Raw genomic sequence first — 72,089 nt, forward strand, 5'->3', positions numbered from 1 at the left:
AGTCAATGCTTCTTTGCTGCGCACGAGAAACAATTACTTTTATTGTGGGCAGCTACGTGAATAAAATGAAACTGCTCACTTAGCTGGAAAACTCTTGACAGAAGGCAGAGCAGCCGGTCAGATTGAAACTATTTTTTGAACATTTTTGGGGAGTAGCAGGGGTAACAATGTCAGGCTAAATGATCTCCAATGTGGCTCCTTTAAACTAAATTAAAGGAGCAGGCATACCCTCCTATTTGTATTCATGGATCTCCATCTTTCTGTGGTTCAACAATGCTCTAAAAGCTGCTTCTGTGTCCAATCCTTTTAATAAAATCCCAATGAGAGGCATGTAATTCAATTGATGCCCTGGATAACAAAGGGGTTCCAAAAAAGTTATGTGGCCTAGGAAGAGGATTTGGCATTGTAACCATCTGGTGCACAACAATAGCTCTGAATAGAAGAATAGGACTATGTCGGGCACAAATAATAAGGTTAAACCCATGATTTGTATTTTCCACAACAGTATCACCCCATCATTTCATAGCACATCTGCACATCACATTGACCAACACAAGGCTACGAATAAGTGACCAGACTTAATTAAGCCTGTCTAATTCTTTTTGAATAAACCATGGATCTTGTGTAGCCTTTGAGAAGAAAAGAGCTGCAAATGAACCCTTTTAGAAGAAGTGAAGATTGATGGCAATCTCATGCCACCATGGTTTCTTGAAAAATTTGAAAACCGTGAAAGAATTAGGCTGATCAACAGCTGGGTATATGTTGTGTAAGGTCTGCATGTTTGGTAGGCATGCATCTGGAGGTGTTTGTGGCTTATTGTACCTTAATCCCTCTTTTCACTAAGTGTTACAATTCATTCACATTCAGTTCTATGATACTTAGTCAATAGACAGTCATTAAAACCTCTTTAAACCTCTTTAAGAAACAGAGAATGGACTAAATGACACTAAAATGTCCTGAAAAGAACAAAAAAAGTGAACGAATGCTCTTTAGGAAAAATAATAAATGACAATGTGTGTATAAACGTATAAGGCCTGTTATTTGCTCTATTTGTGAATATATGTGCACATATATTGTCCATACATATAGAAAAAGCAGAACATTATTTTAACTGATACTGATACTAGAAATACCATACATGGTCTACAGACTTAGGACTTTATTACCTAATGCCTCTGCTTTAGTTTGCCTCTGAATTTGTCATTGCCTGTATACTTAATTGTGTATCACTTTAGAATAATTTGTCTGTAGACAACTAAAAAGATAATAACTAATAAGTAGTACGATCCGTTAATGAGAAGACAATACACAAAGTGAAGCTTGCAGAAAACAACATTCAAATTTTGGATTAAAATATTAATGACCCAAAAAACACAATTTATTGTACCTTAGAATTATGAAAAAAAAAAACAATTTATACTAATTTGTCAATATCTTTCATTCAATTTCTTAAAATAAATACTGCATATGGGAGGAATCCGTATTAGTATATTGATTCTCAAATGCTTGTCTAATGTCACAAAGAAACCGAAATAATCACATTATCACATTTTCATTACATATATGCTTACCTTGCCTGAAATGCTGCATTTTATAAGCATGTTTACAGCAAAATCTATATATCGTACCTATACATGATGCACACTCACTCCCTGAGCACACTCAAATAAAGAAAAAATGTGGATATTCTATGCAGGAGTTTTAAGTGGTCTGCAAAATATTTTAATATATCTTCCGTTTGCATTGGTGGTGATATCTTAATGATTTAAGGCACTAAATGACCTAAAAATAGTAATAAAAAAAATCAACATGTTAAATTCCTCTCCACCATGTTCCTGCAGCCACACAGGGGTCACACATAGACTATCTCCCTCATTTGTTAATCTCAATGCTGACAAATTGCAGGATCTTAACAACATATCTGTGATGCTGGGAAGGATTTGCATGGTCTGCTCTTTACCATTCAGCTGATAATGAGACCTTTTATAAAGTCTTCATTCACTACCTTAAAAAGAGCTTGACAGTGATGAATACCAAACAGAAGCACTGGCTGCATTATGAATAGGAATGCTCTTAATGAACTTTGGATCCATGTGTCTTTTCCTCTAATCGCTGTTGTGTTTTGATTTCCTTGTGTGGTCGTTCATGCACACCGCCAAGTTTCTAACATTTCGGTATTTATCACAATTCTGATACGTCAAGCCTTAAAGTGTATTGTCAATAAAAATTAAGATTAGCTTCTAAATTTCCTTTGCATGTTAGTGAAAATACCAACATTTATTTGTTATATTAGGTGATATTTATTATCTCCAAACACCCTTTTTTAATTGTATGTAAAATATTACACCTGCTTAATTTGAAATTTACATACAAAATTATTTGGAATTGCTTACATTCATATTTTAAAAATGTTTAATGATGTATTACTCCTCTGGATTGTAAACTCATTTGCGGATGGCAATTATTATCTTTTGCGCCTGGAAGTCCAAATTTTTATGTAATGCAGGACTTATTATGTCATGTGTGTGCATTGTACAGCTCTGTGGAATATGATGGTGCTATATATACATCAATAAATGAATAGCAGTTCTGAGAACAACTGGATAGGGCATACATTATACTAAACAATTTGTAGTGGTGCATGTAATATTACAATAAATGGCAGTATTGTGCTATTCATTGAAAAATCACATATTTAAATAATTACTAAACGGTTCACATTAAAAACTGATATACTTCTTTTCAAGAACATAGCTGAATTTTTGAAATGCATTTTAAAATGCCAAGTTAATTAGATTTTGAATGTACTGACATATTGGCCGTGCGCCTTTTCAAAGAGCCTCTGTTGGATGAAAGACAAGTATGAGAATATGATCAAAATGAACTGTTGGATTAAATTATTTGTTAGCGCCTTCTCAGTTGTGCCTGCCATAGCATGCTTTGTACCATGTACAAAATTGACTAATTTACTCCAACAGTTTAATGTAAAGTATGTATTGTTAACGGCCCTCCCTTCAAAAACTATAGTTATAATAAACTTTCTTGGACCATATTAATCTGTTTTGTCCAAATCCTTCTAGTAAGCATATGGGGGCTGGACAGTATTAAATCAATTATGTAGTATCCTAAAAATATTCTTTTGAAGACACACAATAGAGGCATGTTTGCATTTGGAAAACATTGTGCTTAAGTATTTATATTAGATATTTTTCTGACACAAAAAATAAGGAAGAAAATATAGCAAAAACTAGATAGATGTTTTGGTCTTGTATTATTCCAGGATAATAAGGGACAAACCAAGAGCCACACTGAATCCTTCTTAGTTTGTAAATGGGCCAATACATGTATAAGCATGGGTGAGCTAAAACCAGCGCAGGTGATGGTGGAATCCTGATGTTGCCATATGGATTCACAGAGACCTCAGATATCATCCCAAAGTAGGTTTGCACCTGCAAACTTTTCCATACCAATGTTCAGTGCCATTTACGCTATAATTAAAAAAACTACAAGTGCCCTTTCTCTCTTAGAAGATCTGTTTTCTTTTGTGGATGAATAATGTTAACATGATTTCACATCATTAACAGAAATAATATATATATATATATATATGTATATATATAGAGTAGCAAAATTGTAATTGTTGGGAAGATACAGCTAACTAGTAATCTTATCATGGCCCTTGTGACAAAATGTTTCCATTGGTTTCCAAGCCAATAACCCATGTTATACTAACCATTTTACTATATTCTCCATCTAGAATATTTCCTCATTGCCTTTCTTATAATCTCATCAGTCATCTTTAAAACTCTAAGGAGTTTATACATTTACCTGGACCCAAGTTGAATATATTAATCATATCCAATTAAATGTCTATTTTTCTAATGTAAACAAATTGTTCTAGTCTCCCAAAAGAACATGCAGCACCACACAGGTGTTTCTAATTTATGTAATACTGTAATTTTGAATTGAAAAATGATGCTGCAGGCTCGAGTGTTTCCAATTACCACACTTACCAATGCGTCGATGATATCTTTTTCCTGGTTGGTTGCCCAAATTGTATATATATCTTTAAAATGTGCTAAAGTGTTAATATTTGGTACAGAACGTAATAGAAGTATTTGTTGGCAGATCTGAACGATTTGGCTCGTCTTCAGAGACTCGTGCCCATCCCATGAATGTTTAGCTTTCACCACCAACCTCTCGGTAAAGTAATATACCATATTTGCTCGATTATAAGATGACCCTGATTATAAGACAACCCCCCAAAATCTTAATATTAGTTTAGGGGGGAAAAAACCTGAATATAAGACGAGCCTATAGGAAAAAAGTTTTACTAGCAAATATTAATTCATGTAAAATATTTTTTCATATTTAATAAAAGCTATGATTAAGAAAAAAATATATATATATTTTTTTGCCAACCTGCCCCCCCCAGTTATGCACATCTGCCCCCAGGCTTGCCACTATGTATTCTTAAAATAAGGTGTAAATGTGTTTGTTCCAGGCACTTAGCACATGTGTTATTTATTATGTTTTAGTAATATTACCTTAATGTTAACTTTATTTAGGAATTAATCTTGTAGCCATTAGTAGCAGCTAAATGGATATAACTTTGTATAATACCTGCTAATTTTATATTATTATTGTGATTATTATTAATGTTATTATTAATCAGTGTTCAATTTTGTTTAAAATGAAAAGTATCAACATTTTTCGTTACTACCTTAAACCAGTGGTAGCATTATTTAGTCTGATATTCTACATGATGTGTCAGACATTACATCTTTGGAAGTTGTTCCATCACAACAAACCAGGGTGGAATTCATTTTTTGATCTTCAGGGGTTTACTCTTCTTTCGGAAAGTTGCTGTTCGGAGAAAAGAAATAATGTAATGTGGATATTGGATAACAGAAGCCCTAATGGGAATAGGTTGGGCTAGAAGACTGAGGCAGAGGAAGTGAAGTAGAGGTATAACTTAAATGTTAAGCTGATTAAAAGGTGTTTAATTTCCAAAAACATCCATCTGGATATGGTAAGCTTTTTATTACTTTTCTTAAACAAAATTTAGAATGTTCACAACGTTGTAGTTCAGATGGTCTAAAACAGATCCAGCCGCTATCAGGGATCCCCACTGAGTGGGATCACTCTGCCTCGCTGCCAAAAACCAAATGCAATCAGTCACTCTTCCTTACCATTACATCAGCTGAAGTGCAAACCAGATTTTGCAAAGGAATGACTTCAACAGGAAATCCTCACGTCTATTCTTATAATAATATACAGTACGTCTCTTCATTTAATTGAATATATTTTGTACTCACCCCTTGTGAGTTTTACTGTTTTACATTTTTTACTTCTACCACTGCTCTATATTCAACTCGCAGTACTATCTAACAAGAGTTGTGTCCTCTTTGAAATTGTAATTATTATTTTCTGTATGTATTTATTTGCAAAGGCCTGGAAGAAGGGCACCCCTACAAGGCCACTGACCTCACTGCAGACCATAGTGGTATGATGTCATATCCATGTCTTTAAGGCACACAGAAGTCTATGGATGACACTGTAAAGACACATTCATTAGACAAATACAGCAGTTCAGAATAACGAAATTAACTTATATGCACTTGCAAGAAGCAAAGACTACATTAGAAAACAAATATTTTTATTATTTCTCTAGAGCAAGGTAATAAATAACTATAATTGCTTTCAATGCAGAATACATCAAGCAAATAATGTTTTCAATTAGTAACCTTTTAAAATATCTAGTTAACCTCACAATTAGGTTCTGTATGGACATTATATGGTCTAGTGGACTGATGCACTGTTTTGGTTTCTAGGCGATAGCCATGATTTCAAACGTCACGCCTGCTGAGAACAACCCGAGTTGAAAAATTGTCCCAAGTTGAAAAAATGATTTGGTCCATACTGTGTTGATGCTGCTCTGAGATAACGGAAGTTTATTGGAATAAAAGGAGATAAAAGGCTAACCCACATTACTGTATACAGCGCTGTATTTTATGCTGAAAAATATTTTTCCCATGGGAGTTCTAAGAACCTGAAAGCCCCACAACTAATGTAAAATGTAAACACTCTGAATTTGCTATTGGCTTTGTCCATTGTTTTGTAAAGACAATCATTGTTTTATGTCTCTTAAACTGAGGAGTACTTTTTTTTTAAAACTGTATACTAAGGGCCTTATTTACAAAAGCAGAACTTTAGAAAACATTTTAAAAGTTCAAATTTTGGATACATTTTTAGAAACAAACCATTGTTTATACTGTGTTGAGTCACTTTGGTGCATATTTTGTCCGTATTTTGCATTATTTTTTGACACATATGGCCCCAAAAGTCTTATGCAGAATCCACGTGCATGCATTTGCCACTTTCCTGCCCCAGTTCGTGGCTTACATGAGGTTAGGTCAGTACTCTATGTGCAGAAAGTGGGGGACAGAGATGAGAGGGAAAGAGAAATAGCGAGAGAAAAGAAAGATAGAGAGAAAAAAGAGAAGACACAATGAGAGGGAGAAAGAAGACATAAAGAGAAAGAGAGATAGATTAAGTGGAAAGAGAGAAAAAAGTACACACATACATAGTAAATGTGCCATATTTAACATATTCATTGAACTATGATTTTAAAAATATACACACTTTGGAAACCAATGTTTCAGTGTTTGACCAATAGGACGAATTATCATAGCAGAGTAGAGTGACATTCGGACATGTCATGCGGTATACTGTATGATTTTTGTGAATAGCATTGAAGGAAAGAAAGACACATCTGGATTTATAGGAAAGGAAACTATAGTCTGTATCAGGACAGGTTTTTTTCGGGTTTCTTAGGCATTGGTTACTATATCATAATATTGTGTTTCACTTTGTTCACAAATATAATCCCCTGGCAAATTACCTAGCCTGGGATTTCTTGCCAAATGCAACGATAGAACCTTAAATCTCTTGACCTCCCTCCTATTCTGTTGCGATTGAACAAACGTTATAGTTTGATATAGTGATGTATCAAGGCCAGTGCCTTTAAGTGGAGAACAGGAAGTACTGCGTGCCCACCCACACAGGTATGGGGGAGACACATCATGGCTGGAGTAATAGGTACAGCGAGATTAGAGGTCTTAGGTTGTAGCGTGGGAGAGTTGCCTCTGAGGCACATAGTGACCTGCAACTGACAGGTTATTCATCCTTATTTGTATATTGTGTCATAATTTAATACAGCTGAGGATGTTGAAACAATCCAAGTTTTCATTGTCATGTCTTCTTAGTAGGAGGGGCAATTTCTCGTGTTGCAATGTTAACATATCAGTAGTCTTGCAGTTATAGTCTGCACAGCTTCTACCATATCCCCTGCAAATTCAAATTGCAGACATATTTATTTATCAGTTATTAATCAATTGTCTGTATGACCATAGCAGCTTATAATGCTTGCAAAAGCTAGGTAGACCTGAAGCTACAACTAATTAGACCAGAGCAGGGCCAACAAGAAAAGTTGAGCTAGAACTTAAATTCCAACAGCCATTAAATGACGTACGTACGGCTACAGCCCAGATACACTTTCTGGGATGTGGTGGCGTATATCACGCTTATGGCTCACATTCAAGGACTAGAACTGCCATACAAGCAGCAATAAAGTTAAGTATCCCCCCAATACCCAGGCAGACAAGGCATTTTTTTGCTAGATGGCGAGTCCAAGTCTGAAACTGATGCCCTTATTCTGTTTTACAAGTACAAGTAATAAAATCTAGTGCGTGTATTGAGTAGAGCTGCAGAATACGATGGTGCTATACAAGTCAATAATATACAAACACAAGGGGAACATATCTGAACAATATTGTTTACAGTTATATTTCATTAAATATAACCTACACGGAACCCACTAAAATAAGACATTTCACACACTTAATCTTTACATCAATACAGCAGGCCATGGAAGATGTAGAATTAATATTTTGCAGTTTTATAAAGTAGTTAATTTGTTTATAATCAAACAAGAGAACCAAATAAAACTAAAAAAACCCATACTACTCTACTAATTTACTACATTTCAATTGGCTTATACCTTTTTCAGTTAATTAAAATATTCTTCCCTACTTGTTTATCATATCCACATTTTTATGAAAGCAACACAGTAGCAAATTTGGAACTTCCACTATCGAAACAAATATTAGTTGAAATACATTTTACACAAACATTGCTTGCATTGATTATATAATAATAATAAAAAAAAAACTAAAAGTGGTTTAATTCTGAAGAATGTTTATTTTAATTTACAGATTTATACATTATATACACAACCATACGATACAACATAATGCATGTGGATGTGGTTTTGGGGGGGGGGGCAGCTTTTGATCCTTGAACCCAGGCAGCACAAAGTCGTGGGCCACTCCTGATTCTTATTATAAAATAATCTAATCTTTAAAATCTGTAAAAAATGATTTATCATTGTAGATAACTTCACATGATAAAATAACTTGACTATGGATATTTAGTAAAATCTAAATTATTGGATATTACAAACATAAAACTATGGTAATCGATGGTGTCACTGACATTATTTTCACTTTCATGCTTATTATTTCTGGCATGAATGGACAATTATGTGTTATTAAATTATGAGGTAATTATGAAGTGCATATGACTTTTTCATATTAGAATGGCTGTGTATCAAATTATACACATTGCAGAACTGGAAAAAGTGCAACAATAGAGGTGTAATTTGAGGCGAAAGGCAATCTTTCATTAAAAAGTGTTATAACCATATTTATCTTTCAATACAGCCTAAGACGGCATGATGTTTTAGTTTCATATTGTCTGCCGTTTTTATACAGTCCTAAAGAGGCTGCTTTCCCATTGAATCAGTAGGTGAAAAGACAAGCCATCAAAGCGCTGCCAACACTTGATATACAAAACAGCTTTTCAGCTTCTTGTTGGATCAGAAGTTGAGAATTAAAAACAGGTTTAATTATTCAAATGCAAGACTTCCTCTTCATGAGTGACAGACCAGTGGGACATAACTTGTACTTTTCTGGTCAGTGCCAAATGCCAGATGTAATCATTGCCGTGCCAAAAGTAAAAGTATATGTTTAGGCTTGTGTGTTCCTTTCGATATTCTCCCTAATCGCTCACCCAAAGTATTGTTGTGTACACTTCCACAGAGTGATTGGGTACAGGGATTAAGTGAATATTCAGTATTTTAACAATTGGGGCTTCAAATATTTCAATAGTATGATATATTAATTTGTAGTTAACAAATTTCAATTTAATCTGTTACTTTGCCACGTTTTAGTGTATATTAAAAATACATGCTATGTTATTTCACACATGCCAATGTTAATCAAACAGGTCCAAAAATAAAATAAGCAAAACAGGTTTATCATGTTTGCTGGGTTGGGTTTTTTTTGTCTTTTTTATTCCTTTTTTTTGCACATATTTATACAATTTTTTTTGCAACATCCAAATGTAGATGGGTAAACCAGTCACTGAACTTTAAGGTTATTCTACACATGATCCTTACCCAGTAATTAGGCTTGAGAAGAATGACAAATTATTTCCTGCAAGTCACCTTATTGTTTGGATCAGAACGCAAGCTTGAAAAGGGGCAACAATTATTTGCTAATAGATTTCACTGTGATTCGCTGCCAGCATCATTATTCTAATATTATTCAAATGTATTCTTGTTACTGTTGCTTTATTTGAATATCAACACAATCTCTCTCTTAGCAAATTCATTCTTTATCTTTATTGCACTTGCTGTGGAGACTTCTTTCTATTGACCATGAAGAACTCAATACTGCTAAGCCGTTCACACAACAAAATTATATGTTAAATTATTTGGTGTTAGACATCCCATTTGTGTATTTATTTGATGTCCAAAGATAAATGCATAGAATTGTAACGTGTTGGCCGTGGAAAGAAAAGTAGCCCTTTTGGGCAAAGATTATATTCTTATTCGGATCAAAATAATTGAGGAATTAAGTTATATTAAATGTACAGTCTAGTGTCCCTAATTAAAGCATATATCTGGCACAGAATGGGCAACCATGCTGCAAAATCTTTTCTCTTACTCCATGTTCATCATATAGTTATTTATTGTGTGTATGTGGAAAGCTTTCTCTCCATACTGGAGAAAACAATCTGGTTTAAATTAAAGCAATGTTTTGTCTAAAATAGAATCAAATTTTTAAAGTGACATCCTTTAGGTTTTTTTTTGGCATCAATTATTGAACATTTCTTGTGGAAAACATTTAAACTAGAATGTTTCAGCTTTACTACATAAATTATCATAATATAGTATTGAGTAGCATCCAGCATCGAAATTGGAAGATTTTGTGAAATCAGATATTCATCAATCTATTTAATATGTATGTGCTGTATATTTTTGTTTAAACAGTGCTAGCAAATCAACACAGTCCTTCATAGTGTACTCTCCTGACCTTTCACCCTCTGTTCTAACTTGCCTCACCGACCTCATGGGATTTCATCATGGATGGAGTTGTACTACCTGATGCTTAACATTACAAAGACCTGTGCTTAAGGTTATCCCGCTATTCTTTGTCCACAATTCCATCTTTATTACTAGACCTGGGCGCCGGCAGAAAGTTTGTTTGTTTTTGTGTTTGTTTTCCGAAATCCCATTTGCTTGTCCGGTTGCCCTGGAAACAAGAAATAAACACGTAAAAGACATTCAATAGGGAATTTGAGACCAATGGATGGAAGAAAGAATATCAGAATTAGTTTAGAGTTATAGGGTTAAGGGTAGCAGTGGACTGGTTAAATTATATTAATTTATTTATTAAATAAATTAATGATCTGAATTAAATCAAAACTTTAGAGAGTTAGAGAGTTGTAGATAGTGTGAGAAACGGCAGGCCGAGGGTCACCAAGTCTCATAAAGCAGTCACAGTGAAAGGAATGGATCTCCTGCCTGCTCTGCTCTTATATAAGCCCTCTACATTACTAGTCTGCTTTATTTTTCTTTGAAAGATGCAGCACAACCATTGGACAAGCACTCAGCATGATGTGACAGGAGTGAGCTGATTGGAGAAACAAAGATCAGCTCACTCAATGTCCTTCCTCTCAGTGCAGGCTAAATAGCGAGATTCTCCTCATGTTAGTGTAGTTAAAATGGTGGCCGGGGCGACGGAACGAATAAATGAATGAACGAAGATCTTTGTCTTGCGCACATTCCTTTTTTCTTTCGTCCAATGCTGCATTTGTTTGTTATTTGTAACCCCCTACATCTCTACGATTTCATCAAACTATACCCCTAACAGCCTTCTTCGTTCCTTTCATTAATGGACTCACTCTACCATCAATACCTCTTCCCACTCCTGTATTCAAGAATTCACACATGCTGTACCCCTTCTGTGGAATTCGCTACCCTCTTCTATCAGACCTTCTCCCTTGTATGCAAATTTCAAAAGCTCTCTATTGTGTGAGATTTTAAATTATTTAACTAACTCTGTTGTAACAGCACTATTGAATTTTTTAGTGCTATATAAATGTAATGTAGACCTTTAAAAGTAGACCTTTATCCTCCCTCACTAGTCCATTTACACTATGGAGGCTGTGCCGGGTAGCACACCTTCATTATTAGAATAGCTGCATTAGAAGGCACTGCACACTTTCATGACGCGGAGCACATCATATCCCGACACTGTTTTAAATGCAGCGAAGACGCCTACCATGGCTGGGGGTGCTTCCCTAGTTTCAGCAGTGCAAAAGGTAAATACATAGCTGTCATGTAAGAAGTACAACAGTCATACAGACATTATTACCAGGCTAAAGTAGGTATGACAACATTAGAATTATTATTTTTTGCTCCATAGAGCTTATATTCCTAGTAGTGGGGAGTGATGAACTTAGTGATTTATTTATCTCTGAAGCATATACAGCTGATGTCTTCATGGCTGAGCGCTGGGATATGATGTTATATCCAGGTGCTCCACTTGTTAAGGATCCGAGGTTCCAGGTACAGGGTGCTGTGGATGCTATGCCAACTAGGCATGGTTCTCTAGAGTGTAAATGGGCAAGCTTAGAAGATTGCAGATCTGGTAACCAACCCATTGTTCAGCAATGCAAATGGCGTTCTGCCCTGGATTTGTGACAAATGTGTTGCCACTCTCTATATCTCTGGCACTAGAATATGCCACAGGCCAGACATACAGGTACTATCAGGATGAGGAGGTAAGTGCATTTTATGTGAGTTAAATAAAAGTTTTTATGCCACTGTAGTTTTGCAGTAAAAATTTGTTATTTAGTTAAGGTTGTGACACTTGCGAAAATCCAGTGGTAAGGAGATCCAGAGGTAAGAAGCAGAGACAGATAAAGCCTTTAGTTGAGACGGAGTCACAGATGGTAAACAAGCAGAGAGATATACACTATACATTGGGCATAAGGGGTGTGCAGGTCCATAGTGATGGAATAATGGTGGAATATCATAGATTATATATTGGAAAGTGGTGATTCTGGTGAAAAACAGTAGAAAACAGTAGAAGAAAAATAAAGGTAGTGTGAAATTAAGAGTTACAATAGTCTTGGCAGAAAATTACTTTTGTAGCGTATGAGAGACACAAGAGCAAACAGGTTTAATTAAAAATAAAACATAATAAAATCACATATCTTTATGTTATTATAATAATCCCATAATATTTATCCTCTACATTTATCGAATAACATCCATTATACAACTAAATTAATTCTGTGAGACTAGCTGTTGCTGACAGACAGGAAAGGTTTGCTTTTGAATCCTTCTTTATGTATGTATTGGGCATCGATACGTATTGAGTAGTCCACAGGGACTATAAAAGTTCTGGCTTTCTGTCCGTCACCAAAACAGCCAAGGGACCAAATGACAGCAAGTTTGCTTGGATGTGCAGTGACATCTAGTGACATAGTAAAATAAAATACACAGTTTAGAACTGGGACATTTTCACCAAGAACTAAGCTTCCATGACTATCTTACTGCATATTGGGAATATAGGGTTTTATGTTATTATCATTTTTGTTTAAGTGTAGACTAAATTTGTTACCTGAAGCAACATGCAGGTCCACACAACATGGGTTACATTTCCAAGAAATAAACACATGCCTTACAGCCATAAATTGATCAGGAGCTGCACACTTTTTTGTGTTGATTTTGCACATGTTGCATGTCTTCCATCAAGCTCAATTAACAATTTTCTCACCATACTATGTTCTGTGTGTTTGCATACAAAATAATTAAATTGTAACACTGCCATTATATGAAATAACAAAACATAAAATGTTAAGGAATGAACATTTATGACATTAAAAAATATTAAAAATAGTGTTTTATTAATCAAAATATCTAGAAAGGCTATGACTTACAAATAACAAGACAAGGCATGTCATTTCTAAAACTGTTGCATTCATCGGCTACTTTATACATAGCTTTGAGCAAGACACTGTTGGACTTGCACTTCCACTTTCTTCATACAGGTCTCTCAATCTTGTTAGTTCTCATTAGGATAGGAGAGGAACATATTCGACCATTGCAGGTAGATCAGAGAGTGGCAACAAGCCACAGATTCCCTATGCTTATCATGAGCATAAAAAAAATGAAAAATATAACTAACATCATGCCAATAATGGACTGTCACAATCCGGCTGTGTGAAAAACATTGAAATCATAATTACAGTCTACTTTCAAAAAATTCCTTAAATGAATGTTTTCCTTAGGTTTATCAACCACATGACGTCCCTGATAAATACCAAGGCCAATGGAGCGTATTAATCCACAACTGATGTGCTCTTTAACATGGACATTGGTGTTTACTGTTTTGGTTTCGGCTCCATTTCTTCTATATATTCTCGTGGCATCGGGCTCCCTACAGCTACAGCTGTATTATTATACACATATGTTGTTATACATAGCAGGCTTTGATCTTTTGTTATTGTTGAAACACATTAACGTGAATATATCCTAACTGTGTTGATATATTTACCCAATATATGTTTTGAAAATGTTAACAATTCCATGTAGGTTACAATGCACCTTTTTTACTTCTTTTGCTTTACACATAAAAAAAAGAACTATCTCAATTTCATTGTTATTTTAAATATTTATTCTCATACGAAAGACCAGGACTATAATTGTAACTAATTAGAATTCAAGGCTTTGTACCAGCTCTTTGTTCTATGCCCTTCAATTAGCCTCCAGAACTACACATATTTTGTTCCAAACACCTTTACTTTTCATAGAACATTACAGAGAGAAGTTGAACAATATTTATAAACATTTAACTGTTTCTTGTATCCAGTGGAGGGAGGGCGCTAATATTATAGGATAATATTGTAACATAATAATCAGGAAAGGATGGGAAACATCATAACCCCCACCATTTCAAAAGGCCAGATCTTTTATTTCGCTTTGCTTTTGGGGGTTTGGTTAAAGATGTGGTTAGGGGGCAGAAATTCAACTGCTGAACAGCAGACAAGAGCTACTGAATTTGGCTTCATTTTGCTGTATACTGTAACATCTCAAGACATTTTCCTTGTCTGTTGTTCGTATGTCATATGTCTATTCCACGCTTCCCCGTTTAAACCTCTATCGCTTGTCTTTTTCTGTTTTTGCAAAAACCTAATGTTATGGATCTATTATATATGTAGGTAGCTCAAGCACAATATCGTCTACCTATAAAACACTCAGATGAAGATAAATATCCCTTTTAGTGTAATAAACATCAGGCTTCCTAGATACTGTGCAGGTCAAGTGATTTGATACGGTTCATAATGTGCTACACCCAGACTAGATTCAAAGCACACCTCAGGAAATGAAACATTAAAACACCCCCTCAAACACTGATAGCTTTGGCTTTTGATGCAGGATTGGGTTAGGCCTGTACACCACTTATATACAGGAGTATCCATTTTGCTCTTTACTATATTACCCGCTTATTGTTTGGAAGTGTCCCATCCTACAGCGTTAAGTGCGCTTTATTCTTTATTATTTCCTTGCAAAAATACTTATGTCTGAGGTTACACTACAAACATATTGAATAATAAAGCCCTAACCATGAGAGAGACTTGAAAGTGCGGCTAACCCTGATCCCTACGAGTAGTACACACCTCTATCAAGTTTCACTGTATTAGATTTCAGTTGTTTGAGTTACGTTAAGTATATGATTTTATGTTTTATGCTCATAGTGGAGACTCATACCAGGCCTCCCAATAGCTGGTCTATGCCATCATTGCCCCCAAACAACTTGTCTGTGCCTTCTTTGCCACTTGCCCCTCCTTCCAACGTACACTCTGGCACACATATGTAAACACATACAAATTACACACACTTACTCATACTCACTAACACACATGCACACATTCATTCTAACACACTCCATCTCACTCCACGTGCACATACATGCTCACACACAAACACCTACATATACAGTCGCACACAATTACACATTCATGCTCACACACAATTACGCATCCATGCTCTCACACCCAATTACACACCCATGCTCACACAATTACGCATCCATGCTCTCACACACGGAATTACACATTCATGCTCACACACACACACAGTTAGACATCCACTGTCAAACACACCAACAGTTAGATATCCATGCTCACACACATTACAAAACCATGCTCACATTCATACATACACACCTGGTCCAGGACGGAAGGGCCCTTTCTAAACTATTTTGAATCAGTATAAGGAGACAGGAACAAAGGGTCGCAGGGGCCACACAGGCCCCCTAGAGGCACGAGCCCCTGCTGTGACCCCAGTAGTTACCCAGTGATTTTGGTGTACCATCCTTGTAAGACTTGGTTGTTTTCATGATGGTAACCAACTCTGTGAATGAAATATTAAGTTTAAAAAGAAGAGAAGTTAAGCATTATTGATTGTTAACTGATTATCGTCAGGTTATATCACAGTTATTATTTTTTTTATTTATATAGCGGCAACAATTTATGCTGCACCTTTTACAGTCCATACATTCAAAGAGTATGACAAAACTATAACTGGCACAGGCTGAACTGATACATTAAAGAGGGCCTTGTACATGGACATATATTCAGGGCTGCTCTTGCAAGTTCTTTAATGAAATTGTCTACTATACAGAAAGAACTATATATATATATATATATATATATATATATATATATATATATACATACATATATATTCTGTGGCATTTTATATATATATCTATATATATATATATATATATATATATATATATATATATATAGATATATAGCACTCTCAAGTAAATATGTGAGTATATATATATATATATATATTATTTAAGTATGCAAAATCTACCTGGATCACCATACACGATAAGTATACCTTCATTTTATAGGTAGTAAAATAGAACTAACTACACAGCCCTCCCAGATGTGTGAACTTAGCTATACAACCAAAGGTTAACACTCCCACACTGACATGACTGATTTAATTGTTACTTTTCAAGCTGGGAGGTGAAGGAAAGAAAAGGAAATTGTATAAGAGAATAAAGGAAAAAATAATTGTTTGAAGTTGCTACAACATACCACACTGAAAGCCAGGTGTGAGGCGGATGGATTATTTAAAAGAAATCTTATTTTAAAACGTAATTTACTGTAGATCCCTACATTATGATGCGCGATCTTAACAGTATCTTAATGTTAATCATAGTATAAGTTGCAGAAACCTGAATTAATAAGTATCTATGTTTGTTATATATTTCATGTTATTATAAGTGTTTATACACAGATGGATTGTAAATGTTAGCGAAAAAAGGTATATGCACAAAGGAACTAGATGAGTAATGGGGAAACACACATATGAATATCATCTTTGTCTTATTAAAAGCACCAATAGGGGACCAATAGGGGGCTAGTGGTGAGAACTAAATCCCTAATAAATAAATAAAAAAAACTGAGAGAACTAAAAATATCAAATTGTAATAATGCAAGTTAAAACATCAAATCCTAAAAAGTGGTGAGTAGCACCATCAAACAAAACGGGCCCATAAATGCTCAGAATCAGTTAGTACCGATTACTAGTCCTACATATAGTAAAGGACATAGGGCCCTCAGTATCTCCCCACAACCTATTGTTTGATAGCAAAAAGAGTGTCTCGTATCCAGCAGGACTCCCCTTATTACCAGCCTAAGACCAGCTTGTGTCACTTGCCCCACCGCTAATCACAAACTCCTACTTTAGAATCTCTGGCAGGACCAAAAAAGGAAATCCTTATAACTGCATAAACTAAACATAAACCCAAGTATAAATATATATATATATTTACCCCTGATGAAGCCTTCAGGCCTTGTTAAAACGCGCGTCTTTTAAAAAAAATGTTTTATCTTTAGGTCTAGTTTACGTGATTATTGGGATTTTCTTTTTTTGGTCCAGGCCAGAGCTTCCTTAGTTGGAGTGAGAGGAGCTTGTAAAGGAAGCACTAGAAAGATGCCAGCCCTCTTCAGATAATTTGCCACAAGCAATTGTTTCTCTCCCCCTCCCGCTTTTTTCTTTCTGGTTAATCTTAGTGCCCGTGGCCCGGGATCTTGGGGTTTAACATCTGTGCAGGTGTTTGCTGTCCGAGGTGCTGCTGGCGTTAGCGAAGTAGTTAAGTGCAGGACTCTCCATGGATCGGGACCATGGACGGTAGGATGGTGGCTGCAGAGCAGGGAATGATACTGTGTTATCCACCCAGCAAGACCAATATTACTTATGTCAGTACTCTCAATACATCAATGAATTGATTTAGTTAGCCAGTTCAGGGTACCAATTTTTTTTATTTGTTAGTTTGTTAAATATACAATAAAATTGTTGCAGTGTTTTTATAAATCATTATAATCCAGCATGCCTCTGTGTCTTTATTATAGATTAATGACATAATACCTTCTCGAAATAAATTTGGTAAATAAACATATGACAAAATTACAATAGTTTGGCTCAGTTATACTCATATTGTAGTAGGTAATCCTTACATTAATCTCTGTTTCTGTCAGTTATTCATTTGGCCAATGCTACAAATATGAACACTCAAATTTTGTAATATTGCATAAGAAATTATCACCGTTATCTATAAACAGACAGTTTATTCATGCAACATATTATTTTATATTCTGTTTTTTTTTTATAACCTTTTGTGTCTTGTGGGCATTGTTAACATAACAATGTAACGACACAAATGAAAGACAAAGAAATAATGTTTTATTTATGGAAGGGAGTCTTTCATGTATTAAAACCATAAAACAGTATTTATCATTGGAAAAACACTTGATGAACAAGTACATGCTCATTTATGCCAATGGTTTAGGTTTCAGAGGTCATCTGCATGTTAGCTAGCTTGGGCTAAGCATCATTTGGATATTTTTAGGTAATTGATATGCGTTTTGTCTCTGTGGATGCAGCATTTCGTTAGGGCGACAATATGCGTCTTTCTGTTAACAATTAATATTCATTGGTAACTTTATATAAAATTCTGAAGCCATTTGCTTCAAGGTTTCTGAAATGGTGGATGCAGCTGAATCTCCCGTGGAAAGTAGAAGACACATTGGTGCACAAATCAGACGATGGATGTTGTGCTGCTCCTACAAGAATTGTCTCTCACACAACCAAAAATCTATTCACACAACTGGGAAGCCCTATGCATCGAGCTCTCGGGATAGATTGTACTTTACAAATCAAGCAGGATCGTCTCCTGATTTCCATGACATCAGTATTCCAAATGTAGATGAAATTGTGGTGCACGAAGACCAGCATTCTGCAGACATCTCATCTTTGGGGCAATCAACTTCTATTTGGCAGTTGACTTCTAAAACCAAGAAGAGAATTTTCCCTTTGATATCTTTACTACCTCTTCAAATATTTACAAACAAGCATTCAAAACACAGAAGAGTCAATGTTGGAGGAGAAACAGACGATTTCAGAACCAGTAACGATGTCTTGAATCCACCACTAATTAACCTTATACCACCGACTCCCTCAGATATTATAAGCTATGACCCATTCTTTGAAAGTAATTCAGAAGAAGAAATCACATGTGTTGTTGGAGAGTATACCTCCGCTGAAATAAATTGTATAAATACAGATGAAGGAGAAAATTCTAAAGAAGAAAATATTTGTTCTCTTAATGAAAATGTGACCCAAGTAACCAATGATGAAGAGCGTAATGTGTTTGATGTGTCTACAGAAAATCAAAGACTTTGTCATAATGATGAAAATATAGAAGGAATGATTGAATTTGTACACAAGCAATGTGGAGCCGAGACCTTTCAAGTACCTACAATGCCTAAATTTGGAACCAGTAAGTGCTGTAATTAGATGCTGTAATTATATTAATTATTAAATAAGGTATTATTTCACAGTACTTTGTAATGTGCAATTAAGTGTGGTTATTCTTCCTACTTGCTGTTTTGGAGTCATATTCTAAAAAAATCAGTACTGTTGGTCAATTGCGTCTTCCCTCAAACATCTAACTTTCATCCCATACAGCATGCAGTGGGTATTTTTTTGCTCCATACAATATGAATTATAAAGTAACATACATGAATTATAAAACATGTTAATTACATGATGTGTTCAGATCATTGTACATTTTTTTGTTTAAAAGAAAACAATTTGTAGGAGCTAAAAAGCTGAAGAGCAAAATCTCCAATGTATGGAGATAATTCAGTGTAAAAAACAATATCCATAGAAAATATCCATCGATCACCCATGTGTTCCACTCAATAATCGGATGTACCAAAGAGAATGACTGCACATGCTACATTTTGTTGTCTCTTAGCTGAATCTACTATTTTCATAAAATAAAAAAATAGCGTTATTTAGTTAAAAGTAAAAATCAAACAATAAAAATGTTAAACAAAAAAAATGCGCCTGATTAAATTGGAATCCTTAATGATTATAAATTCTAAAAGTATATAGAGAGAACATATGTCCCCTGGAAGCCAGTGTCTATATGCCAATATTATTATTAACATTTTCTTTGCTGTTGGTTTTTGCATATGCTTTTAATATTATTTTATTCTAACCTGTAAATAAAAAAAAACCCAGAAAAATGAATCTGTTTCTTAAATTGTATGACATTTTATTAGTATGGACAATTATACAATTATTTACACGTGTCCCCTATGAACACAATCTTCAAAATCAGCCGTTTTACAGAGGAAATAATATTTCTAAGGTACTAGTTACACAAAATAATAATATCAAGTTTACAGTTCTTGTTATTTCATTAGATAATCACAAATGTATTAATATTATTACTGCTGCTACTACTACTACTAATAATAATAATAATGATTTATTATTCCAAGCAACTGTATCTTTAGTCTAAATAATGCCTTAATAACATGTCGCTACATGATAGGTTGCATGTCTGTAACATATGTATGTAACATGTATGTTTATGTGTAATAATTCGTTTCATGACTATTGCTGCTTCTATTTCATGTGTCTATCAATACCTCTGAGCCATATGAATAAACAGCTTATTATTTAAACCAATTCCCATTATATTCCTACTAAATATTACACCAGCCAGTTTTTATAATAAGAATATATTCTGTAAAAAAAAAAGTGCATTACTTCTGATTCTTGGTATGCGTCTTTTCCCCAACTTACTGACATGAGAACTTAAACTCTGGATTCTATTATTACCTTCTATTAGCATTATAATGATAAATACCTGTTAAATTTCTTTCTTTGATCTAGCCAGCGTGTCACTCAACAGTCTTTTTAACATGAGATCCCAACCAGGTCCCTTGACATTTGCTATTGTCTGCTTATTGAATAGTTCTGCTTCCATTTTCTAAAACTGGCCCAAACACTAAGAGGCTAGATTGTAGTATCAGGTACCATAGCTCCATGATCCAAGACAGCTGTCCATTTTCTAAAAGATGCCATTATTCCACGCAACCACACAATTCTAAGCACTAATACTACACAGTTCTTCTTCATCTTAATTAAAGAATGTCTTTGGGGGATAACCTGCATAAACATTGTGTGCCATAATATATAATTGGTATATGTAATGATATTTTGTTCATGAAACATTTTTTAATACTATATAACCATGTATGTCAATGTATTACATAGTAATATAGTAACATCATTTTGGCAAAAAAGACACAAGTCCATAAAAGTTAACCTTGCTGTTAATCCCGATGAAGACAAAAAAAACAATATTGAAGGGGTATCCAACTGTGTCTCAAAAAAGATTCTAATTCCTCACTCAGTCAACAAGCTATAGCTAGCCATAAATCCTTATATCCTTATGTTATCTTATTTGCTAAATACATCAATTCAATTTGATCATACAATCTCTTGTAGTGAATTAACATCTTTATTGTTCTTTCTGTAAAGAAGCCTTTTCACTAGTCAACATTCCATTCTTCAAAAAGTACCCTGTATAGTACATAGTACATTGCTGTTAACTCTGATGTAGGCTTAGCTATTCTGTAATACACAATACATATTGTAATAAATCACACTTGTTACCTTTACATCGAAAGGGGACATCCGGTGTTATTTAAGCTGTTTTAAAGAGTTTTTTTTTGCAGGAGAGTTGCAGTTTCATTTCACTAACTTAAGTTTACATTGGATGGCCGTGTATAAAGCATATTTAAATAAGTTACAGTTCTTAAAGAGCACCACACAGGTTGAACCATGCATTATGCGGGGCCAGCTCAGCCCGTCTTGCCGAGACATTTTTACAGGAGTGGCCCTTAGTGCTTAGTGAATTTAGTGAGTTGAAAAAAACTCCAATTATAGTAAATAAACAGTTTATATTTTGTTAGCTTATGCTTCTTGATGTATTATAACTAGTCCCTGATGAAGTCAACATATGACGAAACGCGTTGGACTTAGTTTCTTAAAACATTAAGCATTTTTAATGGGCTATTTTAAATAAAGAGCTTTTGGAAGATACCCTGCCTGCCTATCATCCGTTTGTATCCAGCAGATGACCGGTTTTTAAAACTTTGAGGCGGTTTTAAAAAGTTCCAGTAAATCTTCAGGATTCCTAAGATACAGGCTATCTTTAAGGCGCAGTTCCTACTACAATCTTGTGAGTGTGGCACAACTAGTGGGGGCTGTTTTAAACCTTTTAAACGTTATTGCACCATTTGTGGTTTTTATTCTCTTTACAGAGTATTTTTAAAGCTGTATCCCCAGAATTTGTTCTGTTTTATCCATATAGTAAATAAACCCCTTAACGAATGAATCATTTTTTGTGGTTTGAAGATTGTTCCCATCTAGTATTGTGTGTGATTTTTTTGGTCATACTGATAAGACACAAATGCTTTTTTTCTATTATTTTTTTTTTTATAATATGGCTACTTAGAATAAGAAGATCTTAACACACCGCAACATAATAAAACATCATGATGTGAAATTATTTCCATGCCGTCACAATATTAGTAACTAAGCAGGAACCACATCATGTGTTCCAAGAAAAATTATAAGCATGTCTACATATTTTTACAGATTGTGTTATCACCCACATGTGAATTCTGCAAATATCCTTTACTATTGTAAGCCTGTGTTTATTGCAAACAGGGAAAGAAATTATACTATGCAAGGGAGCCAAGGTAGGACCTTTCTGAAAATGACCACGAAACCCAATAAATAAACTAAATATAAATATTTGCATCCAAATTTTGACCGTCAGCACTTAAGTCTTTATATTCAGTACTACTGTACTTAAAGCCTTACTTTAATGCCCCTCCCCCACACTGGATTTTGAGTTGAATCAATTTGGTTAAATATTAAATTATATAAGGTCGTTAAAAGAAAGGTTCATCTGAAGTTCCGTGTTTAACGTGGCACATCTGCTTCCCACTTTTGGATAATTTATTACAAAAAATATTGGAGAGAATATTTTATGAACAATTATGAGATAGAAATTAATAAATCGGGACGACTTCAGTAAAGTGGGGTGTTAAAAGGTACCTTGAGGCATACATCACGTTACTGTTTTATGTGATATCAGAAATAAGATTGCACTGAGATCACAAGATTAATTATAAATGAAATTATAAATAATAGCAATGAAAAGGTATCTACAGAATAGAATAAAATAGTGTTTGTATACAAAATATAAAAATATAAACTCAGAAGAAAAATGTTACACCTAAATTTCAGCAAAACAAGCTTTATCTTTAGACTTTTTATTCAATAATATATGTGTGTGATGAATAATGTTAGTTAGCTTTAGCCTTTGATATTTAGAGACCGATAGCTTTTATAGATATTATACATACAAAAAAATGTGTTTTTCAGGGTTGTTTCCAAAATAATTTTACATTGTTTTCTTACCTTACTTTATGGTAAACATAAAGCTACCTGGTCGACCACATACATATCCAAGGTTTCCTATATCAATCATACATTTTGCACACTTGGCAATCAGGACAGGATCCTTCCCTCGAAAGGCAGTCTACCTTTTGAAGAGTGTTAGTGTGTGATAGAGCTGCTCAATGTATATGGTTTCTTTTGCAAATGCCGTGTGGGGAATGTGTTTGGAGTAGCCTTTTCACCGTACTTCACACATACTTATGGACAAACTTCAAGGATGAAGGTGGGCAGACATAATAAGAGTAGTCATTGTACAAAGGGTCAAAGTAGGTGGCAAACAGATATTTCTCAAACCTTTTAAAGGTCTGAATCTAGGTGCTAGTTATTGTTGGTAATATTATGCTTTAACATTATGCTTTATTTCTTGTCTTCTATTTCCTAGATAAGCAGAATGAAACTGAATGGTATCAGAGAGAATCTGTGAATTCAGTGTGTAGATTCCTGCCACTAGAAGAACATACAAACTTTTTATATGTGTCACAGGTAGTGTTGCAAATACAATATGTTTCATATTCAGTTTGTATACTCATTATAGAAGAAAATATAAATTTGATCTACTTGGATAGCAAGCGTTAAAGCGTTATGTTATCTTATTCATAATTTGGTCCAGACTATATTATTATATATTATAAGGTTCCTCACTTTAAGAACCTATTTGAGCTCAGGAAAAGAAATTACATTTCTAAAGTAGTAATTGGTTATGTTGGACCAGACCCCTGGGCCATTCTAGGTCTGTGAGCACGGAGGAACAAAAGCCTTTGTACACAATCTGATAGCTATTCTTTGTAAATTGTGTGATATTTTTTCATGTAGTCAGATATTTTCCTAATTTGGCCTGGTTTGCAAAAAAAATGAAATCCTATTACATGTGGATATCGATGACAGATTTAACGGTTACGACACTTCCAGAAAACATGAACTTGGCATCATATTGAGTAAATTAACTGATAGCCAAGATAACACAAACATTTATAAAATAGTGTTCAAAAACCCATAGTTTTTCCATTTTTATTTTTTCAGAGTCCTTTAAAAAGAAGATTTAGTTTAGGAAGGACATCTCTCAGTAGCTTAAAAGGCCGATCGCCGCTTGGGTATAAACTTCTGAAGAAACGAAGGATGACTCTAGGTAAGTCTTAAAAATATGAATACATTTACACCTCAAATGAAGTAGTAACAATGTTGTAGAAAATGTATGAGTTTTTAAAATTCATAATATAATTTAAAAGATTATGTAACGTTTGTATATGCGTTTCCGATAATGTCACTATTGACAAGGTAGGACTATTTAACAAATATCACAATGGAATTAGTGTTTTTATATGGTGCAGGTCATAGGTATGTTTTGAATTTGTAACTGATACAAACGCATGATGTGTAAGGTAGAGCAACTATTTTTGGGTTGTTGTTCTATTTGGCTTTGATCAACCAAACATAAGACCACAAGAGAATCAAATTACTTACTTAAATCAAAACTATTCAGACACAAAGACATTGTAATAAACCCGGCCTTGGCATTCCTGGTATTGAATTTATGTGTATTGTGTCTCTGTTGCTCAGGAATGTCTTAAAGGGAAAGATGCTAAAAAGAAGTAAAGGTGCTTGTTCCGTCTATTCTTCTGACTTTAAATGCTGTACACAATATAATTCATAGTGCTATTGAATGGACATGCGCTTCCCAAAAACAATGCTCTGATCAGGTACATTTTTGGTCTCATTCATAATTTTTGCTGGGAACAGTAAATGGACACAAAAACAGATACTAAGATGTTGCCAAAGACAACGCTTCTTAAAAGTTTCTGTGCTGTAATTCTGTGCTTAAAGCTTCTTAGGAAATAATGCAATCACAAGTCTGTTAAGGTTTAATTGCTTAACACACTAGAGAGAGAACAAGTATGTAAAGCGCACCCTCTTTGAATTCTAGGGTTTTACATATCAGGACATAATAAAACATTTCTGTTCCTTAGTAGGTTTAAAAATTAGGTAAATACAACCTCAGATGAACAACACACATTATATGATATGACATATTATACAGTGTCATAATTTATTCAACAAAAATAAAGCCAAAATGGAGAAGCCATGTGTGAGAAACTAAGTACAACTTATGATTCAATAGCTTGTAGAACCACCGTAAGCTGCAATAACTTCAAGTAATCATTTTCTGTATGACTTTATCAGTCTTTCACATTATTGTGGAAGAATGTTGTCCCGCTTTTCTTTACAATGTTGCTTCAGTTCATTGAGGCTTGCGGGCATTTGCTGCCTTAAGGTCCCGCCAAGGCAGACCTTGACTGGGCCATTGCAACACCTTATTTCTTTTCTTTTTCAGCCATCCTGTTGTAGATTTGATGGTGTGCTTGGGATCATTGTCCATGACCTAATTTTGGCCAAGCTTTTGACTCTAGAATACTTTGGTATACAGAGGAGTTCATGGTCAACTTAATGACTGCAGGGTTCCCAGGTCCTGTGGCTGCAAAACAAGCCCAAATCATCACCCCTCCACCACCATGCTTGACAGTTGGTATGAGGTTTTTGTGGTGATATGCTGTGTTTGGTTTTCGCCAAACGTGGCGCTGTGCGTGATGGACAGACACTTTGGTCCAAAGGACATTGTTCCAGAAGTTTGTACGAATGCAACTTTGCAATCTCAAGCCGTGCTGCCATGTTCTTTTTAGAGGGGGAGGCTTTCTCCTGGCAACCCTTCCAAACAAACCATACTTGTTTAGTCTTTTTTTCTAATTGTACCGTCAAGAATGTAACATTTAACATGCTAACCGAGGCCTGTAGTCTGAGATGTAACTCTTGGGTTTTTTGCAGCTTCTCTGAGCATTCCACAATCTGATTGAATGTTTTACACTTTCGAATAACCCTTTTCACTGTAAAATGATGGACTGAATTGTAAGCCTTCTCAGTTTAATGGGCAGGAACAACTGCTTCTCTAAGATCATTACTGATGTCTTTCCTCCTTGGTATTGTGTTCACATGCATCTGAATGCTCCAGACCAGCAAACTGCTAGAACTTTGCCTTTTATAGAGGCGGTCATACTTTCTGATGCAAATGGAAATGTTGTTTCAATGTATAAATAGGAGCACGGAAACCAATGTTACTCTTCTTAACTCTTCTTCTTTGTCCAAAATTTCAGTCAAGGAGGTTATGTGTAAATAGTTATTATACATAACATTTCACCAGATAAATTGTATAGATTCTTCTATGTCCAAATATAACCGAAATATACATTGTGGCTGAGGTCATTTGGGAAAAAAGACTTACCTTGTCAATAATGACATTATATCTTGATTTTTTTTCTGGTACATTTCCTGTAATCAGTAACCAACCTCAGATAGATAAGGGTGTTGGTTGGAAGTAATCATAGCAAATATATATATTGTTTTATTAAGAATGAAATTGCTTTGGAGCAGGATTGTCAGAGAGCATATTTTAATAATTTTAAATATTTTTCAGCATCTTTCCTGCCTGTTTCTACTGAAAAGAACAACATCAGTGATGAAAAGGTAAACATTTACAGTCAGTATTTGCCTATGTATTAGACATGTGCAAATGGGCAAAAAACATTTCTGACAAACTTTTTGGCTCATTTTTGGCCCATTCATTTTCAGATAACGAATTTCGTTCCCTGTCCATCTGTTTCGACTGAAAACTCATTGCCTGGTCCCCACATTCACTCTAACTCACTCACACACTCTCTCGCACTCTCTAAATGTTTCCTTACCTTCTCTGCCAACCGCTGCAGTTTCTGCTTTTTCCTCTGTATATTCTTCTTCTTCTTCATGCCCGGGGAGATGTGAATGAAAAAAGAAGATAGCAGATTAAGGATTGAAGATTGAATTGAGAAGTGAAGAGAGAAGATAGAAAATGTGGAAGAAGAGGCGGAAGTGGTTGGCAGAATAGGAGAGAGTGAACAAGAATGAGAGTGTGAGAGAGTGAGTGAATGTGGAATCAGATGAAAATTCATAGCTTTTTGCTTTGTCTTCATCCAATAGGTGCTCTGGCCTAATTGTCTTGGCTTTCTATAAATTGCTGAATGTACCAAAATTCTGTAAATTTGCAATTCGTACGAAGCCAAATGCACAAATCTATTATATATATAGTGCATTATGCTGGGGTTAAAATAGGGTCCCAGACAGAATGACTAAATTTTAACAGAAGAAAAATATTATCTATGGTCTTTGTTGTACCATAGGACAGATATTTGTCAGATTCTTATGAAAATAGTATATACAACATATTAACATGTTTAATTGGTTTCTTTAATCAAAGAAATACCCCTTTCTCCATCAGATTTCTCATGGAGACTCTGAGTCGAAGCATCTCTGTGAAATGAACACTGAAGAAGTTTGCATTTGGTTTGTGAACCTTGGACTAGAGAAATGTGTTTCAGCAATCAAAGGTGAAACTGTTTCTTTGACATAATGGTGAAGTGATATATATATATACATATTGTATATATCAGCAACTGTTGCCTAGATTCTACCCCTGGAAATTTTATTTCAGACAAGACATTCAATTGCAACTCATGTATTAATTACTTGAGTCATTGGGGTAATTGAATCGAGCCTCTATGGGGATCACAAGTAAAATACACAAAAACATTTCAAGTAATAACTCCAAACAGCTAAATCCCAGCAGCCCATGGTGAATTTGGCCTTACAATCTCTTCCTTATATCTAGAAACCGTAGTTGAATTAATTGATTTTCTATTCTAGAACCTTTAAGTGAATATACTCAAAACAGGTTGAAACCTTGCCTACAGGCTAACACAAACTAGTTTGTGTTCTTAGGCAATGTGCTTAGCCCTATTTAAAAATGTACCTAGGGGCTCACGTGTATTTTTAGGTTCTTGTGAACCACATTTTGTCTGCTTGTCTTTCTTCATATTTTATATACTTCTGGACCAGTTCTAAAAAATATGCTACAACAATAATAAGAAGATGAAGTGCCGTGCTGATTTCTATGCCCATTATACAAATAAGCATGCTATTATAAAGCTCTTACTGAACTGTTTGGGTAAATGTTCAGTATCATTCTTACATGTTAATTTTTTAAAGGAAAATTCCACTTTATGTAGAAAAAAAAGATAAATATAATCCAGAACATGTTGTAATACTAAAGTAAACTAATAAATAGAGGAAAAGAATGCCTGAAACAGTATGTACCATCTCACTCCTAACACATGATGCCTGAACTGCTCGTGAATAGCTAAATATTCCACTATACTTCTTTGTAATGAAAAATCTTAACATCCAGGCCACTTACTGGTGGAAAAACGAAGTTTATTTGCAATTTGCCATCAGAATGGCTTTAAAATGTAATGGTAACAGAATATTTATTATTCTTATTGTCAGCATCATTGTGATGCCCTTAGATCCTTCCTCTGAGTGATTTCAATATATGTCCAACATTCTGAGAATGGCATTTTGACAAGTCCTAAAATAAATATCACTTCCTCTGTGACGATTAAGGTAGCCCTGTGTTCTGTATGACTTATGTTTGTGACCGGTTAGTGGACACTGTGAGAAACTGTGAGATACTGGATAGAAAGACAGTCACTAAGGAACAAAACCTAACAAAAAAAAACCATTGTATTTATTTTATGTAAGACAATAAAATATGTAATAGGTTTTAGACAAATCAGTTAACTCCTCTAGTCAGGTTTACCTTATTTGATTTATTTAGTGAATTAAAAAAAACATCTAAGAATCGAGTATAAATTAAAACCCGTGCTATTGTGACAAATCTTTTAGCCTCTTTTAGTCTCTTTTTTTTCATCAATTTCAGATATCACTATCCCATTTGCGTTCATCATTCTGTTAAACCCCAGTTGTGGCTGTTGACCATTATGTTGCCAGTTCTGCGGGCTATCCACAAAAATATCAAACTCAAAGTTCCTTCTATGAAGCTTGCTCCCCGTTTCACAGGTCCCTTCCAAGCCCTTTCTCATATCAATTCTGTGGCATATGAATTACTTCCCCCCTCCGTCCTTTATATACCTCGAGTCCTTTATGTTTCATTACTCAAGCCCCTTACCTGCAAGAAGCTTTCTAAGAAATGTCTCCATCCTCGGCCAGTGTTGGTGGATTCTCATCTGGAATATGAGGTGCAGGGCATTGTGTTTGCAATATTGTTTAATATCTGGTACATTGGAAAGGTTATCTCACAAGGACTAAGTTGGGTGATCATGGCCCCATCTATAGACCCCTACCCACCTAAACCTCCGCAAAGAAGGTATTCTGGTTTGAGCATATTAATGCATATTAATGCATTCAGTAGAATATAAGCACATGCTTTTTGTTATTTTTTTAAATAATAACTCATAGCCATCCTCACACTTCCCTTGTTAATTACGGCACAACAATGATTGTTGAGACCTTGATACTCTGAGTGTCTTCTGTATAGCCTGCCACTGTGGGAAATATATAAGTGTACATAACAGTATACAGTATAATATACCGTAGTAAGATAAAGGAGTTTGATAACTCAATAACTTTTGTTTCCAAAATAAACAAACCACACATAAACGTTTAAGTGTATTTAGTTGTGCTTTACTTTTAACTTACAAAAAATATGCAACACTGTAACAAGCTGTTGTTTTATTGAAACCAAGAAGAAAAATATGTTGCAGTCTCTCTTTTTAAGAAAAGGAGTGTGAACTGCGACCAAGTAATATCGTTATTTCTTACGCCGATGAATCTTGACGTTTGTCAAAAAATAAACTTTTGTATTGCATCTACGTAATATAGTATAGCAAATTGTGTACGGGAAATGAGGTTTTGCTGTATATGTAAATTTTTGTTTTATCTTGCATTTCAGATGCTAATTTACAAGGATGTCATATATCTGCAATTGATCAAAATGTACTCAATATTCTCCAGTTGAACACAACAGACGAAAAAGAAAAATTGCTTTCTGCTGTGTACAAAGAACTACATCCATCGGATGCCATCACTGAGTGCCTGGACCAGCTCTTAGGTAGGATGGACAAAGGGCACTAATGATGCTGAGGATAAAAAATATATTTTACTTACATTCCATTTTAATGCAACATACTTAATTTATCAGTTGACCTGAAGGCTGCCATTGTTGCATGAAAAGACCCTGTATCATCGCCATGTTCCTGCTGTACAGCGCAGAAAAATATATAAATGACAAATCGGGGTCCCTTGCCACGAGGGATCTATGGGTAAATGCCCCCTTTGCCCCATTCTTAACCTGAAGTTAATAACTGCAATCTTGTTATAACCCTTAGTTGTTGGAACACAATAATATTACGCAACAAAATGTGTCACATGTTCACATGTAGCCTAAATTTTTTTTTACTTCTGTCTGCCTTTTCTCCCAAACCTGTTATAATGTAGATCCCAAAGATCTAGGATGTGTAGAAATGTTTACTTGCGTATTTCTGGCTTAAAATGTTCCTTTACTATGCGATGAGGTTATGTTTTAGCTGTTGCTTTCAATTGAAAAGAAATATAATATTTAATGTTGTAATTTACTTGGATTAATCATCTGGTTTTTTTTTTTACATTTCTCCAATGGAGAATCTATGGAGCCTGTTGACATTACAGACATTACGAATGCCTTGGTTAACCTTACCACAGAAAAAAGCCATCAATGTAAAGTTACCGATATTACTCAGTCAGAAGCCAAGTAAGTTGCAAAAGTCTATTAGATGTAAAAGTATAAGAATGTAATATACCGTACTTGCTGGCGTATAACACGCACCGGCGTATAACACGCACCCTCCTCAGGACCGGAAAAGAGGGAGACGTCGCTGCAAATCGTGCAGCTCTAGGATTTATCGGTGTATAACACGCAGGTAGGGTTTTAACTTCGTATTTTGGTTTAAAAGGTGCGTGTTATACGCCGATAAATACGGTATTCTCCTTCTATGTCATTTATAGCAAAATACTTCCACCTGTTTATTTGAGAAAAGGTTATAATGCATTAAAAAGCTTTCCTAACCTCATGCTATTTCTCCCTGCCCACAAGCGACATAACATAGAAGCTGGGACTTCAGGCATTTGTTATGTTGGCGCAGCGGGGTGGTGGACTATTTTTCTAGGGTCTGTGGGTGGCTGAGGTTCTGGCAGATTCTATGCTGTAAAGCAAAGGTGTACACACTGCGCCCATGCCTCACAACTACAAGAAAAGTACCGTATTTGCTCGATTATAAGACGAGGTTTTTTTCAGAGCAAATGCTCTGAAAAATACCCCTCGTCTTATAATCGGGGTCGTCTTCTAATCAGACCTCAAATAGAGGTCTGATTAGGAGACTAAGATCCAGATCCCCCGCACCGCTGCAGGGGACCTGGATCCTCCTGTCGTCGCCCCCCCCCTCCCCACACACTTACCGGTGCTTCCGGAGGTGAAGTTGGCAGCGGGGGTTTGTATGCGTTTTTTTGACAGGTTGGAAAATACAAGAAATAAAAACAAAAAAAAAATATTTTTCTCAATCATAGCTTTTATTAAAAAAAATAGTTTACATGAATTAACATTTACTGGTAAAACTTTTTTCCTTTAGGGTCGTCTTATATTCAGGCTTTTTCTTTTTTTCCTAAGTTAATATTCAGATTTTGGGGGGTCGTCTTATAATCAGGGTCGTCTTATAATCGAGCAAATACGGTATACGTAATAGAAAAGTGAGGATGTGCGCTAAAACATTGATTCTACATCAACCACCTTTTTAGTAGCCCAGTACGAGTTATAAAGTGTATTATGTTGCTTGTTATATCTGTTATATCTCTAGTTACCCCTGGCCACAGGGCTTGCGCACTCTTGCCTAACGTTAACCTGGTTATGAGGTACAAATATCGAGCAATCATGATAATGATAATATAAGTCACAGCATGCAGTAGAAGTCCAGTTAATGTATTCAGCTCCCAATAGTATGATGTACATACCGTAAATAACCACTTCAGTGTCCAGTAGTAGTATGGAGTATATTGTTTTCCAATACACAGAAAAGCCCTCTGGCACTTGGTTGCTTGTAGACCTACCATGTAGCCAACTATCACATCAATCAAAATGAGTTCTAGTTTGTGTAATTTATCAAACCATCCCTATTATGCGCTAGCAAGTGTTATAAGCATTTAGAACCATATTATACTTCATGGATTAAATGAGTTTTGCACAGAACATCATTATTTTAGTGAAATATCTTGGCAGCACTCGTAGGGTGTGTTTGCATCAGGGTGAGGCATTCTAGAATTTATACATATGCAATCCAAAATGTGGAAATACAAATAAGGATCTGTCATATTTTAGCCCTTGTTCATGATTTTGTTTGGGGGGGGGGCAGAGGTGGATATAGAAAACCAAAGCCAGCTGAGACAAAGAAATTAAAGCCAAACCAAGAGAAAAACCTGGGAAAATGTATATTATAAACCTAAATCCCATATTTACAGGGCACATATAAGGAATACATGTTACTCTATATGAAAAGTCAAAGAGACCTTTTATATATGGCATATACCTTTACTTAAACTGCCGCAGGTCGCCTCTATGTTACCCGTATATGAGATTCGCTGCGCGTTAATGTGGAGGATTGGCCGTAGACTGACCGCTTGGGTGGTGGAATGTCAGGGCAGTCAGCAGCAGTAATGCTCCAAGTATGTTTTTGTGACATTGGTCATGACGGTGTTTAATATACATTCTCTGTTGTATATTTTGTTTACTTAAAATTATCTATACATTTGTTTGCAAACCACATTTCACCATATTTGTAGTTTTTTTACGCTTAGTCATATTTTTTCACTTTACTTAATATTACATCAAATGCAGACCATATATATATATTTATAATTACAATTTCCTTTGTATTTTAGAGATGACTGTGAAAAAACTGAAAATACACACGAAAAGCCAGATATGGTGACTGTTATTGTAAAAGGTAAATTATGTTATAGTATATATATATATATATATATATATATATATATATATATATACATATATATATATACCATGTATATATATACCATATACATATACCACATATATATATATATATATCTATATATATATAATATGTTTGTCTATACAGAACAAAAATGCAAGAACATCTTTTTAGACAACAGAAAAACACAAGGTCTTAGAAGTCATTTCAGCTGAACTTAAACTGAGGGAGAGTCAGTCTTGTTTTCAGAATGTTTTTTTTTTTTGTCGATTTTTGACAACAGCTGGAAGGATACCGTTTATCCAACCTTGTCTGCAATGCCCAAAGTGTATATTTATATACGTATGACTAACCTGGGCAGTTTAGAGACCTACAGTGTTTGCGCATCTAAAAAATCAAAAATGAGCTAAAAAATCAATTTCCCACAAAATCTTATAGTTAATGAGTCTCCCAGAAGTGTTTAGAATTCCCCAATGCGTAGTTACCCTATAGCCTTCTAACTTACGTTATGTGATCTTGTTGTGTGGGCTCGAAAATAAAAGTTCACATCTGTTGTGGAGAATCATAAATGTTTTTGGCAAAAGCATGAGATGGGGTTTAAAATCTGAGAACTGTCTCAACCGATTAAATGATAAATATAAAGATAAATCCATACATAGTTTATAAAGTTCCATATAAACCGTATAGGAAAAATTTCCCTAGTTTAAAATGGGCAGTTTGTCCATTTAAATGGCTTGCCATATGTTTAGTTTAAATGCCATAGTATTGAATTAACAGTATTGTAATTGTTCCTTTATAAGTAATATTGCCAAGGCATTGCTACCTGGGAACATCCTAGCCATAATTGTGCAGCAGCATCAGTATCAGCAGCAAGTTTGTATGATAGCTTAGGGTCATGTTCAGTACAATCTACTCTATGATGACCTTTATTTTTAAACCAGTGAATAGGTACAGACAGATAAGGCCAGGGCCGGCCCTACAATGGAGCCAACTGGGGCAATTGCCCCAGACGGTACTTTAGAAGGGGCGGCACTTTGCCGCCCCAAGCGTTTTTTTTTTGTTTTTTTTGAAGCGGAGGAGAGAGAGAGAGGGGCACCGAGTAGTTTTCGCTTACCCGCTCGCGCCCCTCTCTCTCTCCTCTGCGGCGAGTCTCCCTGTTCGGTCTCAGTGCCGGCTTGTAATGCAGAGCGCCGGAAGTGACGTGAATTTCCGGCGCTCAGCATTACAAGCCGGCACCGTGGCAGCACAGGGAGACTCGCCGCAGGACTGTTTAAAGGTAAGTACCGGGGGGGGGTAGATAATGGCGTCGGCGAAGTTTAAAATGCCGGCATTTTAAACTTCGCCCCAGGTGGCGTTAAGTCTTCGGCCGGCCCTGGATAAGGCGGTTACCTCCACCTAAATGCATTTACATACATTACAAATAACCCTTTACATTCCTTATCTTCTGTTTGGTACAAACATTGGAATTCAGTGCTTTTCAAAATCCTGTTTCATAATTTAAAGTTAAAAATTGATTATTAGTAGTGTACCGTATATACCCAAGAAATATGTAGTTTTATATGTAAGTAATGTTTTAGGAATTAACTATACAATACTAACACACCAGAACAGTTCTGGATTGTTTAGATTATTACCAATAACACATATAGACATATAACACAATAGATAGCACCTGACCAGGGAGAATGTTGCATTTTGGAATGTTCTATGCCTTAATCGCTCTAAATACCTATTTTTCACTTACTGATGAAACAACAGATTTTACTCATTAGTGAGACCTCAATTTAGAATTTAAAGAAAAGATTAAAGATTCCTTGGAGGATCTTTAACATAAGAAACAGCCCCTGATTGTAAAAATACAGACAAAGTTAACCTTGTTGGGCGCATTTTAATTGAATGAAAAAAAAGTTTGTAATTGTAACCTATTGGCCCTTAGGTGAGAACAATATATAAACCCGAACAGACGTAGAAATGCATTATGCCTTTTGAATGAAACATGTAGAGTATCTTCTTTCAGCCCCGACAACAATTAGATATTACATTACATAAGACAGTTTTTTGCAATATTGATTGCTAGTGGTATATTTCTAAAAATAATTTAAAAAGATACTATGCTACAAAACTATAAATCCATAGAAAATCTAATCCAGAAAGAAAGTGTTGTTATAAAAATAATTACCTTTTGAATTGCGAAACAAAACCAACACCCGAATCTATGATTTTAATAACAAAAGTATTAAATAAAAATAAGGGTTTTAAAATATAAAACAATTAAAACACAGAAATGCTTGTTATTGGATTATGGAGCACAGACTCCATTCTTCATTCTGACTGTGACTCCCAACAATAACAGATAACATTAGTATCCAAAACGAATCTGTTAGTTATGTTGTAGATGCTTTCCTTTTCTGCTTAGGAGTTTTCAAAAGATTTATTCTCTGTTTTCCTTGGATTTGATTTATTACCTTTCCTCAGCGTTTGAGAAGAAACTTCAGTTGAAGGTTCCAAAAGAAACACGTATCTCCAAAATAATGGATACCTGCATAACAATTTTTGGCATCGAAGAGAAAAGAACTATTTTATTCTTTCGCAATGGACTTATTAATTCCTCACAAGGTAACAAAACAAACTTGAGATTATGTATCAGTGATATTGATGCTGTTGTATTGTCTGATGATGTCACAGGTGTTATTTTTTCCTTTTCATATATTAGAATTATGTGAAGATAGGTGTATCGGAGAGCTGCAGAATAGGGCAATGAGACACATCACGCTACATCTGCAACAGAAGGTATGATCTATGATATAACAATGAATATTTTATGGCATTTTAAGGCAGCAATGCACCTATCCTGTTTCAAACCTATATTTAAGAAAGAAATAATTTCTTTCTATGTGCAATTTTTCTGGTTTCCACATGAAAATATATTGTTCCAATCTCTAACAATTGTTTGGGAACTCTCTGGATATGTCTCATATACACTGGATGAGGCAGATGATAACCAGGCTTCCGAGGCCTCTGATGGGTAGGGGCATTTAGTTCAACTGCCTCCCCCACGGTTCTGCATACTTCCTGCCCTTTAACCTGCGGCTAGCCGATACTGCAAAAGACTAGCTTAAATTCTCATAGTCTCCATCCCTCCCATGTAGAGTAGCTCATGACACATCTAGTAGCATTCTGAGAAGCTCCCGGGATATATTTGACCCTCTACACTGGGTGCCACAGGTGGGTGTGAGGCTTTTGTGTCCAGATGTCCTTCTCATTAATAGTTGCTTGGACATTCAAGGTCATTATAAAGTTTCACCTCATATCCAAACATCTAATATACTTACAAGCATAACAAGTGGGAAACAAACTTTGCACACTTAATACAAAACTCCAGCAAGTGCTGTGTTCAAGCTCTAGGTAAACATTTCAAACTTTCAGAGATGACCGATGCATTACCTGACACCGATGCCACCAATACAGTTACACGTGTCCGCTATGTCGTGTTTGCTGTCTTCTCTTAGTACATCACTACAAAATAAGTTGGTGTCTTCTAAATAAATCTAGCATGTATGCATCCAAAATGTGCACTCCTGGGCTATTGAAAGGCCAGGTTTACAAGGCAACACATACAAAACACATGGTTAAGTGCTGAGTGAAGGTAAATGAGATGATTCACTGCTTTTAAGAAACAGAAAATCTGGCAGGACAATGACCCTGTGGGACTGTGTCTGATAATTATTCTATAAAACATATCATGACATTTTTGATGAATCACCCTTGTAGAACAGCATAAAAAACATCAGTATAAGTCTTTAACCTACTTGAGACAAATAAAACCCTTTAAATTTCACTTTTCAGCAAAAACGAGTCATTTATTTAAATTGTTTTAATTTTTTGTTGGATTGCCTCAATTGCCAAACGTGTATTTTACTTTACAGCCTGTAACACATCCCGCCGAAACAACAATACAAACAAATCACATGAAGGATAAAATACTTCACCTTGAGGAAGAACTCAAGAAAAAAGATGAAGCCATTGCAAAACTGGAAAGGCACTTAGCATCTATGAGGATATTTCACCAGCAAGTATGGCAATATGTCACATACAAAAACATTGAACAGATGCTGGGGAGGGTTTTTTACATAAAAAATATTTATTACACATAAACGAGTACTTACTCGCTAGGTAAGCTTGTGAGCAGAGCCCTCATTACCTAATGTATCAGTTTGTCTTAGTCTGTCAATTTTATAGTTTTGTCATTCAGCATGAATGACAAAACTATAAAATTGACATTCAGCATGAATATATGTGTTGTAAGAAGTACTGCGTAGATTGGTGGACCTATATAATTATAGTTTCCTAAATGTTTCAGTGTCCCTTTAAACCAGTGATACATAACTCTAAGCATTGAGGGCCACAGACATGGCAGAAATGATGCCTGAAAATAAGTGGGTTAATGAGAGTTTTAATTGAAATGCCCTTGCTCATGCTGGTATATCTAAAAGTTCTGGCCAGTTTGTTGCTCTTGAATCCTGAAAATGTGCTCCACTGCTATACACAGTAAAATTACTTCATCCGATTTAATGACACATTCTTTATTCGTCTAAAGGTATTAAATATCCCAGAAGCTCTTCAGACGTGGAATTCAAAAATGAAAATAATGTGTTGTAAGTCATTTTCCCCCACAACTGAAGCAGAACTCCAATGGGTCCAAAGTAAAGTGCAAGAAAAAACACTGGTTATTGATAGTATACGTAAAATGAAAGCAGAAAGGACAAGTCAACGTAAAAGGTATAAATGTTAACATACACTGTAACTTGAAATACAATAAAAATGATCAGTAGTTCGGAGCGTTACATATATACTTTTTTGTATTTGAGCATATTTCTCGATGGTTGTCCTACAGTGACACATAGTGGCCAGAAATGGATTAGCATCGAATAATTTATTGTTTAGTCACCCAAATACAGGTGTCTCCCGTACTGTTTTCCTGTTACATATTTACAACTTATCTTAATTTTGAGGTTTGCACCATCACAATCTTGGATTACTAGATCTTATTACTCCGTGTAGGTACTGATAATAAGAAAAAAAGAGCAATCATGTTTGACCAAAGACATTAATATCAGAAGGTTAACAAGCCTTATAATGACATGTTGGCATGTGAACATATGCATGTTAGGGCAAAAAGGGGCATTTGCCTCCACTGGAATTATGCCAGTCGGGTAATTTGAAGACTTTTGAGAGGGGTAATTGAGAGTAAAACAGTTGGGTGAAATAAAGAAAGCATTAAACTGGGAAATACTTAACATTGGCCTTTTTTTTAGATATATTTAGTAATATTTCCATGACATTGTATCTTGCCAATGAGAATTTGATGAGAATATGTTTAAAATTAGCCACTTGCCAAAAACATATAATTATTTATGTAACATATATAACACACATACATATATAACCCATTACTTTTTTAATTTAATGTGGGAGAATGTATGGAATAATAAATATTACTTAGTAGACATGTGCAAATGAACCAATACATTTGATTCCGAAAGCATGTCTACTACTTAGTACTTAATACCCTCCTCATGCTTAGGAGAGTAAGAGTTTTACAATGGATACATACTTATTTCAATGCATGCATTTCCGTTATCTAATACTCTATAAAAGTATTCAACAATGTTACATAAAATATACTTTGTTTTCCACATGATATGGAGAACATGGTTGTGCTAATATGATTGGTACGTTTTAGCCCACAGTGGTAGGCTGTCAGAAATGTATAAATGTTTTAAATGACTGATGTTAAAATGTATAACATATATTATTATATAGTAATGTTACATTAAGATTTGTTTTTTATTGAAGCAGTGAAAATGATGAAATGATAGAAAATTTAAACCTAGACTACTCAATCATTGAAGAAGAAATACTCCTTTCCAATCTGAAAGTGCAGAAAAGGTTCCTCAAAGAATGCCAAACCAATTGGAAGGTACGTTTCTAAATGATGTAACAACTATATTTCAATAAAGAGTTGTTTTTAATTAATCTATCTGATAATAATTATGTTAAATGAATATTATCTTTTATGGGGATATTTTCTATTAAATCTATGTTCAAAAGAGTTTTCAAAAGATACATGTATCTAATTACCTTCTCATGTTAAGCCCTGGAAGCCTAGAGCAATAGTAGGTTCTGTATTTATGAGAAAGGCCTAGAGCTGATGTTTATCAGATGACCTGTGAAAGGGTAATGTGAAGGTTATCCACCGGGAAGATTGATACCACATGTAGCCTAATTTTCCCATGAACTTCTGACTACCTGCAAGTCCTTGCACAGACTAGACTCTCACATTCATATAGTAAGTCTCAACAGAGAAGTCAAATTTGACTAATAGTCATGGAACACAGAAAATGCTGGATATCTGCTAATTAATATCATAGTGTCACCGTGTAATATGAGACATATAAGACAAAAGGAACCTGCCCAATACACCACATACACAAAAAACTGTTGACAAAGTGAATATATATTGTGCCAGAACTAACAGTATTTAATCGATGTCCTGTTCTAAAGTTCTCTTTTTTCACTTACTATTACAAAGAGTCTGAACAAATAATCAATATATATATATATTTATATTCTATTACATATTCTGTCCTACATATAAAAAACATTAATTGTATGCTCTTGTATTATTTCCCCTGGTGGTTTAATCATATAAAACAGATCATAACAAATGTGGGTTTTTTCCACTTTTTTATGGATTTGGAAGAGTGCGTGGAGTAGCACCTTTATATAATAAATAATAATAAACACCATTATATTTATAAAATGATAAAGGATTGTAGGGTGTAGGATTCTGACTTATATGTTTTAAATACAGTATTACACATGCTTGGGTTCACTCCCCTACTGTATCATCATATATCACATGAGTGTGCTAACAGAGTGTGGCCTCTTAAGGTTCTAATATTATTCCTGATTTTAAATGTTTTGGGATTTTTTTCCTGAACTCTACAGCTTTCACATTGTGTTGTATAGTAGGACAGACTGCTATCTTGGCATAAATCATCTTTGTTCTTTTAGTGAAAATTGTATATACTTCCAACAATTATTTAATCATTAAGTTTCATTGCAGCTGTACATGAGGCTATACAAAGCTCAGTAAAGAAAGCGTTATGTTATATTTAACACATATGCAGCATGATATTATCTTTGGTACAAGACACTTTTCAGATAGAAATCTATCCGTGGCCACCAAAAAAATATTACGTTTTCAACGTTTACAGTAAAGATGAGGTTCCTCTGAAAAGTCCAGTAGTCATACACACATTATGTTCAAGATATGAGGTCCGTGTCTCAGAGAACTTACATTTTAGAAAACCATCTAACTTCATTTCATACTCCATAGCTTGCTTATTTGTTCTTAATGTGCGTTTTGCTCCCTTCATTTTTGTGTCATATATGCTTTTTAACACATGCAAAAAAAACCCACTTTCATTTCATTGATGATTGCAATATGTATTAACATTTTAATCTGTCTGACAATAATATTTTTTATAAAATAATTATGTTAGAAATTGGAACATCTTTGAAACTCTCTATATTTTGGAACAGTAGTTCCCCGCCTGTGGGCTAACAAGCCCTAAGACCATAAGGAGCTCTAGCAATATATCATACATTGTAGTGTATCATTATGATGGGACTGCAGACACTTTTCAGTTTATAAAAAGAAGTCGCCATATGCCATACTGGTGTACTTAATACGTCACCAAAATAGTTGCCTTATTTTTCTTGATATGTTCCAATCACTCCCAGTGTAGATGATTAAAAAACTAGAACAATGGGAAATAGATGCCCTGACATGCCAACGGTACACATATGTTTTATAGGTGATCAATTATATCAGTGAAATCTGTTTTTTTTTTATGAATTAATGTCTTTTAGCTTGTAAGCTTGTTTCAGCAGGGCCCATATTGTTATATGATGCACTACTTACGTGCGTACTGTTTATCCGTTGTACAGTGCTGCGGAATATGATAGCGCTATATAGATCATAAAATAATGTATAATTTTAAAGGCACAAAGTAGCAGTGTCATACCCATAAGGTAGCATAAAATAATAATAATAATATTCTTAGTTTGCTGCCTTCTTATGTTAAGTAAAAGAAGACTAATATATTATTCCATATTAGTACTGGCTATGCCTTGTGGGAAAAGAAAAATCACTACCCTTATTGGAAGTGGAATTTAGCTTTGTTTAGTACTTGGATCACATCACTGAAATGTTAACAGGACCCGTGGGTACCCATATAGAACACTAGACATGTAAGTGACAAGTGCACATTTAGATTTGTGTTGGTAATAAGTTTTATATCATAGCTTTTTTCAGTAGTTTCTCCGGGTTTATGGCTAGACCACATCTAACGTTTTCCGTATGGAATTCCCACCCGACTGTTGTAATCATTCATTTGTGAGGCTGGCTTGTCTGCTGGGAGACGCTATGTTGTTTGATATTGATTATTTTCGCAGGATGCACTGCCGTATTAGATTTACGGTACGATGTGTACACTGACAAGACAGAATACACAGCTGCCTCTCAAAATGGTAATTTATCATGGGAATCTGCATCGTGTTAACTAATCTAGAACAACTTTGTACGGCTCTTGTCCTATTTGATTTGTTTTATTTAAAAGTGGGGGGAAATCTGTTAAAAAGGTGCTAATGTCATACTGTTTTTTTTATTTTCTGCAAATTTTGTATGTAGAATTTACTGTCTATTTTATCTACTTTAACAGGAATGGAAAGCCTTAGAAGTGACTCAGGCTGCCGGCGGAGTGGTCATCTAAACAAACGTACCCTACAGAAGGCAAAAAAAGGTTTATTACTATTGCAAAAACAAAATAAATGCAGTTTAGAATTGTTTTCCGCCTAATAATAAAACTAGTTTAAATAATAATACACTTGCTTGTAATAGTACATAATGTGATCGTTGACCACCTGACATGTTCTTAAATAACATAACTGAAATAAAGACAAATCCATTAAGTTACATTATTCATTTCCACAAACAAACAAAAAATATTTGAAGAATGTTAATACAAATACAGGCATATACATGGGCGTAGGAACCCCTAAAAATCTGGGGGGGATAGCATTTTTTCTGGTAGGGTATACCTGACCATTTCACCAACAGGGACTTTATGACATCACATTATAAATACATAGAGATTAATATGAAGTTGGTCCCCCTTTGCCTCTATAACGGCTTTCACTCATCTGGGAACGATTTCCACAAGATTTTGGAGAGTTTCTGTGGGGAATTTTTGCAGCCATGCCTTTATGGGCCTTGTTTTGTACACTGGGGCAGTCATGATGGAATAGAAAAGGACCTTCCCCAAAACCGTTCCCACAAAGTTAGAAGCATAGTGCTGTCCAAAAAGGTATATCACCTACAGCTCATAAAACGTTCTACTGGATGAATGGGAGAAAATTCCCACAGAAACAGAAAAATCTTACAACCACAGATGGACCCCACTGGACACGGCCACAGAGACTACTATGATGTATTGAAGGATCCATCTAAGACTCCTAACGTGTCATGCACACAGGAACATATCCACACACTTAAACACTTGAATAACATACACACGCACACAATAATACACCCCAAAACATTCCCACCCTAATATACCTAGACACATGCCCACCATAACACACCTGGAAACATACTATCATACCCATAAAAACAGATGTGCACAATAACAAACCCACAAACATACGCTATCACACCCAGACACGCAAACACATCCTTCACTTACTCTGCCTACCCCTAGATTAACTCGTGGTGCTTTGTATTAGTGATGCCCTAGACCAAGTAGCACCCCGAAATATTCTCTTGTGTCCGAATGCTGTGACATACAGTGACACACATACTCATTTTAACCAGAAATAGGCCTGGATTTAACCCTAGGTGCCCCTGAGTTAAACATGTGTTACAGGGAATCATAATCTTCCCTTTAAGTACGACATGCCTGCTCATACACACATATACACTATCCATACACACATATACACTATCCATACACACATATACACTATCCATACACACATATACACTATCCATACACACATATACACTATCCATACACACATATACACTATCCATACACACATATACACTATCCATACACACATATGCACTGCCCTTACGCATGCCTGCCCACAAAAACACACACATACACTGCAATTGCCTGCACATACACACTTGCCAGTACTCACACATATGCACTACCCTTATACACGCCTGCCCAAACATACATAAACTGCTCACACACACACACGCCTCCCCATAAATATACACTGCCTTTGCACATACTTACACAGACGTATACACTATAAGACAAATACACTCCTTATATACACACACATATACACTGCCCATACAGACGTACACATATACACTGCCCATACACACGTACACATATACACTGCCCATACACACGTACACATATACACTGCCCATACACACGTACACATATACACTGCCCATACACACGTACACATATACACTGCCCATACACACATACACTGCCCATACACACATACACACATACACTGCCCATACACACGTACACATATACACTGCCCATACACACACATACACATATACACTGCCCATACACACGTACACTGCCCATACACATATACACTGCCCACACACACGTACACATATACACTGCCCATACACATATACACTGCCCATACACATATACACTGCCCATACACACGTACACATATACACTGCCCATACACATATACACTGTCCACACACACGTACACATATACACTGCCCATACACATATACACTGTCCACACACACACGTACACATATACACTGCCCATACACACGTACACATATACACTGCCCATACACATATACACTGCCCATACACACGTACACATATACACTGCCCATACACATATACACTGTCCACACACATATACACTGCCCATACACACGTACACATATACACTGCCCATACACATATACACTGTCCACACACACGTACACATATACACTGCCCATACACACGTACACACGTACACATATACACTGCCCATACACATATACACTGCCCATACACATATACACTGCCCACACACACGTACACATATACACTGCCCATACACATATACACTGCCCATACACACGTACACATATACACTGCCCGTACACATATACACTGCCCATACACATATACACTGCCCATACACATATACACTGCCCATACACACGTACACATATACACTGCCCATACACATATACACTGTTTTGCACATCAGACTGCCCCCTCGTTTTGCACATCAGACCCCCCCTCGTTTTGCACATCAGACCCCCCCCTCGTTTTGCACATCAGACCCCCCCTCGTTTTGCACATCAGACCCCCCCTCGTTTTGCACATCAGACCCCCCCCCTCGTTTTGCACATCAGACCCCCCCCTTCGTTTTGCACATCAGACCCCCCCTCGTTTTGCACATCAGACCCCCCCCTCGTTTTGCACATCAGACCCCCCCTCGTTTTGCACATCAGACCCCCCCTCGTTTTGCACATCAGACCCCCCCCCTCGTTTTGCACATCAGACCCCCCCCCCTCGTTTTGCACATCAGACCCCCCCCCTCGTTTTGCACATCAGACCCCCCCCCTCGTTTTGCACATCAGACCCCCCCCCCTCGTTTTGCACATCAGACCCCCCCCCCTCGTTTTGCACATCAGACCCCCCCCCTCGTTTTGCACATCAGACCCCCCCCCTCGTTTTGCACATCTCTTACCTTTCTCTTCTTCTCTTCTGCTTTCTGCTTGCTCTTCCTCCTCCCCTTCTGGTGGTTTGCCGCTCTAGTGCAGTGCAGCTGCGCAGAGCTGTTTCTGCTGAGCGCCGGGGCTGGGATATAAACGTCATATCCCATCGCCCGGCACTCAGTGACAGACAGCACACCGGTAAGTGTTGGACTGGTTAGGGAAATCCCCAACCAGTCCTGCACGCTGCAGCTGCTGATCGGGCAGCTGTGCACCGAGGGCACTGGGGGGGATTGCTCTATTATCGGTCCCCCCCGCATGATTTCCTGGGGGGGATCTGTCCCCCCGTCCCCCCCGGTTCCTACGCCCGTGTCTGTCCCCCCGTCCCCCCCGGTTCCTACGCCCGTGGGCATATATTATAATTTCTTACAACAGACACTGTTGGCTATTGTGACATCAAATAGGTGAAAAAACATTTCATTTTGGATTCTTTTTTAAGCATTACTACTGTATTATGTAAAAATGATTTCTAGAATCTGGGGAAAATGAAATCACAACTGCCAGTATCTTCTCTTTAATGTAATGGTTGATATCGTTTGGCTCTGTAAAATATCCAGATTCCTTGCACTGTTTCAAATGTCCAAGGTTTATTTCAGGTATGTAGACCAGTAAGTTATCATAGCACTGTCCTAGCTGTCCTAAATGCCCCTTGCTCATGCCCTGGTTCTTTCTGGTCAAGTATGTTCCTACTGTCCCTTTATTGATCCTAGTAGATGCTCTGCTTTTTCAATACTCTTGCTTGGGTCCTATGTAGCTAATCTGTCTCTGTCAAGGTTAGCAGTGTTTAATATAATCATTTCAGCATGTCAGGGTCCGTACACTAAGCAGTTGAATGGTCAGTTGAATTAGAGGTTAACAATTTTAGCTGCATGCTAACACTCAAACAACTCTTACATTTTCTAACTTATTGCGAGTGCCTGCAATTTTAAATTTTGTGCAATAAAAATCCCCCTATTAACTGGGGCAGCAATTAAAAAAATTGATTACTATTTTCACTGTTTATTATAGAATTATATTAAAATTCTGGTTATCTTGTCTCTAAAACATCCTGCTATTACCCTATTGACCACTAGAGGTAGCTGTGTTACAAATCTTTGCACATCACATTTCCAACACAGGCCTCCCTTTCATACACAATGCTTAAATAGAAAAGCATTGAAATGCCAGTTTATGTCATATTCCCCACAAGATACAAACACTTAATTTTTCCTGCTCCCTTATCACATTATACCATGATGTTTTTCAGGCAGTGTGATATAATTTATTGGACTGGCATAAATAATTACAAAGGGATGTGTCACATCTGGTTAAGGGACTTTTTATCGGTAGCAAAATGTACATCAGTGTTTGCAAATTACTGTCTCTTGGCTGCAACTGGTATTATATGCTATTTTTGTAAATCCAATATTGCCACTTTACTTAAACTTTTTTACCTACATTTTTTTTCATGAAAATCTAAAACTTATATTTTGTAAAAATATCATACAGAATGCAAACATTAATTTACTGAAAACATGCAGTTTGCAGAAGAAGAAGAAATACAAAAATACTATGAAACCACTATATATATATATATATATATATATATATACACACACACACACACACACACACACACACACACACACACACACACACACACACACATATTTTAGTGTTTTTTAAAACACTGAAGGCAGGAAGCATGTTGGAAAAATGTATGCACATTACTCATAAGGTTAAGCCTTGCTTACTAAATTAATTAATATAAAAAAGGAATAATGTGGTAAAGTACAAAAAGATAGAGGGGTGAGAAAGGAGTGAAAGAGAAAGAAGGCTAATTAATCAGAAAACAGATCTGGCATTGTGCCGCAGTGAAGCGAAGGAATATTTTATAGAGCCAAGTTCCCAGAGTCACCAGCTGAGTCTACGATTTCAAATGCAGTAATTACTTCTCAGCTACAGACAAAGAGTATTTCTGAAAAGCAGATTTTGAAGGAGGGTATGAAGAATGAAAAAGAATTCTCAGCGGCTACCATACACTCACTTAAGTTATAACCAGCAGGGCGTTTGAAGGCAGATAAAGTGCCTTTCTGTTTATTTTTGGACTTCCATTTTAGCCTTTTGATCACGTAGCAACAAGGAACACCAGGTAAGTTGAGCACCCAGCAGGAGTAAAATAAACATCATGTCTGAATGGCTGAAACAAGCTTTAGACAAGAAAAAATCAAATTACAAACTACCCTAATAAAGTTTGTGACTGTTTCCACCATGTAGCATTTTCAGCCTAGTGTTAATTCATCTTAAAAGGAAGTTTGTTTCACAATAAATGGGAGAGTATGCTGAGAATTTTAGGGTTTCAAAAATTAAAATAAAAAATAAATTAAAATAAATAAGGGCAAGCCATTTCAGGCCTAGCCAGGTTGAAAAATAAAATTCTTAACTCCAAGACCAGAAAGTATAGGAAAGTCACCAGTAAAAAACATGCACTCACCATGTGGAGCAGCATGCAATACAGCACACAGTAACTTTTTTTTTTTTTTAACACCTCGGGCTCCATGCTTTCCCAGCCCCAAGGCCAGAAGACCGAGTGTTTCTCCCCTTCTCCTAGGGCGCTTACACGTGAGTTTAGTCCTTAATGGGACTTATCAACATGAGGTTGTGATAGGGGCTTAATAGATGAGGCTTGGGGTAGCCAAGAAATACCATTACATAAGTTATGGTGGGTAAAGGTGATGGAAAAGGGATCCATGTATAAAGTGGCTATAGGGACAAAAGGTGATAATTATTGACCTTATTTGCATGCGCCTACCCAGAATCCCTTGTGGTTGTGGCAGCACCATGAGATTTCTGAGGGAAAAACAAGCCTTCTGTAGATGAGTGTTTAATAATACTTCTACTACCCTCTTAATCCAGAGTTTTCCATCACCTTTACCCACCATAACTTATGTAATGGTATATATTAGACTTGCACTTCTCGGCCTTTTGGCTAAGATCAAGTGTAGTCCCTCTTGTGGTGGGGAGGGATGACACTGGTCCTCTGGCCTTAGGGTTGGGAATGCAATGGAGCCCGAGGTGTTGATTTGCCCCGGCAGCAATGCTGGAGTCACCATGTGCGGTATTGCACGCCGCTGCACATGGTGAGCGCACAGTCGCACTGGTGGTTGCTTTGCACTTACTTTTCCCCCTGAACCATCAGGTCTTGGGGAGAAGAATTTATTTTTGAATCTGGCTAGGCCAGAAATGGCCGCCCCTAAATTATTTTTTTCTAATTTATACATCACTTTGTGATTTCACGAGTGCCCATTAATTATTTTCCCTTATTTAATCTCACGGTTTTCGAATTCACGGCGAGGCCCCCACTTTGAGTTGGCACACGTTTTTGGCACCTTCGTTTTGGACACTGTTTCTTTTAGACGCAGTGAAGCTGGATTTTGCTGGAGGAGGATTGGGTGCCTATCGCCCCTTTCCTCTCTTCAAAAAAGCCCAGCATGGAGTCTTACCCTTCGGGGTGACTCAAGATCCGACCCTCCCATGGGGGGGGAAGGAATTTGTCTGGGTTCTCCGTGTGGGAACCCAGAATCGTATCTGGCTTCTGCTGCCTTACTGCACAGAGTGCAGCACCCAGGAGCACGCACCTCGGGCTCTAAATAAATAAATAAATAAAAATATATTAGACTTGTGCATTCGTCTTCGGGCAATCATGAAAACGAACACGAAGAGTACGTTTTTTTGTTCGTTACGAAGAAACGTAGAAGAGAATACAGTGCCGGTAAAACGTAGGTGAAGACGAAGACACACACATGAAGAATCTTCGTGAACGTCTTCGCCTACTAATCTCCCCGGTCATCGGCATAGCAGGAGTTGACTGAAGCGGAAATCCGCAGGTTCACCGTCAGGGGTTACAGGGCAGTGCGAGTGAGCCTATTGGTCACCTGCAGGGTCTTCCTCTGGCATCAACCAATTGATTGATGCCAGAGGAAGACCCTGCAGGTGACCAATAGGCTCACTCGCACAGACTTTTTACCTCCTGATTTCCGCTCCCATTAACCCCTGCGATGCTGCGTTGGATAACGGAGCAGAAATCCGTAGGTTAAAGGGCCGTGCAAGCGACCAATAGGCTCGCACAGCCCCTTACCACTAGTTGCTATGCAGAAAAAAAAAACGAAAAAAAAAAAACCTGGGACCCTGCTGCAACAGTTAAAAGTCCGTGCCAGCCACCAACAAAGTCGCTGGTACGGACATTTAACTTAGCATAATAACTTATTCTAACTTCGGACACAATGCTGCCCTCTGTTGGTTAGATACATTGAGTAGCATAATAAGTTATTATGCTACTCAATGTATAACCAATAGAGGGCAGCATTCTGTCCGAAGATATATTAGCCATATGTGGCGGTATGCTCATTTTCATTTATTATTTAAATAAAATATATTCCCATGATCCTCTGGTCTCCCCGCTGGTCTTACTCATTTGAACTGAGAAGCTATATTTGAGAATTATTTTTATGCAAAATCAATTCCAGTTCAATATCCTTCGCTACCAGTGCTATTTTGTGATGTTTTTCTCCCCTATAAAATGGAACAGCCTGCTGAGCAAAACGGTTTGACAAACTCTAACCAATGATCATGCAATGCATATAGCTCTGTAATATCCACCATTGTACAGAAATGATTCCTTTGTCACTATATTTTAAAAACTTTATGCATTTATTAAAAATATTGCTGAATTGCAGTTTGGTGTAAAATTCTGCTTTGGTACTTTTTATAGGATTCTTGAATGTGACGTTTACATTAAGAAACATTAAGCGTACGCTCAAAATGAACACCTGGATTACACAAGACGATTTAGAGAGGAAGTGCCACTTTATGTTGGTGGTCTATTTCTCTAGAAAACATGGCCTTCAAAGTTGGTTGAAATTGGTCTAGCACTATGAAATTCTGATCTCTAAACAGCAATCCTCTAACTATACATTGTCATATATCTGAGCTGAGTGAGAAAAATCAAAGATCTTCACGCACCATGCCTTTCCTGAGATATTAATACTGATTATTTTTTAAAATGGCCTGACATGGGGATCATGAGAAAATGCAGTTCTACAGAATAACTGAAGAGTCCATGCTCATAACTGGAAATTTGCACCAGTTTGTTATTGTGTGTGACTTTAAATTACCCCACTGATTGTAACAGCGTTACGCAATCTGCTAGCCGTATATAAATAAATGTTATGTAAAATAGCCAGGGCCGCTTCGTCATCCCTAGCCTAGTCCTCAAAGTGAACTGGAGACCTAGGGAAGGAACGAAGAATCTAGAGATGCCAGGTCAATCCTGTACATATAAACGTTCCCTTGCACTACAAGCCTTCAGTAGGGGACGAAATAATGTGCTTTATTTGAGTTTTGAGATACTCTAAAGTACCATGTAACAGACACAGTCATGTTAAAAAAAATCTAGCTCATTAAGAGTCTTATTCTCACAGTAAAATACCTGACTGTAAATAATTACTATACAGTGTTTAATGTATTTATACAACCTATTACTGTTATGTATTTTTATCTTTGAAAATAATAAAAAGACTTAAACTAAAAAAAAAACCTTACTGTGACATTGCTGATGTATTTCTCATTTCAAAACAAAGGCATTTCATTTTGAGAGATAACAAAATGCACACAAATAAACCACATTATTAATTAAAATTATTGTATCATGATAAAATACTGTACCCTCTCCAGAACACAGGCTTCAATGACTTATCCAGTTGATTCATTGTGAGCCCTCTTTTGCAAGTTAGTAACAGGTTTAGGATTAAAGAATTAAAGAATTTTGTCTTGCACAAGTTTGCCTTAAAAACTCAGCTTGACTGCCAATTAACTGTTACTAAACACCCAATAAACCGAAACGTGTACATGAGAGGCCTAGACTGTGAGTACCGAATGTCTTTTTGTCTGTTAGATCACTTTGGCTATTGGATGGATTTCCCGCCATGGATGAAAGGTGTCCCTTACATTTTATTTTATAATCTGTGTGCTGTTGAACACTCAAACAATGCAGGAAACTTGGGAAATTCTTCAACATAACATACATTTTCTACCAGCCTAAGTTTTCATTGAGCTGGCATGACCTGGATGTAAATTTACAGCCCCCTTTGCTAATTCCTCAATGCATATATGTCTCTCAAAATGACATAATGACAGAAGCAATAAAAAATAATGTAGAGAGAGGCTGTTGGACAACATTGTGTGTAGGGGGAGGGGTTGCAGGACAGTGTTGCATGTGCAATATAGAAATCCTTCTGGCTGGTGTTGTGGATGGAGGGCTGCTAGAAAATTCTGTGTGTTAACTTACATAAAGCTCTTCATACCAGGGGTATAAGCATATGGATTGAACATAATTTTATTTATTCCACCATTTTGTACATTTTTAAAATGAATATGGTTAAAAATCCCAGATCAGAAATAAAAGTTAGTTATAAAGTTCTTCAGCTTCAACACTTTCTTGGAAAACAATAAACACCATCTGTCAGATTCAGAGCGAAGAGAATGCCAGCTCTTACAAACATCATACACCAGCTTATATCGCAGTAAGACTGACATGTGCTTCACACTGTCTCATCCTTTGGGCGAGACAAAAAAAAATCTTGCTCATAATTTACAAGAAAAAAAAAACACTTTCCTTCAGGCATACTCAATGTCAGATTCACTGTAGAGGAGCATATCTGAAGAAACTATTTTTCAAAAAGTGTCTTTTTGCTGATAATGCAACATTGTAAATTAGGCAAAGGAACCCAAACTATACTGACAACTTAGAAATTGAAAACATACAAACAGAAGTGTCGTGTAATTGTGTGAGAACAAGTATTACGCTATTATTCCAGTTCTACCAAACAGGGGGAACATTTACACTTTATGTCTGAATGTTCCTTTTATGTTTTGTAAGCATATATTTTATTTATATGAGCTTGGGACGGGACTGAGTGGCACATTGAGTATGTTGGCTTTTTCGGTTGCTTTATTACAGGCCCGCTTGGGTGGGCACGTGTCCTGGGCTGATTGTTGGTGTTGTGATTGCTAGTGGTGGTTCAAGATCATATTACTAGTGTGGGCTCCTAAGTGATCAATGCTGGGTCTCATCCTTTTTTAATATTTTTGGAGTGATATTAAAAAAAAGGTCTTAATGGTAAGGTATGTCTTTTTGCAGATGATACAAAGGTCTACAATAGGTAAGACATTCCTGCTGAAGCCAAATGGAAAGTGATTTAAGTGGGTCAGAAGAATGGTCAAGATAATGGCTACTGCATTTTAATGTTGATGAGTGTAAAATAATGCACTAAATGTTAGCACAATAAGTCATGATCTAAAACTAGAGGGTCAGAGGCTTAGATCTAATGTAAAGAAAGTTTAATTTATTGAGAGGGTGGTAAATGGGTGGTGCAGCCTCCCAGCAAAAATGTTACAGGCTAATACAGTGAGGGAATTTAAACATGCACGATATAGGCACAAAGGTCTTTATATCAGGAAAAAGAGAGAATATGAGAGAATATGGGAGTATGAGAATGAGTCGGAACTGTACTGACACTCACAGAGCTTTCCCTTCTGTTGCAGACTTGTACACAGCTTGGTGAGTATGGGGTTGGGCTTGTCCTGTGCGCTGGCTGGCTCGTAAAACTCTGCCTGAAGTTCATTAACAGACACAAGTACTTGATACCGGAATGGGCATGTAATAGATGAGGAAATTTGCTTTATAAAGAAATCTGGCATAAACTTGTAATTTAAAAAAAAAGATCTATCTTTGCATCAAACAGACGATATTACTAGTGAAAACATAGTTATATCAACACAATACATATCCTGGCTGCTATAATCTGTGATAATGCCGAATTAGATATTCCTTTGATCTTGCCTGTAGTATCCTGAAAAACCTTTTGATCTTTTATCGCGGGTTCATTTATTTGGAATACTTAAAAGGAAAATGGTTTTCAAGCCTTTTCTGTTCAAGCATTACAAAATGATTACATTAATCCTGATACATATGATCATGAATGCAATGGAAAACTAATAGTACAATTTTTTTTTTTCAACCAAAAGATAACGTGTTTGAAATAATGATTATAATGTTATAAATTAGATGTAAGAATGCAACTAAGGATAAATGTATAAATGTTTTATCTTCATACTCAAAGAACATATGGTAAGATATTTCAGTAACTTAGTATTTACGGTATTTATCGTATATAAGCAGTTTACCTTTATCAGTTGATTCTTACCTATAGGCCTAGTACCTGGACAATCTTATATGCAGTCAAACCAAATGCCCTATGAGTGTCATTGTTTACATTGTTCACATAATTTAAACAAGGGCATATACAATAAGCAATACGATGAAATTTTAAGCCCCAGGGTGTTCTTCAATTATACAAATATAACTAGATTCTGACAGAATAAAATATTTCTAATTGAGGGAACATGTTTTTATATTTCTAGATCCTCTACTAGCAATGGAAATGGCCATACTTTCTCGTACAGTTCCGACAGTGATGAACTATAAGCACGCGTCAGGTAGACATAAGGCTATCTGGAACATAGAAAAATGCTATGGGCCAATTAAGATTTGAGTTTTTTTGGCTGGTAGAATAATGGAAAGACGAGATGGGTCAAATCTGCTGACAAATTCTTTCTTTGTTTTATTTTTTTTACTACGTTAGCTGGTGGCATCTCATTCAGAAGCCATGTCAATGTATCCCAATAAAATGCAGATAAGGCTGTAGGCTTCTACAGGCTGCCATCTGTCGAGCATAGTTTATTTATTTATTCTGATTATTAGCCGGAAGCAGAATTTGTATTAAAATTTGGAAACAAGATTATCACAAAAGTGTACCCAGAATATATTGCACATGGGACAATAAATTATTTTATGTATGTTAATTAACAAGAGGTCCCTAATTAAATGATTTAATGACCAAATCCATAATGTATTAGTGTGCTTATGATTGTTATTCCACTTGGTTGACTTGAACAAAAGTTATAACATTATGACCTGAATATAAAGGAATAGTACACCCAAGATATGTTTGCGATAGTTCTCCCCTATAATTTCTGTTGGGTTTCTTAACACAATCATTAGCTGCTATGGATATCAGATCAGCACAAACCTCTACTGATTTTAAAGTTCTTGGGCCAGTGGCATGATATCAGAGGATCTCCCCAATCTGCCCATACACCCCACTGCCCACAAAAGTGGAAGAGTGGGGCAGCTACCCATGACAGTGGCCTAAAATCAGGACTGTGCTGTGAATTCTGGGACTGTAGGGAGGTTTGCTATATATGAAAGCTGCAATGCATGACATGGATAGTTATATACAATCTTTAGCCCTAAAGGCTCATGCAAAGTTTGCTAGCACACTAAAAAAGATCTTAAAAATCCCTGATTGGGCTAACAGTAGGATTCCAGTGCTGTTTGGTTGCGATTCATAGGAAATGAAGGAAGAATTACATTAAATAGCCTGGCTATGCCTTTGGTGGCGACATCTGGAAATATTCAGACTAATTAAAAATGGAATACTACTAAATAAAAACAACAAACAAAATGATAGATTTCAGCACTGGATCTTATTATGGTTTTTATCACAGATGTGATAGTTAGCTTTTAGACACTTTCAGATAAGTTTCGAGTGACAGAAATCATTAATCAATGTATTTATTCTGAGACACTCATCTATTTGAACTAATATGTTGCCATTATGATGCACTGCATCTATATGTACTTCTAATCAGAGGTTTCTATGTCACAGGGCATTATACATTATTTATTACCCAGTGCAATAGGGATTTTAAACATATTTATTGGATCAATGCACACACCTAGTATTTTCATTCATCTGGTCATTGATAAAACCACTTTCCACAGTTATAACCCATGTGGCTTAACTAAGATGTCCCTATTTTAGACTTAAAAAAACGATAGGGAATACATATGTCTACTGATTGTGATGCAAAGTGTGAAAAATTCTCTTGTCCCCATAGTAACTAATAATATGGTGCAGTCAGCAGGAAAATTCTATTGATTGCTATGGTGATAACACAACTTTTCAAACGTTGTACCAGATTAATGTTATACATAATCCCCATTGATTCTTGATGAGACACATCTGGATGTGGAATTGATAACTTGTTTTTCTAACAACTCTATATCAAGAAATAGGTCTATCCCATTATATTATTTCTACCTGGAAATGACCTGTGAGCCCCAGGACCAGGTTACTGTATGGTGTCAGAGTGAGTGTTAGTATGAGGGTGTGTGTGTATGTTTATGTTGTTAGTATGAGTGTGTGTGCACTAGCATTTGGTGTTAGCTGTATTGTGTGTGTCAGGGTGAGCCTTAGTGGTATGTGGAAGAGGGAGGCAGATATTGTGTATATGTATAAGTGTATGGTGTTAGTGTGGGTTTGTGTGTTAGAATGGACGTGTGTTATGAGGGAGGGGTACCAAAGAAATACTAAGATATCACTAACTGCTTGTTCACCATTGTAGTCAGACAGATGTAGTGATAGCATCTCAAATGTAGGGGGATGTAGTGTGTGGGGGGGTATGATTATGGTCAGAGACAGCTCTACACTTACAAATACTTACAAATTATGGTCAGAGACAGCTCTACACTTACAAATACATACATACACAGGTGCTCACTCCAACACTTTACACATAAATACACACAGCCACTCTAACACCACTTACCTATACATACATACACATACCTACTCTAACACCTTACACACGTATGCAAACACACTCTTACATTCATACAGACACAGCCACTCTAACACTATACACTCACATTTACAAAAACACACCGCTCCAACACTTACACATAAATATATACACATACTGATGGACAGTGAGGGAACCATTATTGATATTTTATTTAATGGAACAGCAAACGGAACAAAGTACTTCAAGTATAGAATAAAATCTTCATAGATTGTATTTATATTTGTATAATATTAAAACACAAGAAAGAAGAATGTTACATATTCACAACATGAGATTTCAGCATACATCAAATACTACAAATTAGAGGGAAACTTGTCTGCAAAATCCAGGGGCTGATTTTAGTCCCAGGATGTGTTATATGTTAAGGAATAACACATAGAATTAAAATTATCAATAAACTGAGAATTCAGAGCCTGAAGGAGTGCTGTTCGCATCATAACCTTTTCATTTTGTGGTGGCATATTTCTTCACTTGTGCCTGCATGAGATGGTCAGTAATACAGCTATTAACATGCATAAACATCACAAAGTTCATGAGAACCACATCCTCCTTAATATTTGGCATATTAAACATGCATAGGATAGGCATAAAGCTATCATAAACCAAAGGCAAGACCAAGGACTTATTATGGTCTGGGTCTTCACATCAGGAAAAAAAATGAGCAGAATAGATGGGACGAAGGGTTCTTATCTGCCATCAAATTCTAGTGTTTCTATCTTTCTTTAATTTCAGTGGGGGATCCACAATTTTATTTTCCTTTAAGCATTGATGTTCATACCAGGAAAATATGGAACATCTTTCACCTGCATAATTTATTGAAATAAATCTACTTGTTATCTTTGTTGAAGCTTTTAATGCTAATTGCACCATATGTGAAAATCTTGCCATATTTCTATTCCTCCTACATAGCATTAAAAAAATCTAACACCTGTTGTAATTATTTGTATCATGTTGATTGCTTTATTAGCTTCTAAATGCAGTGATCTCTATGAAATAATCATTGATTGCTGTTTGAGTTATCTGCTGTCAATTCAAATCAAATAAATATGATGAAGAACATTCTAAGGTATAAGCTATGTTAAAAAAATGATCTGTAGAAAATAATTTATATTTGAAATTGTGATTCGTTTTGATTTAATCTGTAAGTAATAAATTAAATTGATGAATTCAATTGATGCCTAAGGAACATAGGCATTTGAAATTTTCCAGATTATATCCGTTGGTTTAACAACATAAGAGGTTAAATTGACTTAATGGAAAATAAAATCACAAGTCTGTATGATAGCCAGAATTGTGTAAAAACATAGACTGCTAAAGTATAAAGATTGTTTTATAATTTGCTGTTTGAAATTCAATGTAGATAAATGTAAAGTTATGCACTTCGGGGTAGCGAATGCACAAGCAACCTACACCCTAAACGGTAGTGAATTAGGGGTAATGACAAATGAGAAGGATTTGGGAATTGTTATAGACAACAAACTAGGCAACAATGTGCAGTGTCAGTCTGCGGTTGCTAAGGCCAGTAAGGTATTGTCGTGTATAAAAAGGGGCATCAAGTCGCGGAATAAAGATATAATTTTGCCTCTGTATAATTCAATGGTAAGGCCGCACCTTGAGTATGCTGTGCAATTTTGGGCACCTTTTCTAAAGAAGGATATCATAGCACTAGAAAGGGTGCAGAGGCGGGCTACAAAATTAATAAAAGGAATGGAGCACTATAGTTATGAAGAAAGGTTAACTAATTTAAATCTGTTTAGTTTAGAAAAACGTCGCCTCAGAGGGGATATGATAACGTTATATAAATATATTCGGGGCCAATACAAACCATTGTGTGGAAATCTGTTCATAAACAGGACTATGCATAGGACACGTGGTCATGCATTTAGACTGGAAGAAAGGAGATTTAGACTAAAGCAGAGGAAGGGTTTTTTACAGTAAGGACAATAAGGATGTGGAATTCTCTGCCTGCAGAGGTAGTTTTATCAGAGTCTGTACAGGCGTTTAAACTGCAACTGGATGGATACCTGGAAAAACATAATATTCAGGCATATAATCTTTAATTATGGGGAAACAGCTTATTGATCCAAGGAGAAATCTGACTGCCATTTTGGGGTCAAGAAGGAATTTTTTTCCCTGGTTAGTGCAAAATTGGAAAGAGCGAAGCCGGGGTTTTTTGCCTTCTTTTGGATCAAACAGCAACAAATTAACAGATATAGGAAAGGCTGAACTTGATGGACGCATGTCTTTTTTCAGCCTATGTAACTATGTACTATGTATGTTTTTTTATTTGCCATGTCTAGTTTAATGGAAAATTCTTTGAGGAGAAACACATAATTTAAGTGCAGCATTAAAATGAATTCAGTACATTTAAGGGGCACTCCAAGGGACCCCCCTTAAGAAGTACTTTCATATGCGTTGTTCAGATAGGGCTGTGTTTCAGGGTTTGGGACCCTTAGCTCCAGTGAACGAGTGAAGGGTATTGTTAATGAAACAACATACAGAAGACAATTAAGTGTGTACAACTTTGGACACCAGTTTGGGGAAGGTCCACAAAGACATGGTTTGACAGGTTTGCTGTGGATGAACTTGAGTGGCACAAAACCCTGACCTTAACACCTTTGGAATGAATTGGAATGCCAACTGAGAGCCAGGCCTTCATATCCAACATCAATGATTGACCTTACAAATGCTCTTTTACCTTAATGGGTATAAATTCCCACAGACATATATACAAAAAAGGTGATCATTGTTGACCTTATTGTTGTACTATATATATATATATATATATATATATATTTCAAAAAAGTCTAAATCTTCAAAACAGTATTCATTCTTCTAGGTACACTTGCACAAAGCCAGTGATTTTGTAGGTTTATAAAGCCATAACTCCAACGTGGAAACAAAGCCAAGCGACTCAACTATTTACAAAAACACAGAGACTGGGGTGCAGAAAACGGCAGCAGTTTCTTTGGACCGATAAGTCCAAATTTTGAATATTTTGGTATAGCAGAATGCTGCATATTGGCCGAGGAGCTGAAAAGCGGTACAAAAATGAGTGTTTGCAGGCAACAGTGAAGCATGGTGGAGGTTCCTTGCAAGTTTGGGGCTGCATTTCTGCAAATGAGTGGGAGATTTGGTCAGCATTAAGAGCCTCCTCCTACATGTGGTAGCAAGCTGTAGGTTTTATTTTCACACGACAGACAAGCCAGATAAGACACAATATATTATCACAAGCCAATTATTTGGCTGCAAAAGGAAAGCTAATACAAAAGAACATGGTAATTAGTTCTTGATTTGATTTCACACAGACTGCTGTGAGCCTAAATGCCAGGCATTTGTAATCAATAGATAATACATGATCATTTATCCTTATAAATTATATATTTACTCTAATATTAAATCATCAATGTCCTAAGCAAACCAACATGAGATTGCATTGTATTCATCCCGTCTTTAGTTTATAGCTAATTTATTTTTGCAAGATTATTTACTAGGTTACATCCTTACTTAAAACCCTAATGGCAGATAAGAACCATTCAGCCCATCTAGTCTGTCTGTTTTTTTCCTGATGTAGAGTATCAGAGATTAATCAGTCATTGGTCTTGTATTATATTCATATTCATTTTTAGCCTCTACCGCTTCTGATGGGAGGCTGTTCTATTTCCCAATCACCTCTTCAGTTAAGTAAAAAAGAGAATATTTTTGATTCACATTTTTAAATAAAAAGTCAACCAAAATGTGTATTTGTTTTGAATTAATATTGCTTGCATCATCAGCACAAAAGCTCTACACTGCGCCCAACTGAAGAGCAGGATAGTTATAGCGCTCAGGAATCTGTAGGTGCTCTAAAAATAAAATGTAACAATAAGAATATTAATAATAATACGAGGAGGCATTTAAGCAGGCTGTGGTTTGGGGAATTAATTAGAGCCAGCACGTGTCGCTATTTAGCAGACTCCTGGAGGAATTCTACCCGTAGATCCCTAATTCACTTGCTTCAATCAAAACCAGATCTGCACGCTCTAATCTGGACATTCTTGACAGTTTATTTGGTACTCCACACCATTGAATATAAATAATTTAAATTTGACATTTTTTTTTAGGTAAAGGTAAAGGTAAAGGTAAAGGTGGGGGGGGTCACAGTGGCGGAGATGGTTTCCCGTAGCCAGCACTTGCTAGTTTATATACTTTAGGTGGTTCCCTAGCAGGCTTGTGGTGGGTTCTGTTGGCAGCTCATAGAACCCTCCGGACTGGGACTCTTGGTTTACCATTGTGAGAACCACCCGCTGGGCTCTGCAGTGTGAGCGTTGTGTAGTTGGGAATGTAGTTGTGGCACCTTTACCCACATTAATGCCTCGTGATTTCATTCAGGGGATAAAGGGGTTTGGAGTGGTGGTTGGGTTCATGGGGCCCTAGACAATTTAGGGGTGTTATTTCTAAACATTAATTATAATGTTTGTCATTATATTGCGCAGGTGGTAGTAATTATTAGTGGTTTACTACTTCATGCCCATGCTTCATTTAAAATGCCTTATGTAAAATTACATATGCATGGAAATCATATTATTATGCAAATTAAATAACTGAACCAGTGTGATTGAAAGAAATACCTCAGCCCTTTAATAGCTTCTTCTAGTAAATTACTATTCTAAAAATGAAAACTAATTAACATTGCTTAGTACACTGAGGTAAACATTTCTCAACACATATACAGTCAATAAATACCCGCTGCTCAAATAATGTTATTATGTAAAATGTATTTATTAGGTCAGGTAGTGCTTTTGGGGCCAATGTATTAATACTGACCTACAGGTTATGGCTTTAGCTACGAATATTTAAACATCAAACTACCAGTATCAAATTAACATCTCAGGATTAGCATTTAGTTGATTGGAAAATAATCTTCCATTTTATTAAATGTATTTTTCAATGAGATCCTCAGATACTAGTCTGACAATGAATCATTTAAGCAGCCAATTAGAGCTGGATTGGAAGATTCATCCATATCCCAAAAGTAGTTGGTACAGTTATTTGCTTCATGTGATCCCATGTGACATCACATGACTATTTCAGGAGAAAAAAACATTGTTTGTTATATATCTGGTGTACCTCTTTGCAGAGGCGTATCTAGGGTATGGCACCTATGGCTCGTGCCATAGGCGCCATTTGAAGGGGGCGCCAATGAGCGGCTTTCAAACGCTGTCTTTTTTTTTTTTTTTGATGCGGAGGAGAGAGAGGGGGGCGTCTAGCAACCGCTCGGCACGCTCATTCTCCTCCACGAGGCCTCTACCTCCGTCCCGGTCCTGGTGCTGGCGCCGGCATTTCATGCTGAGCGCCGTAATATGACATCATATTTCAGCGCCCAGCAGTGAAGCAGCGGGCACCAGCGAGCGGCTTTTAAACGCTGTCTTTTTTTTTTGATGCGGAGGAGAGAGAGGGGCGCCTAGTAACTGCTCGGCGCCCCTCGTTCTCCCCCGCATCAAAAAAAAGAAGACAGCGTGGGGGGGAGGATATATAGTGGGTGGGGGGGAGGATATATAGTGGGTGGGGGGGTGAGGATATATAGTGGGTGGGGGGGTGAGAATATATAGTGGGTAAGGGGTGGAGAGGGTATAGAGTGGGTGGGGGGGATATATAGTGGGTGGGGGGGAGGATATATAGTGGGTAGGGGGAGAGGGTATATAGTGGGTGGGGGGAGGATATATATTCCTTCAGTGCTGAGATCACAAGTGAATTTCAATTGATCTGGGTTTGTGTGTTGATCTATACCTGCTATCGGCAGCAGGGACTAATATTTATATATATATATATGGGCAGCAGGGGCTAGTTAATGGGTTTTAGATATTTGGACAGGGGTGCAATTTCAGTGCTTGCCATAGGCGCTATTTTCATACGCCTCTGCCTCTTTCATATTCCTTTACCATAACTTTTAATTTTTAACATGTTTGGCTAGTGCTCCTGTGCTCCTATTTCTATTTTGCATCAACCATAGGAAAACTCATAACATGAAGTAATCCTACTTTCACATAAAGTATTGTCTGTGTTGAATTTCTTTGGTACAGCGCTTTATAAACTTTTCTTTACCATGTGTAAGCACTCTGTTCGAGGCTATGATTTTGCCCAAGTGGCAACTCGGCTAGTTCCTGTTTTTGCCTGATTTCTGCCTGTACCACTTTTTGGCCTGAATCCTGAAAAGCTATATCTCTCTATTCCTGAACCAGCCTTGCCTGACTTCATACTACACTGTCTGAGCTATAGGGTACAATGAGGGGCCAGATGAATCACCAGCACATCCCACAGCCGTTCGAAACCCAAGGGCTTAACCTAAGGTGGAACCAGTTGGAGGGGGGGGGGACTGTGACCCCCTCCACACACACAGCTCTTGCAGCGTAAACTCACTTAAAACTCTTGCAGATTATTATTTAGACCTTTCCTACACCTTAACGTAACTCCAAACTGTGCCTTCTAAGGAGGGACAGTCCTACTTTGTGAACCCAACCCCTGTGTCTCTCCTGCGGAAATTTAGAATGTTTGGCGTTCTTTCACTGTAAAATTCGCAATAATGTACTGTAAATACAAACTGTAAGAAATGTGTTTGTGTAATAAACTGCAAATAAAATACATCATTCTTCTTCTAAGTAAATGAAATAAACCGCTCTCGATCGGTCACAAACTCACATAAAAACGATGCCCTAGAAATGTAATCAACAATTTTCATGATGCCTTAGTACTGCGTTTATAGATACGATAGAAAATGTTGCACTCTTAACCACAAAGTGCAATCGCTAATTCTTTCAGGAAAAGTCATCATTAGTAATCCACAGTAGAAACCATTGGGTTGTGAAAATACATTTGGGGAATTATTTGATTATAAAAACTTGTTCAGCTGCAGTAGCGATGACAATTTTCACAGCCTCTTAAAGATTTGTTCCATATTTGCTCTCCTGCCTCCTGCTATCTATTCAGGAGTACAAATGGCATGGACAGGAAAGAGCAGTATTTTCCTGACATATTGTCTCTGCTTTTTCCGACTCACTGAGAAATCACTATGGATTTTTTCTACTCCATAAAATCGTGTTTTGCCTCAGGCTTGCTTGATAATGCAATTGGAAACTATAATACTGTATCTTTTTTGTACATTATAACACTGTGCACATTGTGTGCTTATGTAATTTAATATGCCCTCTATCCTTTGTATCCAGTGTTTTATGAGCCAACATTTAATATTGATAAACAGCCATAGATTAGAATCTTAATTTGGACAATAAGTATCCTAAATGTCAGAAGTGTTTACAGACGTAGAAAGAGCAATGTCGTTGTCTCAACTTGTTTGTTTTGTGATTTTAACATTTTGCTTCACATGAATTAACATAATTACTAGGTTACGGAATATATGAAATCATTTCAGACCATCAAAACATTTTAAAAATATAAATCCCCGACTAGGACTAGTCTAGACTGCATTACTGTTTTCTGATTGCAACTTTTATCATAATTATTTTAATTGCAATTATTATTACCATGCAAGATGTTTAGGAAGGAACTTATTCATACAGGTTAGGAGAGATGTGAATTGAGAACATGTTCTCCTTCCCAATAAAGTATCTCTCATTAGACATGAGTAACCTGGCCATGGAGGGACATGAGTAAAGCCAGAACGTGGCCCATCTGGCTAAGCCTGTGCACAAGCTAACTAGCACTCACCCCTTCAGATGACATGGCCCTGGTTAATGTCCCTACTCAAAAGCATTGGTGGCAGATCCACATCTCATTGGGGAGCCCACGTTAGCTTGCTGACTTCTGTTCATTTGTACTGATCTTGAGGGCCAATATTTCTACGTGGACATTATATAAATATGTGTGACTAATGTCACTGTTGTGCTAGTACCTTAAGACTGTATACAGATTAAGGCAAAGAGAATGCTTAACCCAGCCATCTTCAATTATTATTTCACACATGAGCTATAGGGGGCTCTGTATTGTATATTCCCATAAGCCTGGAAGAGTTAAATGCATACTTGTGTGTCCACATGACAAACAGGACACATTGCACACAAAATATGCCATTTGCAAATAAGTAATACAGTGACAGATCCAAAACTGTACTCAATGTGCTTCATCAGATTACTGTATATTTAAACTAAATCACACAGCTATAACATACACTATCTATTAACATTATATATGCATGCATTATATAACATGATAAAACTATTCCCAAAGTGGTACAGCTAAGTAGGGTTTATTAATTTTAGCAACCATCTGTTTCACGTACACCCAGTTATTCACTTACCCATCTCATCTATTCCCCACGCACAATACCATTAATAGTTGCTTACATTTTTTAGGGATAGTTTTGTTGTCACTTAAAGCCAGTGCTGGCCCAAGACTGAATGGCCCAGAAAGAAAGCGGCATTGGCTGTCCTTACATGGATGATTTGATATCTTAATATACCTCTTTCAAAATAAGTATTTTAAATATGGTTTTGTTGACTGACCAGTTGAGCTATGTAGAAAACCCTGAAGACAGAAACCCAAGACAAACCAATCTAGGTTGACTCTTATTAACATGTGGCATCTCAGTCCTGCTGTAAAGTAATCAAAAGATAGGCACAATATGCCATGGTGAATACATTTTTAGGGCAGTAATCAGATGTTGCATTTTACACCAACACTTGACACTCCCATCTGACTCCCATCTTTTGTTAAATCTCCCTGTCACTGAAGTTATCATTTTACCCTTTTCTGTCCAGAAGTTTTGACTGCATTCATCTACATCAATATATTTACAGATATCTTTAAAAGTTAATCTCTGTAGATTTGTCAACAGCGATGTAACATACAAACAACTGTAGGAATCCCCTGAATATTTCAAAAAGTTTTGGTAACTCATTCAAAAAACAAGAACAAAAACATAACACATCCAGGCTTGATTTACCCCCTTCTGTATAGTCAATGGTTTAAATGTACCCTTGACTAAATGATATTAATCACTAAAGTGATTTATGCTACAGTAGAGTCCTAAATAAATGCAAACCCCATGTAAAAAAAACTGTAAAAAAGGAAAATTCAGCCTACTATATATAAAATTACATGCATTTTCAATGACCTTGGTCAATGAATCTTCCACATCAGTTTCCTTCATGAATAATGCATTAGGAGCCTGATGTTCCAGCTGTCTTAATGATATATTAGCAAACTGATCGACAACTTACCACAAAAGTAATAACTTACTCAGTGTCTCAAGATAAGCAGTTTATTAAAAATGTTTTCTAAGCAAGAATGAGAAAGTTAACAAATTACATTTATTAATACCAAGTGCTATTAAGTGCCTAAAAGTGTTTTTCTGTGCTTTCTTGAGCAATTAAATATAGAAGCATCTAATGATACACAATTCTTCCATTTGAAATGGCTAATTAAAGAAAGAACCATGTTAAGTTATTTAATTGTGTTTAATTAAGAGCCAATTATCATAAGCTAATCGCCTTGTCCTTATACTCCACTTCTATTTAAAATTCCTGCTAGACTTCTGGAAATCTTTCTGGAAATTTGACTGTTCGATAACTCTTGTAGAATGAAATGGTTACATTTTGTCTGTATAATTGTTTTCTGTTATTTTCCCTATGTTATCCTACAGTTAACTTTAAAGGATTTTAAGCACATCAACCTAATGTTTAATTTAAAGGAAATAATTTAGGAAAAGCATGTAGTCTGTTGAAATATACTTCCTAAACATATCAGATTCAATACACCTTATGTTTCTTTTAATTAAATTATGTTTGCACAAACTGTATCTTTTTATACTTTTTACAGTACAAACCCTTGCTTACAGATGTCCTGTGACATCAGCAAAGGTGATCTCAGTGGTCACGTAAGATCACTCCAACCAAATTTCTAACTTGAAGGTCAACTGATGTCTCCGCAAACCATTTCAACTTTAACCAATACTGTAGATTTTTTTTAGTCTGTTGTGTAATGTTTGAATTACTATAAAGTTAATTAATTATCATGTTGATTTTAGCTGGGCCATGCCAGGCTGACCAGGACCAGGTTGTTATAAGACAGCTTTACAAGCATGTCTTCACCATGCCTTACAGTGGAAAGTATACACCTTAATATACAACATATATAGTCTTGTTCTGAAGTGGTACATTAAACATGTCTTATACTGTTGTATATACATACAATCCATATTCGTTTGTTTTAATATGGGATATGGGGTTTGACTGTATTCATATGGGGGGTAACTAATATATATATATATATATATATATATATATATATATATATATATATATATATATATATATATATATATATATATGTTAGTTATAGTTCACAGTGTGGGTTGGATAAAGTATGTTAACTCCTAGGCTAATCACTTCAACAAAAGTTAATTGGAGTCAGGAGTAATGAAAAATGGATTCAAATCAATGAAACAGGATTGGAGGTATGTTTTGGATCTACTTTGACATAAAAAACACATTTTGAGTTTGCTGTCCTCAAGAGGCATCTGCTGATGTGAAACATGCCTCACAAAAAAGAAATCCCGGAAGACCTACAATCAAGAATTGTTGACTTGCATAAAGCTGGACAGGGTTACAACATCATCTCAGAGTTTACATATTCATCAGTCCACAGTTAGACAAACTGTTTATAAATGACGATAACTTCTTTTTTCACCAGAATTTGAGATGAAGTAAAAAATAACCCTATAGTAACAGCTAAAGGCTTGAAGCAATAATTGGAGGTGGTTAACATCCCTGTTCATTAGTCTACCATATGCAAATATTTGAACAGGCAGGGAGTCCATGTCAGGACACCACAGAGGAAGCCGCTGCTCTCCAAATTAACATTAATGTTCACCTATAACTTGGAAAATGTTTTGTGGACCAAAAAACTAAGGTTGAATTGTTCAGAAAGAACACACAGCAATATGTATGTCATAAAAAGGGCACCACATACTCACATGAAAACAGCATCCCTATGGTGATGTATGGTGCAGGTAGCTGCTTTGCTACCTTGGGGCCTGGACAGCTTGCCGTCTTTGAGGGATAATGAATTCCCAAGTTTATCAAGGTATCACACAGGATAATATCAAGGTGGCTTTTGACCGTTTTGACATGCAAATGACATAATAGTATATATATAATAGTGTATATACATGTATTTGTTTCTACAGTGTCTACACAAATATTTTAAAGAAAAAGATATTATCCATAAAATATATTTTTCTAGCTAAGGCATTCATAAGAGCTTTGTGAAATTCAGATCTGATCTTCATAAGGGCTTTACATAGTATTAAAGATCTCTTCTTCTTTGCTAACAGACTTTAATTATTCTAGGGGTGTGTTTTGGATCATTAACTTGCTGTAGGATTTGCACTGTTGGGAATAGTACGGTAGATTAAATTTTCTATGGCTTTCTGAAGTCAATACACCATCTATTTTAAGCAATTTCCAAGAGCACTTAAGGACATTCATCCCCCAAACTTGAACCGAGCCTTGTCTGTGCTTAATTTGTGGTTAATGCAAGACTTGTTTTAGCTGTTCTTTACTGCACATATTATTTTTCTAAATAACTATTAACAATGATTACATAGTACAATGTATGCTTTATTGTTTACATGTATATAAACTGAGGATAGGCAGTCAGTAACATAGAAACATTTAATTTGACAACAGATAAGAACCATTTGGCCCATCTTGTCTGCCTATTTTCTCCTCAAACTTAATTGGTCTTTCATGTTGACTTACACGTGACTTACACGTGACTTATTGGACTATCAGGCTCCCTTATTTTCTGCTGCTCAATGGGCTAGTTACAATTTCTTAACAATCAATAGCGGCCAGTACCCAGCTCAGCATGTGCTTCAAATGAGAACTTTCTAACTGATCAGCAGAGAAGACAGAGGCCACATAACTGGGTCCTGAACCCCTTAGGTAAGGACTAAGACAGTAGCAACTTTACGCATTCATACATTTTAGGAATTTTGGTAATTTTCTTTGTACATAAAGATTTTAATTGCCTTCTCTTTTTTAATGCTGGATTCCTGCTCTACATATACATTTGTGCATGTAAACTGAGATGGGATAACCTAGTTTTTAATTATTTGGTTTCATTGACGTTTATTTTTTGTGTTAGGTAGTTATATTATCATGTTTCTTAGATCTCTCTCCAACCGGCTTAAAGACAATCAAGGGAGTGGGAGGTCTGTTAATGCAGACCTCCGATCCTGCTCCCTTGCGATGTGCGCGCAACTGATGCTGAACCAAGGAGTGAGGTCCAGCAGGCCGGGTCAAAAAACAGATAAACTCGATCAAAGTAGAGCAGGAGCAATATCATGATAATGGAGGTTACGTGTTAAAATAGGTTGTGGATGCCGAAAACAAAGCAATTCAGGTCACCTGGGGGTCATCTGAGGTCATAAACGCAAGTCACTGCTCCACACGATCACATGACCAGGGTCGAGGAGGCTGTGAGGGGTTGCTGCTGGTGGGGAGGACTTGTCCTGCCGGAGAGCAGTGGGACTGAAGTGTCAGGACGCGCAAGTGAGTAAATCCTTGCCAGCCATGTACCATGTATCTGGATGACATTGAAAGTGTTAAGTGCCCCTTTTTCTATGAATAAAATCACAGGTACTGAGTTTCCCTTCTTTTCTTTATTTTGCAGTTGTTAGCAGATGTAAATCACCGCTTGGATGCTCAAGGTCACCTTTGGAGCATTTACTGTTTCACAGTCTGCTGAGCTAACATTTTGTTGAATTAAAACCATTTTTTTTAGAGTTGGAGGAAAGAAGGATTTCCCAAAGTGAATTATCTCCCATTCATCTTGAATGAAGTAAGCAAAGATTACAGATTACAAAAGGCAACCTGCCAAGTAGGATTTCTTTTCTTGTAGAAGGAAGGTGCCCTGCAAATTGACAATGCCTTTATTTTGCAAAATCAAAGGGAAATAAGATTATACAGCACATAAGAAAATAAACATATAGAATATATAGAGAAATATTTGCTTAACTGGAACATGAATGCTCAAAAGCACTCATCAATGTATCTTTTTTGGACTACAACTATCCCAAATGATGTATTTGTGTTAGAAGCCTCCCTAAAATAATTAAGAATTATTAACTGAATAAATATTAACTGAATAAAAGAACATAACACTATCCCATCTCTTTAAAAGCTAATTAATGACTGTCCTAAGTTTCTTGGAATTAACTCCGGCTCTTACCGGCTCGTGTGATAAAAAATTGTTCGCATATACCACACACCAAGCCAGAAGGCTGGGGCTAGCGCATACAAAAAGAAAAAAAGTGCATGTAAGGGCACGAGGTACTAAAAGGCGCCTATTGGGATGTGAAAGGGTGCAGTGTACTTAAAGCCACACTAACACCCAGTGCACAGTCTGGGATCAAAGACTAAGCACTAAAGCCAGAGAACCAAGCTTTCCCTCTCTCACAGGTGCTCACTTGATCTTAACCAAAAGGCCAAACCTTACACTCCCCCAAAAAAACAAGACAAAACTCACATTGAGGTAAAACAAGAACCATTTTATTGTGGAAGCAATCACCACCAGCCTCCAAGAGTCTTTCAATAAGGTGGTGGTGAGCTACAACCAGCATGCATCACACCATATGTAAAACAATATGCAGAACATATGCACATTAGTTATAACAGCACACAAAAGCACATGATCACAATCCTGCCATCAGAGCCAACAATGCTGGTCAGACAGGCAGGAGGAAGGGGGAAACTGGGATCTAGAGGGCTCCGGCTCTCTCACTGTTGCCACCCTGTACCCCTAATCAGGTACAGGATAACTTAAACATAAACCCAAGCAAAGGAAACAGATATCACACTGTAATTAGTGTCCACTGTCACCTGTTGGAAGTATGCAATGCAATCCAGGGGTCCATGGTCTATAATGGGAAATACAGCCTCCAGCCCCCCCCCCCCAAGTCCCAAGGCATGGAGGCTTCTTAGAAGTCTGGCTTCTGCTGCCTTGTGCACAGAATGTGGCACCAAAGGAGCACGCACCTCGGGCTTCCAAAAAAAAAAATAAAAAAAAATGGAGGCTTCTTAGTGAGTTATTACAATCCATTCTTATAAATAATTACTTCAAAAACAGGTTTATACAGATAAGTGGTATAGCCATGGGCGCAGCTATTGCACCATAGTGGCTAACTTGTATGGGGGATCCTACAAGATATTTTCTTCTTTGACTTTTTTATGTAAATTAAACGTGGAATATAAAATGAGTGTTTTTTTCATTGTTGCATGCCTTTTTTCTCACTTCCTCCCCTGCAGCCTCACCATCTCATTATACACTTGTAAACTACATACTGGCAGACGTGCCATTGCAATCACGGTATGATGTTTCACCCACCTCTCATCTACATCCACTAAATGTGGTAAAATATGCTAGATTTAAATAGAAACAAATGTTCATGTTGTTTAAGATGATGTTTCGCACTCAGAATTTCAGTAAGCAGTGATTACTAATTAACTACTCTGTACCATTATTGCTTAGCGACTGCTTATTAGTAAAATTGTTCACAATAAAGAATGCAAGTCTAATTGTTAGTAGAAACGTGCAATGAAAAAACAAGCCATTTCAAAGATGAAGAGTTAATACATATTTTAATTTTTTTTTTAGAATTATAAACAGTCTGTGGTAAATATGCACACACAGGGGCTGCCTAAGGAAGGTGCACTCAGACCCCCAGTAATTGAGGTGCCTAGCGAGGTCATGTAATGTACATAACCCTGCTGTAGTAGGGAAGCAACTTGCACTGTGCAAGCTGCAGTAAAGACAGGGCTCTGTTCAAAGACCTGAGGGACAGGGAGTGAGGACTGTGTTAGCTGCATGAATAACGGGGCAGGGAAAGAATGTTTGTATGTGGGTATGAATGTATGGTGAATTGTGTGTGCTAGTGTATGGTGTTTGTGTGTGTAAGTGAGTGGTGTTAGCATGTGTATCAGCAAATAGTGTTAAGGAGTGTTCATGTAAATATTATTCACTACCTGAATTCTCTATCACCATTAACAACACAACTATCTCTCCTACTAACCAGGCCCGATGCCTTGGGGTCATCCTTGGGGCCAGATCCTGCCGCCTGCACCTAAAAAACATCTCTCGTATCCGCCCATTGCTCACCCAAGAATCCACAAAAACTCTGGTTCATTCACTTATCATTTCCCGTCTTGACTACTGCAACACTCTTCTGGTTGGCATTCCACTGTCTCGATTCTCTCCTCTACAGTCTATCCTTAATGCCGCTGCTAGGCTCATCTTCCTTGCACGTCGCTCCTCTTCTGCTTCCCCCCTCTGTGAAACCCTCCACTGGCTTCCGATTACCTTTAGAATTAAATTTAAGATCCTGGTACTGACATATAAGGCCATCCACAATACTGTTCCTCCGTACATTTCTGACCTCATTAGCAAATACTCTCCTACTCGATCCCTACGTTCCTCCCATGGGCTAAGGCTCTCCTCCTCACTCATCACCTCTTCCTTTTCCCGTCAACAAGATTTCACTCGAGCTGCCCCATATCTCTGGAATCTGCTCCCAAGGAACCTTCAGAATTCACCCTACCTCCCGACATTCAAGAAACATCTAAAAACCCACTTCTTCAGAGAAGCATACCATCTTAGCTGCTAGAACATCCTTGTCATTGATACCCCCACAATACCTCTCACCCTTTCTCTATGCCTTATGTTTATCACCCCATTTTCCCTCTAGATTGTAAGCTTGCGAGCAGGGCTCTCTCCACCAAATGTATCGGTTTGTCTTAGTCTGTCAATTCTTGTCTTGTCATATCCCTTGAATTTATGTATTGTATTAAGCGCTGCGTAAACTGTTGGCGCTATATAAATAAAAGATAATAATAATAATAAAAAATAATAATAGTTTGGGTGTCAGCATACGTGTTTTAGTTTTTTTTATGCCAGCATGGTTAAGTTAGTGTACACAATTGGTGGGAGTGTATATAGTATAAGATAAGCCTGTGGTGCAAAGGAGGGAAGGGTGATGGTGTGTTTATATATTTGTAAGTGCATGGTGAGTGGATAGAGTGTGTTTGCTTGTTAGTATGTGCATGTGTTTTGGTTACACCTGATTCTTTATATTATATATACAGCAATATACCCTCTTGTCACCTTAACAGTGTCCAGCTCTGGTACATAGCTGTTACTGAACCTCCTAATGCTTCTCGCACTGTTCTCCTTAGGATTTTTGGTCCTGAGC

At 36.5% G+C, this 72,089-nt stretch overlaps 1 protein-coding gene across 2 annotated transcripts; it reads left to right on the top strand.

Annotated features, from left to right (window-relative positions):
• The first annotated feature begins 35,748 nt into the window (after positions 1-35,748).
• LOC128484556 (uncharacterized) lies at positions 35,749-42,281 on the top strand. Of its 2 annotated transcripts, none has more exons than XM_053460984.1 (6): positions 35,749-35,865; positions 35,963-36,039; positions 37,176-37,322; positions 37,847-38,028; positions 39,106-39,229; positions 42,039-42,281. In XM_053460984.1, the coding sequence occupies exons 1-6, from the start codon at positions 35,781-35,783 to the stop codon at positions 42,087-42,089; spliced, it is 666 nt and encodes a 221-aa protein (XP_053316959.1). In that variant the 5' UTR covers positions 35,749-35,780; the 3' UTR covers positions 42,090-42,281. The 2 variants fall into 2 exon arrangements, with proteins under 2 accessions (XP_053316959.1, XP_053316960.1); XM_053460985.1 differs by having other exon boundaries at positions 39,109-39,229.
• Positions 42,282-72,089: the final 29,808 nt, after the last annotated feature.

Source organism: Spea bombifrons, chromosome 3, assembly GCF_027358695.1.
Source record: "Spea bombifrons isolate aSpeBom1 chromosome 3, aSpeBom1.2.pri, whole genome shotgun sequence".
Lineage (NCBI taxonomy): Eukaryota > Metazoa > Chordata > Amphibia > Anura > Pelobatidae > Spea > Spea bombifrons.

Coding starts and splice junctions, on each gene's coding strand:
- LOC128484556 (XM_053460984.1), top strand. CDS start 35,781: ATGGATACCTGCATAACAATTTTTGGCATCGAAGAGAAAAGAACTATT. Junction 35,866..35,962: donor ACTTATTAATTCCTCACAAG/GTAACAAAACAA, acceptor TTCATATATTAG/AATTATGTGAAGATAGGTGT. Junction 38,029..39,105: donor AGGACAAGTCAACGTAAAAG/GTATAAATGTTA, acceptor TTTTTATTGAAG/CAGTGAAAATGATGAAATGA.